The 72,089-nt window shown below is 44.7% G+C and overlaps 3 protein-coding genes across 3 annotated transcripts; 2 read left to right on the top strand and 1 right to left on the bottom strand.

The window, feature by feature from the left end:
- Positions 1-45,372: 45,372 nt before the first annotated feature.
- Positions 45,373-49,674, top strand: LOC125510435 (protein ACCELERATED CELL DEATH 6-like). Its single transcript, XM_048675610.2, has 3 exons — positions 45,373-46,113; positions 47,006-47,556; positions 48,416-49,674. The coding sequence occupies exons 1-3, from the start codon at positions 45,423-45,425 to the stop codon at positions 49,103-49,105; spliced, it is 1,932 nt and encodes a 643-aa protein (XP_048531567.2). The 5' UTR covers positions 45,373-45,422; the 3' UTR covers positions 49,106-49,674.
- A 4,751-nt stretch (positions 49,675-54,425) lies between these two features.
- Positions 54,426-58,713, bottom strand: RUG3 (Regulator of chromosome condensation (RCC1) family protein). Its single transcript, XM_048675612.2, has 6 exons — positions 58,135-58,713; positions 57,835-57,974; positions 57,441-57,635; positions 56,509-56,637; positions 55,920-56,075; positions 54,426-55,052 (listed from the first exon to the last, which is right to left on the bottom strand). The coding sequence occupies exons 1-6, from the start codon at positions 58,623-58,625 to the stop codon at positions 54,850-54,852; spliced, it is 1,314 nt and encodes a 437-aa protein (XP_048531569.1). The 5' UTR covers positions 58,626-58,713; the 3' UTR covers positions 54,426-54,849.
- A 31-nt stretch (positions 58,714-58,744) lies between these two features.
- LOC125510433 (structural polyprotein) lies at positions 58,745-63,976 on the top strand. Its single transcript, XM_048675608.1, has 3 exons — positions 58,745-59,061; positions 62,804-63,013; positions 63,600-63,976. The coding sequence occupies exons 1-3, from the start codon at positions 58,828-58,830 to the stop codon at positions 63,711-63,713; spliced, it is 558 nt and encodes a 185-aa protein (XP_048531565.1). The 5' UTR covers positions 58,745-58,827; the 3' UTR covers positions 63,714-63,976.
- The last annotated feature ends 8,113 nt before the right edge of the window (positions 63,977-72,089 follow it).

The raw sequence follows: 72,089 nt of genomic DNA, 5'->3' as shown, positions 1-72,089 counted from the left end.
CGACCCCGACACCCTGACACCACACCCCGACCCCATATATATGTTTGTGTTGATCGGGTGTATTTTTATTATGTTCATGATTATGATACACTTAAATTATATACATATTATTATGTTCATGCCAGGTATCCAAAATTTTTATGTTGTACTAATTTCTTTTACTTTTTGTCATTGCAGGTGTTGATAGGATGGTGGGCAAGGGTCCAGAGCGCCCTGATCCTCCTGCGAGCGCTACTGGGAGGGGTGGTTCCATTATTCCAGCCCAGCCCCTCCAGAGAGCGCTGCTAGACAGTATGCAGACAACTGCGGCGGGTGCTTCTTCTTCGGCTGGGAGAGTTCGGGGGAGGACGAAGAAGCCTGCTAGAGGTGGACGTGGCAGCGGGAGAGGTAGGAAGGCTGTTACGCCTTCCTCGCCGCCACCCTCAGCTGATTCACCCGACCGCGGGAGTGCTCCGTCTGATGTGGACCCGTCTTGGACTTCGGTCCATGAGCCTTCGGTCACTGATCCCCCCCACCAGACTTAGGTCGCTGATCCTTCGCCCCATGTGAGTCCGCTCCCAAAGTCTTTGTCCCAGAAGACTCCGGTCACGGGGTCTTCATGCCAGAAGACTCCGGTCACAGGGTCTTCGTCCCACGAGACTCCGGAGGCTAGTGGCCCGGAGGATGGTAGTGAGGACACCTTTTCAGATGATAGCTATAGCGACGACGAGCTAGTTGAGAAGGGCAAGAAGGTCTACAAGCGTGGCTGTACAAAGCTCCCGCCCGTGCCAACGACCCCCGACCAGAGGTGGTTGATTGTGCCTAAAGGGTTGAAGTAAGTGCAATTACTATTTTTTAACCTTTTGCCTTCATGTTCCTTCAAATTAATATCTAATGCATTGGCCTTGTCATACTGCAGGGGCTGGGTACACCCCCGTGGTGCCCGTAGGCCCAACCAGGTCCTTGGTGTGCTTTGCCGGCAGCACTTCCCTGGGTGGGTCATGTTTCCCGGTGAGGGTTAGGTTCCACAGCTAGCACTGATCTAGGAGCTGTACTCGGTTGCCCCAGCCCCGCCGGAGGAGAGGGTCGACGGTGTCTTGTGTGAGACGCTGGCCGACATTGTGTTCCATCGGTTTTGGGTAATTTCTCCTTTACGGAATTAAAAATCAACACTTCCTAGTGATTGTACTAATCAGTGTTGTCTTGTTTGATTGCAGACCTTCTACAGGGTTTCAGAGGGAGAGTAGGAGGCCATGTGTATGGTTGTCGAAACCAAGTGCAAGCGCCTACTTCAGAACTTAAGCAACGAGGCTCGGGTGCAGGTCGTTTGAGACTACTACGCCTCGAAGGGTATTAGGAGGGGCAAGAAGAAGTGTCGCGGCAAGTTTCTGAGTAAGGAGAAGTACATGCAGGTAATTACCTATTCTTAAGGCCTTGAACTTAGTTTTCTTGATTTGATTCGTAGGTGTAGCACTGAAATTTCTTTTGACTCACTTAGGTACCCCGAGATGGTGTGTGTGGATAAGATGGACTATTGGGAGGCGTTGGTGGATGCGTGGTGCTCTCCCCAATGGAAAGTCGAACACCAAAGGGCCAAGGATAAGCGCGACCAAATGGAAGGTGTGCCACACCATCAAGGGAGCTCCAACCTGTTTGAGTACGGTGATAACTGGGTATGTGGTTTGCTACATGATTCATGCAATTCATTCTTCATGCTAGCATTTATCCCTTCCAAAATGACTTAATTAATATGCTTAGTTAGTTAAAAATGGCATAACTAATCTTAGCTAGTTCATTCATGACATAATTAGCTTAAAATGACATCATAACCTTAGATAGCTCTATAAAATGACTTAATATGCTTTAGTTAGTTAAAAAATGGCATAACTACCTTCGATAGCTCAATAACGACCTAAACTAATCTTAGCTAGTTCATTCATGACATAATTAGCTCTAAAATGACATAATAACCTTCGGTAGATCTATAGAATGCCTAAATATGCTATAGTTAGCTCTAAAATGACATAATAACCTTGGATAGCTCAATAATGACATAATTAGCATACTTTGGTCAAAAATGGCATAATAATCTTGGTTACCTCGAAAATGACCTAAACTTAGCTTATTTTCCTCGAAAATGACATAATAACCTTTCTTAGCTCCAAAATGACCTATTTACATAGCAATATCATTCTTCATGCTAGCTTGAGCCCTTAACTAATATTTTGTTCCTCCCTCTCAGGCGCACCACCACAAGAAGCCTGTGCCAAGTCTGTTCGACCTCTATGGCATGGCCCATATGGCCCCGTACAAGAAGGCCAAGCCATTCATGGAGTCTGACCTAGATGATCCAGAGAGCTTCACCAACAAGACCTCCCACCACAAGCTTGTGAGGTACAGAGACGAGGGGAAGGCGAGGAAAGGGGAGGACTTTTAACCTGAGTCAGGATCCTTTTGATACAGAGCTGGTGATGATATCTGGTGACGGGAGGTCCCATGGCTCTCAAGCCATCGGTGATGGACTGATACGTTGTCCTAAGACTCTCCCGCAGATCAAGAAGCGCCTGAGTAGCTCTGATCCTGAGATAACGCCTCGTGCACGGCCCGCGGAGATCACCATGGCGGTTAGTTATACAGACTCTCTCACCTTTCCTCCATTACATTGTGTGTGCGTATGTCGATGATTACAATGCTAACGAGGAGTGGTGTGTTGCAGGCTATTGTTGAGAAAGAGAGATTGAAGACGAAGGCGCTTGTGGAGGAGGCAAAAAGGGAGGCACAAAGGGAGGCGGCGGAGAGGGATAGGGAGATGGAGGAGAGGACGACTAAGTTGTTGGAGAAGGAGAGGAACCGGAACGACAGCGCTAACCGGGCCCTATACGAGCTCATTGTGGTACATTTCTCGTGCATATTAGCCAAATCATGCACTTAATGTTCACATTACTATCTAATATGACTGACTCGTGATAACCAAATGTGCAGACCATGTGCGAGAAAAACGGTCAGGCCCCTCCGCCGATGCCCCAGATTGCTCCGGCGACCACGGTGAGTTTGATTTGAATGGCCGTTGCTTACTACTATTCACATTTCAGTTTGCGAACTTGCTAACGAGACATTATTGGAAATGATCTTTGGTGTAGCATGGCTCCCGACAAGCATCGACCACTCCTGCCAATGCCGGAACCCCGACCGGTCCTTCACCTCCGTCTGGCACTGGCGCAGCCCCGACCATTCCTACACCTCCGTGATAATGGTATTTTTCTTCTTATTTAGCGTGTTTAGTCCATTTATGACATAATTTAGCCTATTTAGTCCACAAATGACATAATAAGATGAAGAAAATCAAGGAAGAGGAAGGAAAGAAGGAATAGGAAGAAAAGAAGAAGATTCTTCTTCTTCTTCTAGTCTTCTTCTTCTTCTTCTTCTTCTTCTTCTTCTTCTAGTCTTCTTCTTCTTCTTCTTCTCCAAAATGAAGTTAGCTCTAAGTTATATCAAAAATGGCATAATATGTTTAGTTAGGTCAAAAATGGCATAATTAGCTAGGTAAGCTCAAAAATGGCATTTTTATTCTTATTTAGCCTATTTAGTCCATTTATGACATAATTTAGACTATTTAGTCCACAAATGACATAATAAGATGAAGGAAATCAAGGAAGAGGAAGAAAAGAAGGAATAGGAAGAATAGAAGAAGAAGAAGACTAGAAGAAGTATCTCATAATATGCTTAGTTAGGTCAAAAATGGCATAATTAGCTAGGTAAACTCAAAAATAGTATTTTTTTTTCTTCTTATTTAGCCTATTTAGTCCATTTATGACATAATTTAGCCTATTTAGTCCAGAAATGACATAATAAGATGAAGAAAATCCAGGAAGAGGAAGAAAAGAAGGAATAGGAAGAAAAGAAGAAGAAGAAAACGAAGAAGAAGAAACGAAGAAGAAGAAGTTCTTCTTCTAGTCTTCTTCTTCTTCTAGTTTTCTTCTTCTCCAAAATGAAGTTAGCTCTAAGTTATATCAAAAATGGCATAATATGCCTATTTCACTCAAAAATGGCACAATTAGCTAAGTTAGCTCCATTTTACCTAAGTATGCTTACTTCTTCTTCTTCTTCTTCTGATTCTAGTCTTCTTCTAACTTTCTTGTTTGACATTTTTCAGATTTAATTCACTATATGGAAGCTTGCATGGATGGAGTGCTTATTTCCCTTTTCTTTTTTTTTTCGTTTGTATCGATGAAAAATGTGGAACTTGTTATATGGATGCATGGAACAATGTGTTGGATGAACATTGTGATGTTACTGTAATATGTATGGATGTAACTCTGTTTCTTATTATGTATGTATGTTGTCTTGGATGGAGCTATGTGTTGGATACATCATATGTCTGCTGTGCATGTGAAAAAATATATGTATATCTGTGTGTGAATTCCTGTGAAATTAAATGGAGTCAAATAAAACAGGGGATATGTAGCCTGTTTGCCGTCCGCTAGCAGACGGCAAAGAGCTTCGCCGTCTGCTAGCGGACGGCAAAGAGGACACGTGGCAGCTACCTCTAAAACCTGGGAACACTAGCTGCCTATTTGGTCACTTTGCCATCTGCCAGCAGACGGCAAAGATTCAAATCACGTTGCCGTCCGCTGGCGGACAACATAGCTGGCCACGTGGCAGCTTTCCAGTACTGCCTAGCTGAGCTCTTTGCCATCTGTCAGCGGACGGCAAAGAGCTTTGACTCTTTGCCGTCCGCTGGTAGACGGCAAAGAGTGCTGTTAACCCCCTAATGGCTCTCACGCCACCGCACTGCTGTCCGTTGTCTTTGCCGTTTGCTGGCCTCGAATGGCGGACGGCACAATCCTTTGCCGTCCGTTTCCAGGAAGTGGATGGCAAAGAAGGCCTTTGCTGGCACGTGTTCAGACGGACAGTTTGTCGTCTGCTGGCGGACGACAAAGAAGTTTGCCGCCCGTGATCCATGCCTTTGTCGTCTGCCATGGTGGACGACAAAGAAGCTGATTCCAGTAGTCCATGATCCATGAGATTTTATTACTACACTAAACAAAAATGTTATGCCAAATGTACATTAATACAAACCATGTGGTATACAATATATCGAGTGTGAAAGAAGCTACAAGAATTCATTGTCAAATGATGCAAAAAGAAAGCGATTTGTATCAATAACTAAATATTCGGTAGCAACAAGTGATATTTACAAGTGACATTGCATAAATAATGTTGCATGAACCATCACCACCCACTGTTCGATGAACAATTTTAAAGACTAACTCCAGTAGATAATACCGAGCAGGAAAGTATCATAATCGGTACATCATCTACTCCAAAAATCCCCTGAATAAATTACTTGGTGTGCACCAAGACCGAAAAATTATTATGAACACAACTCATTTTTCTTAAATCTCCAAAATTTCCTAATCGTTGAAACTCATCAAAGCCATATGTTGCCAATACCTTTTCCCCAAGTTGAATGAAATAATAGTTACATAATTAAAATTTTTTTGGAGAAAAGACACCCAAAAGGCATCTTATATCTGATACTCCAGTATTCATCAAGGAAAAAATTAACTAGAATGTAAAGAAAACAAGACACAATTGATCAGAAAAAGTTAAAATTACATCAAAATCCATACTGATCATCTTCCTTTGATTGGACGCCGCCCACCGAAGCTTTAAAATTACACTGGACCGACATGATACGTCTCCAACGTATCTATAATTTTTGATTGCTCTATGCTATTATATTATCTATTTTGGATGTTAATGGGCTTTATTTTACACTTTTATATCATTTTTGGGACTAACCTACTAACCGGGGCCCAGCCCAAATTGCTGTTTTTTGGCCTATTTTAGAGTTTCGCCGAAAAGGAATATCAAACAGAGTCCAAATGGAATGAAACCTTCGGGAACGTGATTTTCTCAACAAATGTGATCCAGGAGACTTGGAGTGTGCGTCAAGAAACGATCGAGGAGGGCACGAGGCAGGGGGTGCACCTACCACCCCAGGGCGCGCCCTCCACCCTCGTGGGCCCCTCGTTGCTCCACCGACGTACTTCTTCCTCCTATATATATCCATGTACCCCCCAAACATCCAGGAGCAACACGAAAACCTAATTCCATCGACGCAACCTTCTGTACCCGAGCGATCCCATCTTGGGGCCTTTTCCGGAGCTCCGCCAGTGGGGGCATTGATCACGGAGGGCCTTTACATCAACTCCATGGCCTCTCCGGTGATGTGTGAGTAGTTTACTTCAGACCTTTGGGTCCATAGTTATTAGCTAGATGGCTTCTTCTCTCTCTTTGGATCTCAATACAAAGTTCTCCTCGATCTTCTTGGAGATCTATTCGATGTAATCTTCTTTTGTGGTGTGTTTGTCGAGATCCGATGAATTGTGGGTTTATGATCCAGATTATCTATGAACAATATTTGATTCTGCTCTGAATTCTTTTATGTATGATTGGTTTATCTTTGCAAGTCTCTTCGAATTATCAGTTTGGTTTGGCCTACTAGATTGATCTTTCTTGCAATTGGAGAAGTGCTTAGCTTTGATGTTCAATCTTGCGGTGCTCGATCCCAGTGTCAGGCAGGGAACCGACACGTATTGTATTGTTGCCATCGAGGATAAAAAGATGGGGTTTATATCATATTGAATGAGTTTATCCCTCTATATCATGTCATCTTACTTAAAGCATTACTCTGTTCTTATGAACTTAATACTCTAGATGCATGCTGGATAGCGGGCGATGTGTGGAGTAATAGTAGTAGATGCAGAATCGTTTCGGTCTACTTGTCGCGGACGTGATGCCTATATACATGATCATACCTAGATATTCTCATAACTATACTCAATTCTATCAATTGCTCGACAGTAATTCGTTTACCCACCTAATACTTATGCTCTTGAGAGAAGCCACTAGTGAAACCTATGGCCCCCGGGTCTATCTTCCATCATATTAATCTTCCAACACTTAGTTATCTCTATTGTCGTTTATTTTACTTTGCATATTTATTTCTCTTTATCATAAAAATACCAAAAATATTATCTTATCATATCTATCAGATCTCACTCTTGTAAGTGACCGTGAAGGGATTGACAACCCCTTTATCGCGTTGGTTGCGAGGTTCTTATTTGTTTGTGTAGGTGCATGGGACTTGAGCATGATCTCCTACTGGATTGATACCTTGGTTCTCAAAAACTCAGGGAAATACTTATGCTACTTTGCTGCATCACCCTTTCCTCTTCAAGGGAAAACCAACGCAGGGCTCAAGAGGTAGCACGACACTAATGGAAACGAACACATGCAAACACCCTTGCCATATAAGGCTTTAATTTGAAGACCTAATTAGCCACTCGACGCTAGAAATGATATCGCAAGGTTGCAATCCTTCACCATTAGTCTAGAGAGTTGGAGAAACTAGGCCATGCCATACAACAAAAGGAAGATGTCAAATTAGCCGCACGAACAGCCAGCCAACTTCATCCCTTGATTGACACACCAACTAGCAATATTCAAACAGAGCTAGCAGATCATCATTGACACACCAGCTAGCAAGACTCGAACATAATGAACATCTTCAACCTCCCCTAGAAGTGTGTTATGGTTTAAACTGTATAGTGAGAAACTATTTTTGGGGAGCAAAAAGGGGAAAGAGAAGGACCAATTGGTATATATTCTTGGAATAAAATGACAAGGCCAAAGAAACATGGGGTTGGCGATGGTGTTCCGGCTAGGGGGGCTCTCACCATGTCGTCTCCCGGATGGGTTTGCCGGCACTACAAGAAATATGTCAACTAGTGACCTTCTGTCAGTGACCCTGGAAGAATTGGTCATAGATCTATGACCATTTCAGACTAATTGGTCAAAAGCTGTTCGGGGGGCTCCAAACCCTAAACTATAACGACCATTTTGGTCAGAAAGGTCATAATTTCCTTACACAAAATGGTCATAAAGCAGATAGCACTGGTCTGCTGCCTTATTTCTAGTTGATCATGACCAATATAGATGGTCATAACCTTGTAAATTATGGTGGGTTGCTATGACTAGGCGCCACCTCATCAGTTTTGCATATGTGTCATGTCCATGTGGCAGTTTTTGCCCTAGGTTGTGAAGCAACCTATATTTCTGTCATTCCCAAAATTCCCAAAAAAATCTCATAAATTCTTTGGGTCATATCTTCATCAAATATGTAAAAATCCTTCCTTGCGGAGTTCAAAACTAATTCAACAATATTCATTTTCCTATTCTGTTCACAACAGCACTTTATGAAGGAAGTGCTATTTATATATTCTTGATTGCCCTCGGAATTTTTGGGCACTCTTTCCTATCCAAATCATTATCGTGTGACAAAATTCAGATCCATTTGCCTAGCAAATCTTCCTCGGCAAATTTCCAAAGTTTTTGTCCACCTAGAAGCATTGTGAAAGAAGTACCTTTTGTATATATCGAAATGACATGAAATTTATACAGTTCCTTCATATGCCCAAATTATCACCCTCCTCCAAATTTCAGCTTAGTCAAATCATCTATGTGAGCCCAGGTTCAATTTATATTTTATGGCCAAATTGGCACGTTGCAAAGCAAGTGTTATATAGAACCCTCCTATTACCCTCAAACTTTTCGGGCACTCTTCCATACCCAAATCATTGCCACATGATAATATTCAGCTCAATTTTCCTAGTAAATCTTTCTCAGGAAATTTCCAAAGTTTCTACCTCGAGAGAAGCTATGTGAAGCAAGTACTATCTAGGCTTACCCAAATGATCTGAAAATTTACCAGCGCATGACCATACCTATGTAACTTACCTACACCAATTTTTAGCTCATTTAATTCATCCAATCTCTCTCACTAGTTTTCCCAAGTTTCTATCCATAGAAGAGCATTGTGAAGGAAGTACTACTTTGGCATGTCCAAATGGTATCAATTTTCTACAATGCTTTCCTATGCCCAAATAACCATCCTCCACCAAATTTCAGTTCAATCCATTCATTATTTTGAGCCCAGCTTCAACATTCATATTTTTGTCCAGCATGGTACTTTGCAAAGCAAGTACCACCTAGGATCCTCCTTTTGAGATAAAATTTTTTGAATACATTCTCCTTAGTAGATGATCATCCTCAGCCAAAACTCACGCCCATTGGCCATGTGCATTTCCCGTACCGCTAATCAAACACTTGGCTGCTAATTCATCTTTGAGCATAGGTCAGTCTCCTCGTGAGATTCTTCTGTTGTAATTTTATTCCTAGCACCTACCTAGGGAGTGCCCATCCCACTAGACATGCCTAGGCCTCCCAAAAAGCATGTCAACGCCAAGGTCACGCGGTGACCACGCGGCGGGCATGTGAGTTTACGCGCTTTGGAGTTGGGGCCCTGGGCCACATCCAAACCTCGACGTATCGCCACCAAATCATGTATTTATGATTAAGTATATACTTATGTAACTAGAAATGATTTTTGGAAAAAATAAAGAGCAAACAATAAGGTAGATGCAGTTCAAAATTGACCCGCTTCCTACTGAATCGACAGAAATTTGTCTTTTTCACAAGTGGTGGATCAAAACTTTTGACACCAAACCATTTTGTCAATTATGCATCAAATATGGCCTAATATTTTCTAAAAATGATTTGTTCCAATTTTGCAACAAATATATGGTAGGTCCTTCGCAAAAAGAACTCAATTCGGGCACTCGGAAAATGGAAAATGAATTTTCCGTGCAAAGAAAATAAAAAGTCCCTTAGGCAACATTGTTTGCCATTCGAATATGCACCCTTGTGCATAATATGAGATCATTTGAACAAACTATGCCATGAATGTGGCCATAAGATTGATCATTTGGCTTGAAAGCCATGAATCTTCACGCATGATAGCTCATTTCCGAGAACACTTTTTTAAAATAATTGCCGTATTACAAGTTTATTATTTTTCCTGGAAACTTGGTCACATATAATGACACAATGCGGAGGTTTTCCAAATTTTTGATTTTTTTTGAATTTTTTATGCCCGTTTCAAAATGCGGTCAAAACGCCGGGTTTGACCATTCCTTGCTAGTGGTTGAATCTTGGAAAACTTTTGATGTTTCTCTGATTAAATAGATACTTATGTATCTAGAGATGATTTTTTGAAAAAATAAAGAGCAAACTATGAGGCAGCTGCAGTTCAAATTTGACCCGCTTCCTACTAAATCGGTGGGAATTTGTCTTTTTCACCAGAAGTGGATCAAGGCTTTTGACACCCAACCATTTGGTCAATTGTGAATCAAATATGGCATAGTATTTTATAAAATTGATTTGGTCCAATTTTGCAACAAATATATTGTAGGTCCTTCACAAAAAGAACTCAATTCGGGCACTCAGAAAATGGAAAATGAATTTTCCGTGCAAAGAAAATAAAAAGTCCCTTAGGCAACATTGTTTGCCATTCCAATATGCACCCTTGTGCACAATATGAGATCATTTGAACAAACTATGCCATGAATGTGGCCATAAGATTGATCATCTCGCTTGAAAGCCATGAATCTTCATGGATGATAGCTCATTTCTAAGAACACTTTTTAAAAATAATTTCCGTATTGCAAGTTTATTATTTTTCCTGAAAACTTGGTCACATATAATGACACAATGCGAAGGTTTTCCAATTTTTTGATTTTTTTGAATTTTTTATGCCCATTTCAAAATGCGGTCAAAACAGCGGGCTTGACCGTTCCTAGCTACTGGTTCAATATTGGAATTTTTTTGATGTTTCTCTAATTAAATAGATACTTATGTACCTAGAAATGATTTTTGGAAAAAACAAAGAGCAAACTATGAGGCAGCTGCAATTCAAATTTGACCCACTTCGTGCTGAATCGGCGGGAATTTGTCTTTTTCACCAGAGGTGGATCAAAACTTTTGAGACCCAACCATTTGGTCAATTATGCATTAAATATGGCCTAGTATTTTATAAAATTGATTAGGTCCAATTTTGCAACAGATATATGGTAGGTCCTTCACAAAAAAACTCATTTCGGGCACTCGGAAAATGGAAAATGTATTTTCCGTGAAAAGAAAATGAAAACTCCTTTAGGTAACATTGTTTGGAATTCCAAGATGCACCCTTGTGCATAATATGAGATCATTTTAACACACTATGCCATGAATGTGGCCATAAGATTGATCATCTGGCTTGAAAGCCATGAATTTTCATGCATGATAGCTCATTTTTAAGAACACTTTTTTAAAATAATTGTCGTATTACATGTTTATTATTTTTCCTGGAAACTTGGTCACATATAATGACACAATGCGAAGGTTTTCCAAATTTTTGATTTTTTATGGCCGTTTCAAAATGCAGTCAAAACGGCGGGCTTCACCGTTCCTAGCTAGTGGTTGAATGTTGGAAATTTTTTGATGTTTCTCTGATTAAATAGATACTCATGTACCTATAAATGATTTTTGGAAAAAACAAAGAGCAAACTATGAGGCAGCTGCAGTTCAAATTTGACCCACTTGCTATTGAATCGGCGGGAATTTGTCTTTTTCACTAGAGGTGGATCAAAACTTTTGACACCCAACCATTTGGTCAATTGTGCATTAGATATGTCCTAGTATTTTAGAAAATTGATTTGGTACAATTTTGCAATAAATATTTGGTAGGTCCTTCACAAAAAACTTGTTTCGGGCACTCGAAAAATGGAAAATAAAATTTTTGTGCAAAGAAAATGAAAACTCCCTTTAGCAACATTGTTTGTCATTCCAATATGCACACTTATGCAAAATATGAGATCATTTGGACAAACTTTGCCATGAATTTTGACATAACATTGGACATTTGCCCTATAAGAGAAAAAAGGAAAAAAATCCTACATAACTTAATTCTGATTGGTGGAATTACTTGTGGCTTGGATCAATGACATGGCATTCATCTGACCGTCCATCCGTCCATCCATCCAACCAACGGCAGCAAACCCCCCTCTCTCTCGAACCCCACCCAACCCGACCCCTCGTGACCTCCTCTCTCTCGCGTGAACCCTAGCGTTGCACTCCTCCCTTGCCGCCGCCACCTCAAGCGGGAATCCTGCCGTCCTCCTCTCACCCCCACCGCTGTCGATCCTTCCCCGGCCACCACTCTGTACCGCACCTCACTCCCATGGCACCAGATCAAGCAGACGAGGCCAATCCGCGGCCAGATCCGCCACCGCCACAGCAACCTCTCTCTCTTCCTCTGCTCGATCTAGATCGAAGACGGCGGCTCCCACCGCATCGCTCTCCCGTCGTCCACCCCACCACATCGTCTCCCACTGTCCTTCCACACCGACTGTTTCACTCTCTCTCGCACCCAATACAGATCCCAACCCCCGGCTCTCCGTCCTACATCCAGATCCTGATCCGCGGCGGCGCCCCCTGATCCCACCCCTCCCTTCTTCTCCAACCGCACGCACCCGCGTCCAGCGCCCGGAGTCCCAAGCCTCGATCTCCTCCTCGCGACCAGCTCCGTTCCCGAGCGCCTTTGCCTCCTGTCCCGCCGGAGGACGGAGACGACACCTTCTCGGTCTTCTCCGTCTCATCCACCACCACCGACGCGTTCGTGGCCGCCACTGCCACCGCGGGGGGGCAAGACGAAGACGGCGTTCCCTTCTCCAGGAGAAGAAGGGCGGAGCACCAAGGAAGGAGGAGGTCGTCACGAGGGAGTACACCGTCAGCCTCCACAAGCGCGTCCATGGCTGGTATGCATCCTCCTAGCCCTGCTACTTCTGCTCACCGGTCCGGTCCCGCTACAAGATCTGACTCGATTGTTCATGTCGTCCTTCTGTATTCATGCCACGAACATCAATTAGCAGTGATATTTCGATTTGCGGTGCCAAGATCATGCTCGCTGTTCTCGCTCGTCTTGGTTCGAATAGATTGAACAATTTCCTGATGCTGCTGTGACTGTTATCAACTTATTATAGAATGTGCCCTTTCATACTTCTCTAATCTTGTTTAGACGTGAGCTGAGAGGTATATACTCATAGAGCTGTACTATCACGCTCCATCTTTCAGTTTGGATTACTGCTAGCAATACTGTGATCCAGTTGTTATTATGAGTTATTACTAGCTTTTATTCTCCCGTCTCGTTGATGCATAAGCCGAGAGCTTACATACTAAGAGAGCTGTACCATAACATTTGATTTGCAACCTACTCATGCAACTAGTTGTAATCCAATTCATGTTGTTTGTTTCCCTAGAGAGTTCTGCACCAAGAATGCTCATCTTGTAAACATAACCATCACCTCAGCTGCAAGCATTAGCTACTGAGTTAAGAGCCGTGCTTACAATGATTCTGCTTTTTGTTTCCCTGTGGAAGGTGGCTTTTACGGCATCCCAATGTTGCATGTTGCCCACCACACCGGTGAACTCGGTGGCGGCGTAGTGCTGCGCAGCCTTGGCGGCACCGGTTTCTTGAGGCCGTGATTGTGGTTTTTGTGAGACTTTCTCTTGCTCTATCAAATGTACAAGTCAAAATTTATCTCACTTTTGCCTGTTAAGATGTGTCTTTTATTTTCTGGGACGGTTTCCCTTCATCTCATGGATTCTCCATGCCATAGCACATGGCAGAATCATGTTAACTGAAATAATAGGACTGATCTAATCATGGGTGAAGATAGTACTACGTGTTTTTTAAACGAAAAATAGGAAATGCTGCTATTTGTACAATATGAACAATCGCTTGGAACACTTTTTTATGCTTTTCTGAGGGATGATTCTTTTTTCCCAAGACAAATAGTTTTGGCTGGAGAAGAATTTTTCAGTTCTATCTTGGTTAAGCAACTACATTTTTCTTTTTCTTTTTTTGCACTGAATATAGATAATCTTTAGCAGATTGTCACTGTAACCATGATAGAGGATGAATGGATTTTATTTTTACTAACAGAGCATTCTTCGATGGAACAAATTATCAACACATGTTCATCTAAGACCTTGGTGAAATTATAGCATAGCTCATAAGCTCAAATTGTGCTGTTTTGCTTCCACATAACACCGATTTTACTAAAGGCAACCATTTTGTTGTATGCTTGATCCCCTTCCTTCCTCTGTGGTATCGTGCGATCGATTAGATTTGGTAGCGTCAGTCTGTGTTGTTTTCTTAGGGTCAGATATCATGCCATGTTGTGATGTTTTCTTATTAAGTCTGTGCATTGATCTATTCTTGCTAGATGTGCAACAACGAATTAAGAGATATGATACTGATTCATTTCTTGTTCAATGTAAATTTATTACATAAACATGTGGAAGGCACTGTAATTGTAGCAGAGTTGGTGATATGATACTGATTCCTTTCTTGTTCAATGTAAATTTAGTTTGAGGAGAGTTGGTGATAAACACTTACGAGTTCATGAATAACTAAGCAACTATTCATCCTCAACTAATCCTGTCTGTCTATGTACGCCAGGCAATCGACGTACAGGATCCTCTGCAAGGCCGACGAGGAAAGCTTCAGCCTCGTCGCCAGGGACGGCAAGGTCTGCCCTGTCCGCACCGATCGCGACAACGACACGTAGGTACACACGCATAGACCCAAGATCGATCAAATATCAGTCACATGCTTCCATGATCCCGATCCAAAATAGTATAGTGAACTTGCCATTAGGGTCTGAAAACTTGCGTTTCTACCCTGTCCTTTTCTAATTGGGGAAAAGCAATAATCCTGTTTGGATTTTGCTCAAGCGACTTTTTATGTACGTACTATTTCTTCTCTGATCAAGTGGTTGATTGATTTGAATATACACATATGATGCAGCACTGGACATGAAGTACGACACAAGGGTCAAGGATGAGGAAGGCTACGCTTCCATCGCACTCATCAACAAGGCCAGCGGAGAGGCATGGGCCTCCTAGCAAAGCTTGCTGGGGGCATTTTCAGGGTTAGTTGCAAAGCTCCTTCTAGCAATGCTTGCAGTATTTGTTTTTGGTATGGCGATTTTGATCCTGTCACACCTTTTTTCACATATACTAGATACGATTGATGCCTTGAAGAAGTCTGCTCCCCTTGGATGGTGCAGTGCAGCAAATCAATGTCGATTCATTCATTCTTTTGTGAGTGCACATTACTAGCACATTCTTTGCTGTGATCAAGTGTGACTCATATCCAGTTGTTTGCTCACATTACTATTTGATTATGCCATGTTGCTGCCCTTGTTTGCTTAAGCATGATTTGCTCCAACCTAGCATTGTGTTGTACAACTACTAGTACGTACTTCCATTGCATGCATGCATGCATGTTTGCTGTTCCCTGAACTGTTTGACTGTCTATATGCATGCATGTTTGCTGTCCCTGAACTGTTTGACTGCCTGTAATGCATATGGCTTGTGTCTTGCTGCTGTTGTACTGTCCATCTATTGTGTTAACTTGCACAACTGTTGTTGTTGTACTTGATCATTTGCAAAATAGTTTTTGCTGTTATGAGAATGTTATATGTATGGTTTCCTGTTAAATCTAATGTTCTGCATCAAATTTTCATCATTATGAGAATTTTATATTCACGAATTCACTTGATTATGTTTCTAACTTTTCATAATTTATTATTTGTAGATGCTGGCTTTCAGTCTTCAAAAGTTCAAGGAAGAAGAATAACAACACCCAGCAATGCGTTTTAGCTCACTGGAGATAGTTATGTGTGAAGCTAGTTATGTGTATATTTAGTTCTATTTTATAGCTGAATACCAAAATTGTACTATGCTTGGCTGTTGTATGAAATATTATGCCTTATTGGCTCTTCGAATCAAATTATATAATTGCACAAATATAGAACAAACGAGTGGTACCCAAATAGCAAACCTGGTAATTGGTTCCCATTTGACTATTGGGACCTACTTTAAAATGGAAAAGAAACAGAAGAAAACTGACAAGTGGGATGGAAAAAGGCCGAGGCCCAAAAAAAATGTGGACTGTAAAAGGCTGTGGCCTAAAACATAAGTCTATTGGGCTTGGCCCATGTAGCTGACCAAACTTGAAAGCAAAAAAAAAACAATAATGGGCTGAATTAATGGGCTCAGCCCATATAGACACCTAATCGGACCGGGCTGAATCTTATCAACGACCTTTTCAACGTAATTTTGCCACATCAGATTGCCACGTCGGATCCGACGTGGCCTGGGCAGACAGTCAGTGACCAAAACAAAAGTTCATGGGTTCAACGACCTTCTGTTTTGGTCATAAACGTCTGCGACCTTATCCCGAAGAAGGTCGTTAATTTCAGTTTATGATCGCCAGCTTTTAACCTTCTGTTTTTTGTCACAAAAAGGTCGCAAATGAAAAACTATGACCTTTCAGAGGCCAATAGTGAGGGTCACAAGTTGACATATTTCTTGTAGTGCGGGCCGAGGACCCCCCATGTATGTTCATGAGTGAGCCACATCGGGGCTGCCCATGACGTACAAAACAGAAGGCTCCAGAAGACTTGTCGTGTACTCCAAGGTGTTGTATTCATCGAAGACTCAGTTTCCTTGGACATACCCGACTAGGATACTATAACCCTTGACCCCCCATATCTATGTAAACCGAGGGGATGGGATTGTAGAAGAAACATTACAATATCAGGGTAGACATATGTACTTTGTGTTCAATCAAATACAATGAACACAGGTAGGACATGGAGTATTATCTCCTAGGGGATCCCGAACACAGGTAAACCTCTGCCCTGTTACCATAGTGCTTAAACGCTTAGCTCGGGTCCCTACTTTGAGATCTACCAGATTTATATCCACCATTGGTGGCCCATATAAGATCCACTCACCGATCGTCGCAGTATGATGGGAGTTTCAGATCGGATCGGGCACGATTTGCACGTACGCTAGAATAGATCTTCATCTTCAGCATGATCTCGTTCATTGCCAACTCTACTGGTCAGCTCCACCAGGTCGAGGACTACGCTCCATGTTAGATCTGTCAGAGATCGGATGGGCGTCATCGTCATCATCAACTTCAATCACAACCAGGATCCTAGGAAAATTCCATGGAGCTCGGGGGCTCAACATCAACTTTGCCCTCGCGCGACCTTGAATAATTATCTGGACATCAGATTCATTTTCGTCGTCATCACCTCCTTGTGCATCTTTTTGAGTCCGCGCGCATTTGGAAGGAGGCCAACAGCAAACTCCGACGTCCTTTGGAAGATCGAACCATTCAGATCATGCAGAATTGTCACGTCGAGAACCCCTCAAAATTTTGGCTCGATCCGACGGCTCAAATTCCACAAGGAGCTTGACAAGTGCATCAATTTTTTAATATGTTTCTACACAAAAAATTCCAACCTGAGTTCATCTTTATTCATGAACGGATTATCGGACGATCTTTTATTGGGAGGGGATTTTTTCTAGCTAGGTTGAAGGTGTTGTGTTATGTTCTCAAACACATACTCACAAAATTTGAACCTATTCCGAGGTGCTCTTCGTGATCAAGCCATTATCGGTCCGGGATTACCTTGTCGCTTCGGGAATTCTGACCTGCACCGATGTCTTCACATCGTCACTCCGGCACCATCACCTCATTGGACTAATCTCATCGCTCTGCTGCAATGATTTGCCCCATCACATTGAGAAGATGTTTGAATTCAACTTTTAATGTTTTATTCTCGAGTATACCCAGACAAAAGAAATGTTCTAGGACAAAACATTCTTTATTCGGAGGGTGGAATAATGATGGAACTAAAGGAATGAAACATTGCTTGGTTCGTTCGACAACGACCGGAGTAAGGTGCCTAGTGCATTACAGACAAAAGAAATCAGAACACTACAAAACATTGTTCATCTTAAGAAAAATAACAACTCCAACAGGCTAGAATGCCCCAATTATCTCTACAAACATGGGAGGGAGGAGAGAGATATAGAGATGAAAGCACACTTGCACCAAACATTTCCCTTTTTTGGCCCATGATCCTATCTCTATTAACCCGACCAACAAGAGCTTGGCCTTTGGAAGCACTAGTAGCGTAGGGCGTACAAACTGGACTGGTTGTGTTATTTTTCTTTGGGCCCTTCATCCGTCGTATAGGGTGGGACATTGTGGTGCAAATTGTTTTCACTTGTCTATATCGCCCGGTGGAGGGTCGATCCGAGTAGTGGGGAGCTTGCACTGGGTTCCTCCGCTGCGACTGAAGAGGGATCTCAGCCGTTACCTACACCGGTGGTGTGTGCATAACCATGGGTGCATATCCGCTTGCAGATCCTGGACTCATTGCTAAATTGCCGATACCTCTCAGACCTAAATATTGCGTGTCGTTACATGTTTCACTACAAGAAATATGTCAACTTATGACCTTCTGTCAGTGACCCTTGAAGAATTGGTCATAAATTTATGACCATTTTAGACCAATTGGTCAAAATTTGTCTGGGGGGCTCTAAACCCTAAACCATAATGACCATTTTGGTCAGAAAGGTCATAATTTCATTAGAGGAAATGGTCATAAAGCAAACAGCGCTAGTCCGCTGCCTTATTTCTAGTTGTTAACGACCAATATAGATGGTCATAGCCTTGTAAATTGTGGTGGGTTGCTATGACTAGGCGCCACATCAGTTTTGCCTATGTGTCATGTCCATGTGGCAGTTTTTGCCCTAGGTTGTGAAGCAACCTATATTTCTGTCATTCCCAAAATTCCCAAAAAAATCTCATAAATTCTTTGGGTCATATCTTTGTCAAATATGTAAAAAACCTTCCTTGCCTAGTTCAAAAATAATTCAACAATATTCATTTTCCTATTCTGTTCACAACAACAGTTTGTGAAGGAAGTACCACTTTGACATGTCCAAATAGTATCCATTTTCTACAGTGCTTTCCTATGCCCAAATAACCATCCTCCACCAAATGCCAGCTCAATCCATTCATTATTTTGAGCCGAGCTTCAACATTCGTATTTATGTCCAGTGTGGTAGTTTGCAAAGCAAGTACCACCTAGGCTCCTCGTTTTGAGCTGAAAATTTGTGAAGACGGTCTTCTTAGTAAATGATCATACTCAGACAAAACACACGCCCATTAGCCATGTACATTTCCTGTACCACTAATTAAACACTTGGCTGCTAATTCATGTTTGAGCATCGATCGGTCTCCTCGTGAGAATCTTATGTTGTAGTTTTCTTCCTAGCACCTACCTGGGGAGTTCCCAACCCACTAGACATGCCTAGGCCACCCAAAACACATGGCAACGCCACGGTCACGCGGTGACCACGCGGCGGGCATGCGAGTTTATGCGCTCTAGAGTTGGAGCCCTCGGCCACCGTCCAAACCTCGACATATCGCCACCAAACCATGTATTTATTATTAAATAGGTGCTTATGTAACTATAAATGATTTTTAGAAAAAATAAATAGCAAACTATGAGGCAGCTGCAGTTCAATTTTGACCCGCTTCCAACTGAATCGGCGGAAATTTGTCTTTTTCATGAGAGGTGGATCAAAACTTTTTACACCCAACCATTTTGTCAATTGTGCATTAAATATATCCTAGTATTTTATAAAAATGATTTGGTCCAATTTTGCAACAATTATTTTGGAGGTCCTTCACAAAAAAAACTCCTTTTAGGCACTCGAAAAATGAAAAATGGTTTTTTCGTCCAAAGAAAAGGGAAACTTCCCTAGGCAACATAGTTTGCCATTCCAATATGCACCCTTGTGCACAATATGAGATCATTTGAACAAACTATGCCATGAATGTGGCCATAAGATTGATCATTTGGCTTGAAAGCCATTGATCTCCACACGTGATAGCTCGTTTCTGAGAACATTTTTTTAAAATAATTGCCGTATTACAAGTTTGTTATTTTTCCTGGGAACTTGGCCACATATAATGACACAATGCGAAGGTTTCCCAATTTTTTAAATTTTTTTGAATTTTTTATGCCTGTTTCAAAATGCGGTCAAAACGGCGGGAATGACCGTTCCTAGCTAGTGGTTGAATCTTGGAATTTTTTTGGTGTTTCTATGATTAAATAGATACTTATGTACCTAGAAATGTTTTTTGGAAAAAATAAATAGCAAACTATGAGGCAGCTGCAGTTCAAATTTGACCCGTTCCAACTGAATCGGCGGAAATTTGTCTTTTTCACGAGAGGTGGATCAAAACTTTTTACACCCCAACCATTTTCTCAATTGTGCATTAAATATGGCCTAGTATTTTAGAAAAATGATTTGGTCCAATTTTGCAACAATTATTTGGGAGGTCCTTCACAAAAAAACCTCCTTTTGGGCACTCGAAAAATGGAAAATGGTTCTTTTGAGCAAAGAAAATGAAAACCTCCCAAATCAACATTGTTTGGAATCCCAAGATGCACCCCTGTGCACAATATGAGATCATTTGAACAAACTATGCCATGAATGTGGCCATAAGATTGATCATTTGGCTTGAAAGCCATGAATCTTCACGCATGGCAGCTCATTTCTGAGAACACTTTTTAAAAATAATTTCCATATTACAAGTTTATTATTTTTCCTGGAAACTTGATCACATAAAATGACAAAATGCGAAGGTTTTCCAAATTTTTTGATTTTTTTGAATTTTTTATGCTCGTTTCAAAATGCGGTCAAAACAGCGGGCTTGACCGTTCCTAGCCAGTGGTTGAATCTTGGAAAACATTTGATGTTTCCCTCATTCAATAGATACTTATGTACCTAGAAATGATTTTTGGAAAAAATAAATAGCAAACTATGAGGCAGCTGCAGTTCAAATTTGACCCACTTCGAGCTGAATCAGCGGAAATTTGTCTTTTTTACCAGAGGTGGATCAAAACTTTTTACACCCAACCATTTGGTCAATTGTGCATTAAATATGTCCTAGTATTTTATAAAAATGATTTGGTCTAATTTTGTAAGAAACATATGGTAGGTCCTTCACAAAAAAACACATTTTGGTCACTCAGAAAATGAAAAATGGTTCTTTTGAGCAAAGAAAATGAAAACCTCCCAAATCAACATTGTTTGGAATTCCAAGGTGCACCCTTGTGCACAATATGAGATAATTTGAACAAACTATGCCATGAATGTGGCCATAAGATTGATCATTTGGCTTGAAAGCCATGAATCTTCACGCATGACGGCTCATTTCTAAGAACACTTTTTTAAAATAATTTCCCTATTACAAGTTTATTATTTTTCCTGGAAACTTGGTCACATATAATGACACAATGCGAAGGTTTTCCAATTTTTTGATTTTTTTTTAATTTTTTATGCCCGTTTCAAAATGCGGTCAAAACAGCGGGCTTGACCGTTCCTAGCTAGTGGTTGAATCTTGGAAAACATTTGATGTTTCTCTTATTAAATAGATACTTATGTACCTAGAAATGATTTTTGGAAAAAATAAATAGCAAATTATGAGGCAGCTACAGTTCAAATTTGACCCGCTTCCAACTGGACCAGCAGAAATTTGTCTTTTTTACCGGAGGTGGATAAAATCTTTTGACACCCAACTATTTGGTCATTTGTGCATTAAATATGGCCTAATAGTTTATAAAATTGATTTCATCCAATTTTGCAATAAATATATTGTAGGTCCTTCACAAAAAAACTCATTTTGGTCACTCGAAAAAGGGAAAATGTTTTTTTGTAAAAAACTCATTTCCAACGACACCTTTTTAAAGATATTTTTCTTATTCCATGTTATTTTTTCTGAAAACTTGTTCAAATTTTGATGACACAATGAGAAGGTTTTCCATTTGTTTTAGAATTTCTCAGATCATAAAGTAGCTTAAATAATTTTAACACATTATTTTAAGTCATCTACGACCAATTTAGATGGTCATAAAATCATACTACATTCTGATTGGTCCGTGGACATATCACGCGGATTGTGCATCCAACACCGTCGGATGCTCGGGGATCCAACGGCTGTCCTCGACCCATCCACACCAACCCCGAAACCCTAGCTATGTCCTCCGGGTCAATTTCCATCCACCCCCCGCCTCCTTTCTTTCCCTCGCTCCTCTCGATTCCGTCCCCTTCCTTACCAGCGCAAACCCTAGCTCCTCTCGATCCCGTCCCCTTCCTCCCCGCCAGCTCCACCGATCATTCCCTCGATCTCGTCGGTGGGAAGCGCCGCGGCGATTCCCCACCCCTCCCCTTCTCTCCCATGGCCGCGGTCGGATCCGCGCTCGTCCCTTCCAGATCGCAGCCGCCACCTCCTCCCTTCCAGATCGCGGCCGCCACCTCCCTCCGATGGAGCTCCCCCCATCCATGGCCTCCCCCACGCCCTCCTCTCTCCCTTCCCCTCCCTCGCGCCGCCACCACCACCACTCCTTCCGAGTGCGTGCATGCGTTCTAGCTGCGGGCTTCTCCTTCCACTTGCTTCGTGTCACGGAGCTGTGGAGGAAGACCCACGGGCGCGGCGCCACTACTACCGCCAACGACCATCGGCGGCGGCTGCTGCGTCGTTGGTCAGTCCCGCCTTGCTCGTGCACTCCCCCCGCTTCCTCCTCCCTCCCCTCGCTAACGTCTCAGCCATGCGCAGGTAGTCAGGCAGGCAGGCAGGTGCGGATGCACCAATTCCGCTCCCCCACCCGCTCCGGCGATGTTGAGGAGGTCGACGGCGTGCGCTTCGCTCACCATCCGCTTCTCCTCCGCTGCCCCACCCGCGTGGGTAAGTGCATCATCCTCTCCTCCCCCTCTCGCCTCCTCCATCGGCTGTGACACGCGTGCGCCCACCAACCGGAGCACGGCTGGCAGATGGATGATGATTTTCATGTATTTTGACTCGGTTAGATCAGTCGATGCTTCCTAGTACATAATGAATGAGCGTTTGCTACTGGATATTGCTCCTTCCCTACGGTTTTGTTCACCTTTGATTTCAGAGATGTTGTCAAACCAGAACCTCATCCAACTATCTGGAGTAATATCTTAGCGCGGTAGTTCCACAGCTGCTGCTACTACTAGGCTAATATTCTCATTCATAAACTTCCTGAAAAATGTCTTTTACGTACCTGCTACATGTGCATTGTCTCCATTGGAATTCTGCTCTTAAACTAGGAAATCATACACGATCTGCAACTTTGGGGTACCAAAATGTTTATTTTTGTAGACAGTACACAACTGATCTGTAAATTAGCTGAATAAATAGGCCCTGTAAACTGAGCATGGGCCTATGCCTGTTAATAATCTACAAGTGGCAGTCACCACTGTTTCTCTGAATAAAAGCAACATTGCTTGACAAGTCCAGTGTCTTGATTCTGCAGATCAAAATCCGGTCAGTGAAGTTAACAAGGAAGTATCTGAGAAGGGTTTCCTCCGAGCTTGAGGCCACACAAGCATTGCCTGGCAGTATGCTTCAGGCACGCGTTTCTTGTGGACGAGCTTGAACGCTTCGAGATGGCCGTCAGCAAACGCGCCGTAGAGATGGCCATGGGCACATACAGGTTAATTCTGCAGCTCCAGCGCCCCGGTGGCTGGGATTCTATGTTTTCTGTTTTGATGCTGTGAGCCCCCGCCATGATTGGTTCTGTTGCAGGATTTGGTTTGATTGGGATTTATTTAGGTCGTGTGGATTTAGGTCGTATGATTCTAGCACTGTGTACTAGTAGAAATTTAATATAATGACGATGGGACATGATCTCTTTTCTTTATGCTGTGTTAATAGGATAACGTAAACGTAGGCCGCCGACAAACATATCATAGTCTCAGTCAGTTCATTTTCTCTGTGGGGAATGAATTCTTAGCTCCTGCAAGTTTAGCAAATAGACACCGTACTCTTTTTTCTGTGTAAACATAGTTAGCACCTCTGTTTTTGAAGTAGTTCCTTACTTACCTCTGTTTTTGAAGTAGTTCCTTACCTCTGTGTAAACTGGTTTTGGTTCAGCTAAAAAACTACACTACCTGACTGTTTTGGGCAGCGAGCTTCTAACTAAAAAATGAGTTCGTTATGCTCATAATTTCAAGTTGGCCTCTACATATGAGTTGTAAAGCATGTTCTAAGGTTTCCATAGAGTACTTGTTTTCTTCGTTTGGATGTACGGTTTGAGAGCAGCCATCTATTTAGTTTGCTGTTCAGAAATATATTACAGTTTGTAAAAGCAACCAATTCATGATAAGACTTGGTGAGGCTGATGCACATAGCTACTTTCAGTACCTTGTTAACAGTGTTGAGGACAAGTTAAATCCTGTATTGGGGTCCTGTTCTTGTAAACATTATGTAAAGCTAAAATTCTTCTGTGTCTTGCTTCCTATGTCTTGCTCATTTGATATAAACATTATGTAGAGCTCTGTTTCTTCTTCTTTTGCTTCCTGTATGTATGTATGTGTCTGACGACGAAGTTGATTCTTCAGAATTGATCGAGTCTGACAAAGTTGTTCTGAACATTTCTTGAAACAGGGCGAGGCTGGTGATGTCCATGCGGTGATGTCCCTAGGGTGGCGCCACTGTGCCCGACGCTTGCCCTGGTCACCACGGTGGTGCTTCGGCGGCTTCCAGACCCTCTCCTGGATGTGGTGATGGTCACACCACAGTCGTGGTGTGGCTGAGCCTCTGCTACGGCTACAATGTCCCTCTGGTGAGCTCCTCCCCATTCCTTCTTCTCTGATGTAGCTCCTGCATGGCCTTGGCCATGATTTGGGTTGAACGTGGGGCTGTACTAGTTGTTGCTAGATGCTGTAACCAAGCATCAACTCCTACAGGAGCTCTCTGGTGATAAATTCATGTGGTTCTAGGGTCTGTCAGTAGCTGCCCACGTGTACTTGCTTTACATATGTGCCCCTGTGATGCTCTGGTGATATGGAGTGGCTGATATCAAAATCATGGTGGTGTTGATGCTTATCTTGCGTGTCTCTGGTGGTGGTGGTGGTGTTGACAGCAGTTACACACCTAGCTTGTAACTAATATCATTACTGCTAATTTACCTCAAGTTAATCTGAACATGGTTGAAATGAGCGCTGCTAATTTTGATGTCTAATATCAATTTTTACCCCAAGTCCTTAAGTAATTATTTTCATTACATCAAAGTTAGCTGAGAATATTGACTAGAATATTTTATGTATGACATGATGCATGTACACATACGGTTGAGAAAATACCGAGCTGCAGTGGAACAACCTGGAGTTAGAGAACTTCAAGGACAAGATCAACAAGGTGACCAGCGTTATGGTGGCTGTGTACGGCGGCGACCACAAGTTCTTCGGTGAGCTGGCAGTGTCCATATTGTGTGATATATGATGCTGCTTCGTTGTGCATCTCTCTTTTCTTGTGTGTTGCATCATTGTTGCTTGATAGAGTAAATGATTTCAGTTTTGGTTGTGTCCAACCTATACTATGTACCATGCTTAGTGTTTACTAAACTGAGGCATTGGGCATTGGAATTTAGGCATTTATGTATAGTTTTAGTTTTGGATGTGTCCAATGCAAACATTGCTGTCAACTGTCAAGTTGATTTTAAAATGTCTCGTTAACTTCATTATTCTGTTATTTATTATTAAATATGCTGTTAGATTTACTTCTATTTCGTTCCTAAACATTTTGTTCTGTAACATGCAGATGCTGGGCTTTCATGTTTCTTCGTGAGCATCAGGACAAAGAAGTCGGAGGAAGCATAGTTCTAACATTGCTGTCAAGTGTCATGTTTTGCATTAATGAAGCCCTTTATGCTGCTCCTATTTGTATGTGTGTATGATGTAGCAGAACCTGGCTCATGTGATTGTACACTTGTGGAGCTTGTTATCTGATTGTAAACTTGATGCTGATCACATTTGTATGTGTGTTATATGATGTAGCACTTTGATGGTTGATAATATTTGAAGTATTTCGTGTGTTTTCTGTGTGCCAATTTAAATAACAGGTATTTATTTGCGTGAAATAAAAAAATGAAGAATATTGCCCTGATGGCTAGGACCCAGTACTAGAACCTGACAATGGGGACCCACCTGACTAGTGAACCCAATTTATAAAAAAAGAAAATAATGAAACTGTTGAGACAAAAAGGCCATGGGCCAAAAATAAAAAGGCTGCAATGTTGGGCTTGGTCCATGAAGCTGACAAAAAATTCACAGAAAAAAAATATAAATGGGCTGAATTAATGGGCTCGGCCCATATAAACACCGAACTGGACCGGGCTGAATCTTGTGCCACGTCAGATTGCCACGCTGGATGCCTACGTGGCCTGGGGAGGTTGCTAGTGACCAAAACAAAATAGTAGACGTATTTTGGTCGTAAACGTCTTCGACCATTCCAGAAGAAAGGTCGCTATAGTCAGTTTATGACCGCCAGCTTTTGACCTTCTGTTTTTTGTCACAAAAAGGTCGCAAATGAAAAACCATGACCTTTCAGTGACCAATAGTGGTGGTCACAAGTTGACATATTTCTTGTAGTGTTTACTCTGTTTTGGGAACAATAGCTTGTCAAACTTTCTTGATGTATTGCTTCATAGCTACGCTTCTTATTGGGACATGTTGTATGCGTCAGACCAAATTATTCACCTCTACCATGAGGTATCACAAACTCGCAATGAATGAATAACTTTAAACACTACTTGCTAAACATATTGCCAAAATATTTGTTGCCATTGATATCCTGAAAAATGATAGGTCGAATACTACACCCGACAAACATGCTATGTTGACTGTACATTAATACAAACCACCTGGTATACCAATTATGAAAGCAGGTACGTAATAAAGGCATGATAAAATGACATAAAAAGGCACCGCTTGCTATCACTAGCTAATTATCCAATAGCAACAAGCGATATTTGTAAGAGACTTTGTGTAAAGAAACTTAAGTGGACTACGCCACCCGCTTCTGGACGAAATTTTTTTAAGAGTAGTAACATGACACAGATTATTATTGAGATAAAAATAAAAACAGAGATGCAATGTGAAGCACTAAAGTATCATAATCAGTGCAACACCAGCTCCATGTATCTCCTGAAAATTTTCCTTAGTGTTCACAGCAACACCAAAAATTATTATGAACACAACTCATGTAATTTGACTCTCCAAACTTTGCTAACTAAACGTGAATGAGTACAACTAGACGAAACTCAACTTCTTCCACCATGAACTATGTCTGAACTACACAATCTCGTTGGTAGTTAGCATTGGCAATTGATTGTTTCAGAAGACAAATAACACATGAGCTGACAGAGAAAACACTTAGCAGGCGAGAGCATAGAAGACGAATCCTCCAAAGCTCTATGATCGCGACAAAGCTCAATTGAGCAGCAGGGTCAGGCTTGGCTCGAGCTCATGGAACATCACACCATTCATGTGCTTCTAGAGATAGAGATGCTAGTAGAGAAGCGATAAAGTGAAGCCTGGTGCATTGCAGCGTTGTTTTTGGGTTCGGTAGCATTTGTGCTACTCGCTCGGATGCTGTTTTTTCTTTTGACCTACTTTTTCTTTTGAGGTGGTCTTTTGACCTAGTTGTACAAGGGTTTTCTAACCATTTTGATTCGGTTTGGCCCTTTGGGCTTTAATATAAAATTGGGCAAAAGCCTATTTTCAGGAATTATGAGTGGAATTGTTTTAACGACATTAGCCTCACTACTAAATTCTCACTACATATTATTTTCACTCGAAAATGGTTGTTATGTTTTTGTGACAACCTTAATATTTCTTAGGACATTGCTTCAAGACTATGCTCGTTATAAGGACATGTGGTGTGTGGGCAACCATATTATTTACCCTCTACCATGACATTACGAGTACACGATGAATGGATAATTGAATAGGACTAGAGAGGCCAGACCAACCATACTATCATGATATACATTCTCCATAGTAAACTAGGCAGACCAACATAGTACACCCAACAAAAACATGCCATACTAAATATGCAGTAATACAAACCAAATGATATACTCCCTCTGTCAGAAAATCCTTGTCATCCCAAGCTTGTTCCTTAAATGGATGTATCTAGCACTAACTTGGTGCTAAATACATCCATTTGAGGGACAAGCTTTTTCGGACGGAGGGAGTACTGATCGAGGAAGCAACACAAAGAGAATTTAATGTGAATTACAAAAAAAATGTTCACTGTCATAACTATATTTCTAGCAGTAACACGCAACATTTGATAACAAAAATCTGCAAAAGAAAGAAAAATACTTACACTGACACATTTAACTTTTAGATAAACAGCTTTTAATCCCAACTAGGTAAAAACATACTTTTTAGGTACAAACGGAGATTCAATGTTGAACTGTAATGTAGCATCGTGAAAGGAATCCTCATTGCAACACACCTCAACATGCGCCATTGCGACGTGTATTGGAAGAACACAAAGAGTTTGTGAAGTACAAACTACTAAGGGTTGGCAAATCAAACCATACTGTTGACATGTACTGTCATCCTGACAAAAGGATAGGCCAAATTATGCAACAAAAACATGCTATATTGAGTGTGCATCAATACAAACACATGAAATATTATTGAGAAAGCAGCTCAGGTAGTACGTGAGATGATGCAAACAAATATTTTGACCTCATGACAGACTTTCCACCGAGCAGCTCAGAAAGCAGCTCAGTGGAGCTCCTGACATATTTCCTTGTGGGTTACCAAAACATGGAAATTTCATATGAACAGCTGGCATTTATTGACTCTCCGGAACTTCTCTTATTCAAACATGAACGAGTACAACCACATGAAACAAACATGTTCCACTACAACCTAGGCTTGAACTATGTGGTTTCTTTAACAGACTAGGATATGATGGGAGTTAATTCACAGCTGGGGGATATATATCTCTCGGAATCGATTGACCAACTGGGATGGAAGAATATTGAACACATGAGCAAGCAGGTAAAAGAAGTGCGAAGATTTGATACACCCAACAAATGCAGAGTTTTGCAAGGGAAGTGGCAAAGAGCAGCCATGGAATCAACGAGCTTTTTACTTACATGGAATCAAAGAGATTTTGGTTACACATGGAAAACAAGTCACTGACATTTTGACACCATCCTACCAAAGAGAAAGACATGAATAATCCCAGGTAACTGAAAGGGGGAGTTACCAAGGAAGCAAATGCGCAAGCATTGCTCAATTAATTTATTGAACTGGGTGCCAATTAAGTGCAAGCCAGCAATAAAATCAGCATGCTACAAAATTTTGTTCATCTTACCAACTACAGAAAAGGATCTATGAATACGAAATCTACAAGGTACATGGTTGGTTTTATCTCTCTTTCACATCACTTGAGAAATCAAGAAACAAATCTATCGCTAATTAACAGAACTTCCAGTGTTCAAATTCAAGGAAGTATGGCATGCCTGTAATATTATTGTTTCTTGCTGAAGTTGGACTTCACCGAGCAGGAGTTTTCGCCAACTGAGTAGGCAGGCTCTAACCAGTAGAGAACATGATCCTCTCCATGGTGTACTCGCAGGTTAGGAGGTCCAAATTTGACTGAATTTACAAAGCTGATAAACAACGGGTACTATTTCTGGATCGGTTGCCTGGAGACCAAACACATGGCGTGGGAAGCGCCTATTGCAACCGAGATGACACGAGGAGGGCTTGGATCCTCATCACTGTCAGCAAGAAAATTATCTTTAACGGGTAATGGTTGCACTTCTGGAAGATCAGGAACGCCTAGTTGGCAGTCTCTTGCATTTCCCCACATGTACAAGTCACCTTTCTCTGGCCACACAGGGAAAGTAAATTCAGGTAAGCTACTCATAGTGAGAAATTTTAGTTGCTTGCATTTAGCTGACATGTAATGTGATGTAGAACTAGAAGAAGGCAACATAACTAAGCTAGTGAAAACAAAGAATGTTGAGACAAAAATCTTATGGAACGAATAAGAGGCTCTTACAGTGGCAATAGATCTGAGTTTCGCGTATCAAAATAAATAGACTGACAGAAGTTATAGTTACGAAAATGTTATTTCTTCTTCACTACTCGAAACTAATACGTGTGTGCAATAAAACTAGATCTTAAAATTATTTTCTTTCATCAGCAGTACATGCAATTAAATTTGACTGTTTCCTCCATAATTACAACAGTATCAAAATATGTACTGATTATCTGCCTAACTGGTTAACTTTAAGAATTTTCGCTCTGATATCTGAAGTACATGCCAGTGTTAGCAACTATACACGAAGTCCGGTACTTCTTGTACTTACTACATTGGTAATACTTTTTGCTCCCCAAATGGTTCTCAAAGTAGACAGTTTTATTCTCAATTACTTGATGCCAGGTGGTGGTGCAGCATGTTTGCCATTTCCTATGAATCTTCAGTTTAGACAATGTGTACTACTACCTTCGTCCTGGTTTATTGACCCCCTTCATATTTTGTGCCAAATTTTTAACTAACAAAATATTAATTAATGCATGTCACCAAAAATTATATCATAATGGATGTTTTGCTGCAATCTTGTTCAGAAAAAAAGCATCGCAGTTTTACAAGTTTGACAAAGAGGAGCTTTAAGTGGTCTCTCATCTCCACCACAAGAGGGTCCTTTTGATTGAACAATTTGTGAAAGCTCTTGATCGAGCAAGGGGCATATTCTTTCTGCAATTTTGATCTCGCCCTGTGGCAAACTAGGCGTGTTGTGATGGTGGGGTGAGACGTATGTACGTGTCTATGGATACCAGGCCCTCCACAAGCATGCTAATGGATGGCGCAGGATTCCTTGGTGGACTGTAGAACAAACAGCATGACATGAGCCTCGCCGGCATCTCGACGGTGGAATAGTGGGGGAGTTAGGTTCGCTGTGGGCATCACATGATGTAGAAGCCAAGGGTATTCCTCTTTTTAAAAAATAATAGTAGTACGCCATGTACTCAAAGTGACAGTCACGTAGAGTAGAATGCATACGATGGAGTGGACTATGGGAAAATTTGGGGATTTTTTTTTTTGGGTCAGGGCATTTACTGAGTGGCCAGAGGGTTTTGCACTGAAAGAGGCTGAGTGGTGAGGGCATAGCTATTTTCTTTGGCGTGGCAATATTTTCACCGGTGGGTGGACGAGCATCGACGTGATTCTTATGTCTCTGCGGGCTTAAGACCAACACAGATTTTTTATTTTTTTATTTATTTTTTGGAAAATGGGTGTAACCCCGGCTTCTGCATCAGAACGATGCATAAGGCCACATTTATTATAAGCAAATAAGTACAACAAAGGCCATGGAGTCTTAAACAAACGAACCACAAAACGGCTCACGAAGAGCGGAAAATAAAAGCCACAGCCGGTAGGCAAAATGAAGACAGGAAAACTAATTGCCTATCTTATTACATGACCGCCATTCAAACCGGCTGAAAATAGCCCGAACTACCATCTCCCATCGGGTAGATCCAGTAACCAAATGCTCCCTGGCCTCCGTCTGAGTGAGTAGCGACCACATACGGATCAACGTAGTGGCTCGAAAGATAACCTGCAAAAAATGAGTATTTGTTGTTCTGTTAAAAACCAAATCATTCCTGCAATTTCAGACTGCCCAAAATAAAGCACATACTCCTACACGAATGTGTCTCGCTGTTTGGGGCTCTATCCCGTCAAGCCACGTCTCAAATAACGTGTTAATATTATTCGGAGAAGTAATATTAAAAGCAATATGAACAGTCCGCCATAGAACCTTTGCCATCGGACAATCAAGAAAGAGGTGTTTAATGGTCTCATCGCGATCACAAAAACTACATCTCGTAGAACCGGTCCAGTTGCGCTTTGTCAAATTGTCCTTAGTTAAAATGACTTGTTTGTGTACAAATCATATAAACACTTTAACCCTCAAAGGTATTTTGACATTCCAAACATGTTTGGAACTAGGAATAGAGCTAGAGTTGATCACATCTAAATACATAGATTTAACCGTGAACTCTCCATTCCTGGTTAGCTTCCAGCTCAACGAATCCGGCCGTTGAGAAAGCTGCACTTCCATCGGTCTTCTCACCAAATGGAGCCAGGCTTCCCAACATGCTCCGGCAAGTGTTCTCCTAAATTGGATATTGAGGGGAGTGGACCGAAGCACGGTAGCAACGAAAGTGTCTCTTCGTTGCACGATGCTATAAAGGGAGGGATACTGAAGCGCGAGAGGGGTTTCCCCTAGCCATGTATCCTCCCAGAATCTCGTGGAAGTACCGTTTTCGACTAGAAACTTAGTTCTGTTGAAAAAGACTGATTTAACTCTCATCGGCCCTTTTCAAAAAGGTGAGTCCGTAGGCCTTACTGTCACCTGTGACAAAGTTTTGGACTGAAGGTACTTGTTACGCAGAATCTGCGCCCACGTGGCCTCTGACTCTACAGATAACTTATACAGCCATTTGTTGAGAAGACATCTATTTTTCACCTCAAGATTTTCGATACCTAGACCTCCTTGGTATTTTGGTCGACAAATAATATCCCATTTAGTGAGTCGATACTTCCTTTTTAAGTCATCACTCTGCCAAAAAAGGGGATCAATAGAAATCCAATCTTTTCCGAACTCCAATTGGTATCTCAGAAAATGATAAAAGAAACATAGGCATGCTCGTGAGAAACAAGTTAATAAGAATTAGCCGGCCCCCTTCCGACATCAGCTTGCCCTTCCAGCAACTCAATTTCTTCTCGAATCGATCCTCAATACACTTCCATTCTCTATTTGTTAGCTTACGATGATGGATTGGTATACCCAAATACGTAAAAGGTAAATTCCCAAGTTCACACCTGAACAATTGCTTATAAGCCTCTTGTTCCTCTTTGGCTCTTCCAAAGCAGAATAATTCACTCTTATGAAAGTTAATCTTTAACCTGGTCAATTGTTCGAATAAGCATAACACCAGCTTCATGTTTCTCGCTTTTGCCAAGTCATGCTCCATGAATATGATAGTATCATCAGCGTACTATAGGATAGACACCCCTTCGTCAACTAGATGAGGTACCAGGATACCTACTTGACCAGCATCCTTTCACCTACCTATTAGAATGGTCAACATGTCAACTACAATGTTGAACAGAGTAGGTGACATCGGATCTCCTTGTCTCAGGCCTTTATGTATCTGGAAATAGTGACATATGTCATCATTCACTTTGATTCCAACACTCTCTTTTTGCGTGAAGGATTCAACCTGGTTCCTCCAAGCCGGGTCGAAACCTTTCATGCACAAAGTCGGGTCGAAACCTTTCATGCACAAAGCCTGTTGCAGAAACGGCCATTTAACTTTATCGTACGCCTTTTCGAAATCCACTTTGAAAACCACCCCGTCTAGTTTTTTCGTATGGATTTCATGGAGCGTTTCATGAAGGATCACAACCCCTTCTAGGATGTTTTTGTCCGGCATGAAAGCAGTTTGGGTCGGGTGCATCATAGAGTGTGCAATCTGTGTGAGTCTATTAGTCCCAACCTTGATAAAAAAAATTTAAACTAACATTAAGAAGACAGATAGGCCTGAACTGTTCAATTCTCATAGCCTCTGTTTTCTTCGGGAGCAAGGTTATTGTTCCAAAATTCAAATGAAACAACTGAACACCTCAACCGAAGCAAAGTTTGTTATTTTTGTCTGTCCATTGTCGATGCACAGAGAAAACACAGACACAGGTATCCTGTCATCCAGCAGCCCATTCACACATCAGAATCTAATTTTACTATCGCTCGATATGACCCAACAAGACACATAGAGATACTTAGTTTTTTGGTAGTGGATCATGTGCTACACACTGCGCTTGCCTTTATCCGCAGTGGAGGACAGAGATCTTGAACAGGTGGCCACGGCGGGAGCGGTGGGACCATTGGGTGTCACACATAGGCACATCCCTTTCGTTCTCTACGCCAACGGTGCTTGCACGAACAACGACTATATACGAGCGAGTGGAAGCTGACTAGGGAAAAAAACTGGTAAGGCTAGTTGTAGTAAGACTCATTGCTAAATTCCCGACGCCTCTCAGGCCTACACTTGCCATAGCTTTTTCAAAGGTTACTTTGTTTTGGGGACCAAGTAATTTTGTCATATTTTCTTGATGTATTGCCTCACGGCTATGCTTCTTATAAGAAGTTAAGAACATTCATGGTGTGTGCATCCCACCCATTTATTCACCCTCTACTGCAAGACATCAATCGCAATGAATAAGTAATTTGATACACTAGTGACCAACCATGTTGTCATGCTATATATTGTGATGTCCTGATACGTGCTACGACAAATGTACGTTAATATATACAAGCCACATGTTATACCAGTTGCGGAAAAAGCTAAAATAATTCACTGTAAAATAAAAAACGGAAAGTGGTTGGTATAAATTTGAGAATATGATGTGCTGGAGTACCAGATATATTTAATCGTTGGATAGAATTAACTGGATGGCCCGTATCAACATTGCGGTATTAAAAGAACTCCCCAAAGACACACGGAAATATTTTGGTTTCTTGTAGTGGCTGATGTGCTACGTACACACTCCCCTCCCTTGCCTCTGTCCCGAGTGGAGGACAGGGAGCTTGCACGCGTGGCCACATGGAGAGTGGAAGGACCATTGTGTGTCACACATTGGCACATCTCCGTCATTCCCTACGCGGATGGTGGTTGCATAAACGGTGACGCACGGTGGCGTGGGAGGAGAGTAATGTCAAAAACTGGTAAGGCTGGTTGTATTGCGACTCATTATTAAATTTCCAACGCCTCTCAGGCCTACAGTTGGCACAGCCTTTTTCTAAGGTTACTTTGTTTTTGGGCCAAACAGTTCTGTCAATTTTTCTTGATGTGTTGCCTCACAACTATGCTTCTTACAAGAAGTTAAGAACTTGGTGTGTGCATCCCTCATAATTGTTCGCCATCTACGGCAAGACGTTGCAATGAATGAATAATTTGATACACTAGTGACCAGCCATATTGCCATGCTATATATTGTGATGTCTAGCAAAAAAGTTTGGTCCAGATACCTCAACCAATAAACATGCTATGACAAATGTACATTTGATACAAACCACATGTTACACTAGTTGTGGAAAAAGCTAAAATAACTCTCTGTAAAAATTATTAAAAAAAGAGAGTGATTGGTATCAATAACTAAATATTCAACCGTAACAAGTGATGTTTGTCAGTGACTCTGCAAACAAAAACCTTAGACGAACCACTCCACCAACTTTTTGATGAACAACTTTTAAGACTAACTCGGTGCAAATTAATTTTGAGATAAAAATAACTGCAGAGATGCGATATCGAGAAGTAAAGTATCATAATCAGTACAACGCTAGCTCCATGGATCCGTGAAGATTATCCTCAGTGTGACACCAAAACAAAACAAAAATATTAGGGACCTGACTATCTGAACTTTGCTGACGTGAACATGAATGGGAACTACATATGCACCACCTCTTCCTACATGAAGTAGGCCTCAACCACATGCTTTCATTGGTAACTAGGATTGGACAAACTCAACTTACAACTCTGGGTTATCTCATGAAATTGATTGACTGATTGGATCAGAAGACATCAGATACATGTGCACACGCACAGAATGAACTAATTTCCAAGCGAAACCTTCATCATGAGGAGAAGGAAGGAAGAATATTTTGAGGTCACCCATTTATTATGGAGGTGAAGAAGCGGAGTACCAAAGATGATAGCCTTGAAGATCTAGAGCAAATTAAGAGAAGATATTTTTTCCTCTCCTCCTGAGCTTTTTATTAGGAGCGACAACTGAGGATGGTGAATCATGTTTCTCGTATCTCTTTACCCTTTCAATTTTACCGGAAAGAAAAGCAGGAGCTTTGTGTTGGGACTATCGATGGAGTCATTGTGGAACCTCAGGCACGGCTGTCGGTGGTAATCGAGTGAAGCAACAGAAGTTTTCACGCAAACAAGAACCAAATATGGCCACCACGTTTTAATTTTACTATAATTCTTGAGTTGAATGAACACACTGAGAAAATGTTTGAATTCAGCATTTAATGTTTAATTTTTCAGTATAGTATTTCAGTTTTCCTTCAAAATTACAAGGACATTTCTAAGACAAAATGTTTTTTATTCAGAGGATGGAATAATGATGGAACCAAAGAAATGAAGCATTGCTCGGTTCTTTCAACAACCAGAGTAACAGCCTAGTGCAAGCCACACAAACGAAATCTGAACGCTGCAAAACTTTGTTCATCTTAAGAAAAATAACAACTACAGTATGGGCCAATGGCGGAGCTTAGCCCATATATGCAGTAAATGACAGTCAAAAGCACATTTTTCTACCCCTGAAATTCGACCCAACCTCTGCCACTGGTAGAGCTCCGTTAATTCGGGACCAGAAAGATACACGGTCTGAATGTGATCATGTCACAGTTTCACCCCCCATGCCACTGGTCCGAATGCGATGCATGGTTCAAGCAATCAAGAACAACTGTACACTAGTAATGAAGCACATATAACTTTATCACTTGCATTTTTTGAGTGTTCTGTTCAGTCCCCGATTCTCTCCACAGACATGGGAGGGAGGAGCGAGATATAGAGATGAAAGCGCGCATGCACAACACATTCCCTTTTTGGCCCACGCTCTTATCTCTATTAACCCGAGCCAATACGAATGGGACTGGGTTGTGTTATTTTTCTTTGGGCCCTCCTCCATCCGTGATATAGGGTGGGACGTTGTGCTGCAAACTGCCTTCTCTCGTTTATCTCACCAGACTGGAGGTCGATCCGAGCAGTGGGCAGCTTGAACTGGTTTCCTCTGTGATTGAAGAGGGACCATGCAGTGTTGTGTGTCCGTATATATCAGTGAACCGGCGATGGGTGCATAAATGGGGATGCATGTGGCTACTGTTTGTGCAGCTTCAGTTCATTGCTAAATTTCCGACACCTCTCAGACCTAAAGTTTGCATGCTATTTTTAATGAAAACATGGTTACTCTATTTTTGGAACCAATAGCTTGTCATTTTTTCTTGATGTATATATTGCTTCACAGCTTGCTTCTTATTGGGACATGTTGTATGCGCCCCACAAAATTATTCACTCTACCACAAGATGTCGCAATGAATGAACAACTTAAAACACTACTGGCCAACCATATTGCCATCAATATCCTGAAAAAAGTTAGATCGAATACTACACCTGACAAACATGCTATGTTGATTGTATATTAATACAAACCACATGGTATACCATTGAGAAAGTAAGTAAAAAATGATAAAATTATGTAAAAGGCACCGCTTGGTATCACTAACTAATTATCCGCTAGCAACAAGTGGTATTTGTAAAGACTTTGCGTAAAGAAACTTAGGTGGACCACGCCACCCGCTTCTAGATGAACAAATTTTAGGATTAATAACACGACACAGGTTCTTATTGAGATAAAAATAGCAACACGATGCAATGTAAAACATTAAAGTATCATAATCAGTTTAACACCAGCTCAATGGATCTCCTGAAAGTTTTCCTTATTGTTCACAGCAAAACCAAAATTTATAATGAACACAATTCATGTAATTTGACTCTCCAAACTTTGCTCTGAACATGCATGAGTACAGCCAAACCAAGCTCGACTGCTTCCACCATGAACTAGGTCTGAACTACACGATCTCGTTAGTTAGGATTGTTAATTAATTGTTTTAGAAGACACCTAACACATGAGCACACATAAATAACTTAGGAGGCGAGCATAGGAGATGAATCCACCAAAGCTCTATCAACAAAGCCCAATTGAGAAGCAGGGTCAGGCTTGGCTCGAGCTCATGGAACATCACACCATTGATGTGCTTCCAGAAATGCTGGTAGAGAAACGAGAAAGTGGATCATGATGCATCATAACGTTGTTCTTGGGTTGGTAGCATTTGTGCTAGTTGCTCGGATACCTTTTTTTCTTCTTCTTTTCACCTACTTGTGTATATGGGTTTTCTATCCACTTCGTATCGGTTCGGCCTTGTTCTTATAAAACACAATTCCTTGTTGTTGTTACGCTATCCGGGGTCCAATAGCACCAGTGTTTCCTGTTGGAACGTGCCCACGTCCCTCTCGTCAGGTGGCTAGCCATGCAGCCCGCGTCGTGCGCGTCTCCAACAGCCCACGTACTCCATGTTTATCCTCTCCTGCATGGTAGCGATAGCCGGCTAAGGCCGTTGTACTCTCCCACGTTTCCCCTGCTTCTTCTCCTGTAAACTGTATAAATGTACTTTGATGGACGAATAGAAGCAGTGTGTGAGTGTTACATATCTCAACTTGGTATCAGATACCAGCACCTCGATCCTTCTTTCTCTCGACGCTTCCGCCATGCATCGTCTTCTCCGCTGTACCCGCTCGGCCGACTTCGACGCGCCGGCGTCCGCTCCGTTCGCCGCCGTTCCCGTCGCCGCGGCCGCTCCCGCTGCGGCTGCACCCTCTCAGGCAGCTCCCGCTGCCGCGGTCACCACCACCACGGCTGCACCCGCGCCCCGCCGTGCGCACCTCGGCGACCTGGGCAAGACGCCAGTTCCTGACGGCGTCGCGGCTCCTTCCTCGTCCACCTCGGCGCCCCGTGCGGCGCCCTCTGTCCAGCCAGCCGCAGGCGTCCTGCGCACCGCCGGCAGCACCCCCGTACTGCGCCTCCCGCTGGGCGGCCCCGGCAGCGCCATCGTCAACCACCTCGGCCCGGGGCGCTCCGACGCCGGTCCTTCCTCCACTGTCGGCCTCCCGCCCTCCATCGCGCACTACTTCACCACCAAGCTTCACCTCGAGTCCGGTAACTACTCGCGCTGGCATCAACTCTTTTACATCATCGCTTGCAAACATGAGGTTCAGCATCATCTCGACGCCGCCACCGAGCCGCTCGGCCAGAGCGCCGTGTGGCGCAACGAAGACTTGTCCATAGTGTTGTGGATGCACGGCGTCGTCGCCGAGGAGCTCATGGACGTCGTGGCGTCCCCAGACAGCACCGCCTATGACATCTGGACCCAGCTCCACGTCCTCTTCATGGACAATCAGCCGGGCTGCGCCGTCATCCTCGGGGCGGAGTTCGAGAACCTCGTCCAGGGCGACCTCTCCGTCGCCGAATACAGCCGGAGGCTCAAGTCCCTGGCCGACGCTCTCGAGGACGTCGGCGAGCACATCTCCGATCAGGCCCTCACGCTCCAGCTCATCCGCGGCCTCAACCGCAAGTTTCAGATCATGGCGACGCTCCTTCCGATGCAGTCGCCGTTCCCCTCCTTCGTGCAGGCCCGCTCCCGCCTCCTCATGGAGGAGATCTCTGCCAACGAGCGGGATCGACTGGACAGCCGTCCGGAACTCCCAGCCGCTGCGCTCACCATCGGGCACGGGCCGAGTGGTGGCTCCTCTCCCTCCCCTGATCGCGGATCAGGCAGCGACTCCGTCAACAAGGGCAAGGGCGCCGCTGCATCTCCCACGGGCGACAGGGGCAGTGGCTCGCGTGGGCGTGGGCGCGGGCGTGGTCGCGGCCGCGGCGGCCAGTTGTCTGGTGGCGCTCCCGCTGGGCGCGGCGCCGCTCCGGCCGGGCCGCAGCCCCGACTGGCTTCTTCGCTCCATACGGCGCCCTCCTCCCCGGCCTGCCTGCACCACGGGCCCCTTGGGCTGCGCCGAACGCCGCCGGCGTCCTAGGCCCACGTCCTCCTGCACCGCATCAGGCCTACCCCGTGCCCTCGACGTCTTCAAGCAGGCCTACCTGGGAGCAGTATAATTAGCTGTACGCTGCTCTCCAGGGCCTCTCCATGCAGCAGCAGCACGTCGGCAGCACGCCGGACTGGTTCCTCGACACGGGCGCTACGTCGCACGTCGCTGGTAAGACGGACCTCCTCACCTCGTATGGTTCTCCCCCATTGCGTCATTCCTCTGGCATCTTAGTAGGCAACGGTTCTCGTCTCCCCATTACAGCCGTAGGTTCTACCTCTCTTTCAACTTTTGCACTGAATGACGTCCTTATATCTCCTACCATCATCAAGAACTTAATTTCTGTACGTCGTTTCACTCAAGATAATTTTTGCTCAATCACGTTTGACCCATTCAGTTTTTCCGTGAAGGACCTAGCCACGGGGAAGCTAATCATGAGGTCCAATAGCCATGGGGACCTTTATCCTTTCTTCAACAACTCCGGCGTTCAAGCAGTGCTCTCCGTCGCCACCGATGACATATGGCATCTTCGCTTAGGGCATGCTAGCAATAAATCAGTTTCCATTCTAGCACGTGATTTTCTTCCTAATTGTAATAAAACTATGCCTAGCACTTCCGTTTGCTCATCATGTAAACTTGGCAAGCAGCCTCGACTGCCTTTTTCCCATTTCATTCCTAAAACAAGTGCACCTTTCCAATTAATACATTGTAACTTGTGGACCTCGCCGGTGCATAGTTTTTCTGGTTTTCAGTATTACCTAGTGCTTCTTGATGACTACTCCCATTACTCCTGGACGTTTCCATTGCGTAACAAATCTGACACCGCCGACACCATCACTCGCTTCTTTGCGTATGTTCTTACACAATTTCATGTCACGATTCAATGTATGCAATACGACAACGGTGGCGAGTTCCTCACTACTTCCTTGCGTGAGCTCTTCTCCAAAAATGGTGTCTCCTTCTGTTTATCTTGCCCACACACCTCATCACAAAACGGGAAAGCTGAGCGCCTCATACGCACCACCAACGACGTACTCCGTGTGCTCCTAATCCACGCACACCTCCCACCCCCTTTTTAGGTCGAAGCGCTCCATACCGCCACCTACATCCTCAACCGTCGTCCCTCCACAGCCATAAACTTCGTGACGCCTCACTTCGCTCTTCTTGGCCAGCACCCCACATAAGACCACATGCGTGCCTTTGGGTGTTTGTGCTTTCCCAACACCATCGCTACTAGTTCACATAAGCTCGCTCCCCGCTCATCTCGTTGTGTTTTCCTCGGGTATCCTTTAGAGAACAAGGGCTATAGATGCCTCGATTTATCCACTCGCAAGGTGATTATTTCTCGGCATGTCACGTTCGACGAGAGCGTTTTTCCCTACTTCTCTGCCGATCACCCACGCTCCTCCGCACCTCCCCTGGCCACAGAAGATCCCAGCCTCATCCACCCCGTATCCCGCGCACCTACCTCGTACCCGCCATCGGGATCCACGCGCGCCCCCGAGCCAATCCAGCCGCCCCGCCCCGATCCAATCGGCCCGCGGGACCCGCCACCAACCCCCGCGCGATCCCCTTGGCCGCCAACCCCCGCGCGCATCTCCCCTGCCAGCCCGCGGGACCCGCCTCCCACGCCAGCCAGCCCCCTGGCCACCTCGCCCCACGCGCCTCGCTCCACTCCACCTGCATGCAGCCCCACCACTCCACCAATCCCCGCCTCGGACAGCTCCCATGCAGCCACTACATGCACGCCAACTGTCCCAGCCCCTCCACTCCCTGCAACTCCTCTACCACCGCGCGCCGTTCCGGTCACACCACCGGCCAATCTCCTCGCATGCGCACCCGTAGCAAGTCCGGCTTCGCCCAACCAAAAGCACTTCACGCCTCGACGCCTTCCATCAGTCCCATCCCCTCTTCCTATCACGCTGCCCTTCGAGACCCTAACTGGTCTGCTGCGATGCTAGAGGAGTATAACGCATTGATGCAGAATAATACTTGGTGTTTAGTGTCTCGTCCTGCAGGTGCCAATGTCGTTACAGGGAAGTGGATTTTCCGGCACAAGTTTCATCAGGACGGCACTCTCGCCCGGTACAAGGCGCGGTGGGTGCTTCGCGGCTTCACGCAACAGGCCGGCGTCGACTACGACGAGACCTTCATTCCGGTGGTCAAACCAGCCACCGTCCGGACTGTCCTGAGCCTCGCCGCCGGCAAGTCGTGGCCCATACATCAGCTGGACGTCAAGAACGCCTTCCTCCATGGCCATCTTGCGGAGACGGTCTATAGCCACCAGCCTTCCGACTTCGTCGACGCCACCTCGCCCTCGCATGTGTGCCGGCTGAACCGTTCTCTCTACGGTCTCAAGCAGGCGCCTCGGGCGTGGTTCACCAGGTTCACGACGTACCTGCGGAGCCTTGGCTTCGTCGCATCGCGGGTGGACTCGTCGCTCTTCGTCCTTCGGCGTGGTGCTCACCTTGCCTACCTGCTCCTCTACGTCGACGACATCATCCTCACCGCCAGCTCGGGCGCGGTGCTCGACTCCGTCATCCAGGCTCTTCACCGCGAGTTCTCCATGACCGACCTCGACGCACTCCACCACTTCCTCGGCATCAACGTCACCACCACTGCGCGTGGCTTGTTCCTCTCCCAGGAACAGCACGCCCTGGAGATCCTCGACCGTGCCGGCATGCTCAACTGCAAGCCCATCTCCACTCCGGTCGACACGCTAGCCAAGCTCTCCACCGACACTGGCCCGCTCTTCCACGACCCGTCGCTCTACCGCAGCCTGGCTGGGGCGCTGCAGTACATCACGTTGACGCGGCCCGATCTCTCTTATGCCGTTCAACAGTGTTGTATGTTCATGCATGCCCCCCGCGACTGCCACTTCCAGCTCGTGAAGCGCATCCTTCGGTATCTGCGTGGCACAACTCACCTCGGCCTTCAGATCCATCGCGACGCCGGCACCGAGCTTGTGGCTTACTCCGACGCCGACTGGGCCGGCTGCCCCGACACGTGCAAGTCCACCTCGGGCTATTGTGTCTTCCTCGGCTCCAACCTCCACACGTGGTCATCTAAACGGCAGAGCACCGTTTCTCCTTCGAGCGCCGAGGCCGATTACCGGGCGGTCGCCAACGCCGTCGCCGAGTCGGTGTGGCTACGCCAACTACTTGGCGAGCTCCACCAACCGCCATCCCGTGCCACGGTCGTCTACTGCGACAACATCAATGCTGTGTACATGTCGAGCAACCCGGTGCAACACCAACGCACGAAGCACATCGAGATCGACCTTCACTTCGTGCGCGAGCGTGTGGCACTGGGTGAGATCCGTGTTCTCCATGTACCGACGAGCTCGCAGTTCGCCGACATCTTCACCAAGGGGCTGCCAACGGGCGTCTTCCTCGACTTTCGGTCCAGTCTCAACGTCGACGAACCCCACGTTTCGACTGCGGGGGGGTGTTGGAACGTGCCCACGTCCCTCTCGTCAGGTGGCTAGCCATGCAGCCCGCGTTCGTGCGCGTCTCCAACAGCCCACGTACTCCATGTTTATCCTCTCCTGCATGGTAGCGATAGCCGGCTAAGGCCGTTGTACTCTCCCACGTTCCCCCTGCTTCCTCTCCTCTAAACTGTATAAATGTACTCCGATGGATGAATAGAAGCAGTGTGTGAGTGTTACATATCTCAACTTTTCCAACCCACATGCGTCTATCAGGCCCAACTGAAGAGCAACACCGATTTATGAGAGACCTTGGGCCCTCTGCCCCCAAAAGACTAGCCCGATAGTAGGGACAGCCCCTGCCCTTATAACTCTTGTCCCCCCACCCCCGCCCCCACCCCACCCAACCGATGTGTGGGACTAAACCCAATAGTTGCTTCACATAACGGTTCTTATGGAGGCATACAACGGGTACTAAACCCTTTGATCAACACATGATTGTTGATAAATGTGGCTTACTTACAAGCAACAAAGTCTAATAGCTTCCCCTGTATATACTTTCCCCGTGAGATGGCCAAGTAAATCATCATCTCGGTGCAGATCTTGTTTACAACAGTGCTTCGCTCCGTCCCATTATGCAGTTATAAAGAGTGAAAAAGGTTTAAGCTTAGCCCGTCTTAAAAAACGAGTACAGTTTTCAGTTTCGCACAGCTCAATGATCTGAACACAATCTGATAAGTGACAAGAGAGTGGCGTTCATCGATGCTCGATCCAAGTGCTAAAACAGAGCCAAATCCTAATGGAATAAATTCTGCATCCCCAAAAATTATTTGAAAAATCAACAATTCTGCTACAATGCGTTGTCTCCAGGCAGCTGCCTTTGACGGAACGTGACGAGAATGTCACGACGATGTCTTAGGATGTTTATTACTTTGTGAAGATGCTGCTATGGACCAAGTTGACTTAGTCTTAAGCGTTATTTGTATCTTGTAATGGCTCGGGAGTGGTTATCTAGCTCGTATTCTGACTAATAAATAATAAAAAATGGTTCTATGCGTTGTAGTCGTCACTACAGGAAAAAATTTGTGGGCCCGCGCAGTCTACGGCTTTGACCAGGTGCCAAAGGGGTTTGACCGGGGGCTTTCCCTCTTATTCTGTGTCACGGCAGGTCATGCGGATATGCCGGACCAAGTCGGAGCGCATGCGGTGACAGGGCTCTCCCCGTCTGCTCAAAGGGGGGGGGGGGGGGGGGGGGGGAGGGCACGATATATTCCGTCCCCATGCAGGACGATGGGATCTCCGGGTCCTCGATAGGATGCCGCGACTATCCATGGGCCCGGGTAGCTGAGGGTATGTGCCGGCGCTCGGTTGGACGGTGTCACGTGGAGAAGCGCTCGTGGTTTGGGCATCGGGAATGTATCCGAGTCGTTGAATCTTTTGTTAACAAAGCTCCATATCGGTTTCGTGTGATCACTTTTAGTCCTCAACCGAGTATGCGTCTCAGGTTTTTCTAACAATGATGAAATGAGATCTATATTGTGACGAAAACTAGGCTAGACAGAAAGAAGGAGGGGGAGGAAAAGAAATTGAAAAGAAGTAGTTGTAAGCCAAGTGCATTAATTATATCGGGCACTCGGCTTATGTATAGCACCGTCACGGAGCCGCTAGTGGGCGGCGCGCGAGCCACGTGGCTGGTACGTTTTGCCATGGATTTGCAGTAAGCCGAGTGCATCCCCGACGCAACTTTGGCTTACCTTGATGTAAGCCGTGTATTTTCTTTAAGCCGAGTGCATCCCCGATGCAACTTCGGCTTACCATGATGTAAGCCGTGTATTTTCTTTAAGCCGAGAGATGGTGCAATGGGTTCACGGCGTACGTGTACACAAGCCGAGTACTTTGTGTTTGTCGTGTGCCCTCCAGGGCATACTTAGCTTATGTGGAGGTAAGCCGTGAGCCCATGGTTTAGCACTCGGCTTACGTTATCGTACCAGGCAACGTGTATTTTTCCTTTAGTGTGCAGAGTGGCCGAGGGTTACAACCTCATTTTCCAAAGAATATAAAAAAGGAATCTTGAAGTGCCCAAGCTAAGTATCCAATTAGCGGCTAGCTCAGGAGATTATAAAATCTGTGGCAGCAGAACCAAGGAAGGCTTTCATTCTTGATATATGCTCAAAGGACAGGAAAAAGAAAAGGAAAAGGAAAAGAAAAGGGAGCAGGAATGCCTTGCCGGTGACCCATTCCAATCGAGATGCCTACATTTCACCGGCCGCCCCCCAAAGCTAAACAGGAGGCAAAGAAATTCGTTAGTTCTGTACGACAATGAATTGGAAACGATGAGAAGAGAACACATCATCTCAAGTGCGTTCAAGCTAAGTATCCATCTCAGTGCATGCAAATGAGTACTTATGGTCGATGCCAATGCAAAGTTTACACGCCTGGTCTACTATATATTTATATATTTTTGAAGGCACGTAGAATTAATTTAAATCTACTTTGCCACTGCATGCCCTAACTATATATATGTACACACGTAAGTAAGTAGATGACAAGTAGTGCGTGTGCTATCAATCGAGAATTAATACACTGCACTAGTAGTAGTACGCACATACATATCATGGGGTCGCAGAACAAAATGCGAGCTTCCGAGTCAGCCCGTGAGTTGCTGATGATGGCCGCTCGGGAGGGCGATTCGGCGCGATTGAATCATCTTCTGGGCAACCACGATGCAACTGTGGTTGTGCCCATGCCTGAAGTCGTCGTCAACATTGATGACATCGACTCCCTCACCGTCAGCAGGGTGGAGGACTCGGTTCTCCATGTGGTTGCGGCCTCGGCCCGTGGAGACAACGCTGAGTTTCTGGAGAGCGCAAGTGTGATCCACAGCAAGGCCAAGCACCTCCTAGACGCCAGCAATAGCAAGGGTGACACGCCCTTGCATTGCGCAGCCAGAGCTGGGAGGATCAAAATGGTCTCTCACATCATCTATCTGGCGACGGCGGAGGAGGGCGGCGACGCAAGGGTGAAGGCTGTGCTGAGAAAGCAGAACAAGAAAGGCGAGACGGCCCTCCATGAGGCCCTTCGCTTGGCCGACAGGAAGATGGCCAGGGCAATGGTTGACACGCTAATGGAGGTCGATGCAGAATTGGCTCGCCTCCCGATTGCTAATGGCACCTCGCCATTGTACCTAGCTGTCTCGCTGGGACGCGATGATATAGCAGAGCTGCTGTATTCAAAAGACAAGGAGCTGTCCTACTCTGGACCAGATGGACAAAACGTATTGCATGTTGCGGTTCTCAGGAGCCAAGGTGCGTGTTATTCTTCTTAGTTGCTAATACATGCATGGTTTTTGTTTCCATTATCAGTAATACGTACTAACATTAGAAACATTCTTATGGCCACGTTATGCAAGCGTTTTCAGATCCAGCATCTCCTCAAAATAATACTCATCCAAAGAAATAACCTTGGATTCCTTTAAAAAATTAAATATTGAATTGAAATTTATGTAGGGTGTCTATAACAAATAAGAAAATGCACGTCAATTTCTGAGTCTTGTGATGTCATAGATGAATTAATTTGATTCTGTTTTGGATTAGATACCAATTCTAAGACTATCACAGCCATACAAACTTTCAATTACTGAACCTATGGATATCAGGCAAAATTCTTATGGTTAGTACATATCATGAAATATCTAACATATTCCGGCGGCCATCGAAATCACAGTTTTTCATGAGCCAAACTCCGGCTACTTCATTAGCAAATTTAAATTGGCAAATAAACTATATATATTTATTGATAAAAAATTCATAGCTTTGAATTAGAAAGATCTCTTTCATTTGAAACCGGGAACAACTTTGAACTTAATGTTGGCAAGTCTCAATTTGAGGTAGCAAAAATTCAACTAGGAATTTGGATCTACTTTCGACTCAATTTCCTGAAGTTTCAATTGGAAATGCCAACATTCAACTCACTTCCAAACAAGAATTTGGGCACCTTTCAACTCAGTTTCAACTTCTCACTTCCTGCACCGGGCAAAGATGCGATTGGAGTCGATCAACATTATGCCTATTTATCTCAATACATACTGTTTTATTTACTCAAGATATACTCAGCAAGGGTCTTGATCGTGGGTTCCAGTGTTTGTTTTTGGTCACACTGTCCTTATCCCTCTATCTGTTGGCCCTATTATGATTGTAGGGATGACAAACAAGCTACTAGAATGGAACATGGACCTCTGCAAACAAGGTGACCAACGCAATGGAAGTACGCCTCTACACTTTGCAGCATCATGTGGGTTTGATCAAGCGGTCGCATCACTGATAAATGCTGACAAATATTCAGCATATCGGCCTGACAACACAGGATCATTTCCCATACACGTAGCAAGCAAAGCCAGTGTAGTTCGTGTCTTGTTGGAGAAGTGCCCAGACTGCCTTGAACTACAAGACGCCCAGGGCAGAACCTTCCTCCATGTTGTCATCCGTGACAAAAAAGGCACTCTATTTCGTTTTGTTTCTGGTCTTTTTCGTGCAAGCCATCAGGTGTTGAGGTTTGCATCGATCATGGATATGCATGACAATGAAGGTAACACATGCTTACACCTTGCTGTCCTGGCTGGGAGCGTACCGACTTTACATTGCTTACTGGGAAACAAGGAAATCCAGATGAACTTACCAAATAATAATGGGCAAACTGCACTAGATCTCGCACTGCACAAAAGGCCCAAAGGCAGTGTTCATTTTGGGTTGGTATGTATATCTATCTTACTAATTGTGTTTCTAACAGAATAAAGGGCAAGATCGGCATTTTCTTCCATTTAGTATGCCAGAGTTATAACAGCTTATATAATATCATATGCACTTTTGTGAGATAAAAGTAAATTAAATGTTTGGTAACCAATACAAAAATTTAAATGCTTTCAAATATATGCAAATTCAAGATTAAGACTTCAAAATAATCTTAGAGCTAAAAGGTATCAGTACAGAGAAATTCCACGCTTAGGGACCTAGAATGAACTTTACCCATTATTATGTCTAGAGATAATGTTAGATAAGCACATTTTTGTGGTCATAATCATAGAGGACCCTAGGTTTCTGGCTAGTATAGTTCACAAAAGAGGATACGAGTCCTTGTCATTTTAGCACCACTATAAAGGAGGTACATCCACCGTCAGTTAAAAGAACTTGTAAATGTGTAAAATATTAACATGAGGTTGCCATGATGTAACAATAATCATCTATGCAATTATGATTGCAGAACTAGTAAAAAGGGGCACTCCTGATGATAAATGGAACAATAAAGAACTTAGCAAATCCATCCTTATCTTGTCACGACACCGTCAAGTCTGCTGCGAGCATATATATCATGGAGATTCTCTCCTTCCCTTTGCACAGTGACCTCCACCCCAATGCTGTCAAGCTATTATTCCATTAGGGTTGGATTTTGTGAAATTATACAACAATACAATTGATGGTTAAAAACCACTAGCCATGAAACCAGGGTTTTTTGTAACTATGATGATAAAATGTAGGGGAAATTTACAGTTTTTTTACTTCGTCCATAATAGTTTATTCTTCCTTCATTTAATGTTGAGACTCATTTTTTCAGGATTCGTGGTATCAGATACACTCTCTTCTAGTAGCTACTGGTGCCAAATACGGTGCTCACCTTAAAGAACATGGCCCTATACTAAATGAGAAGGAGGAAGAAGACAAGATTAACGGTTACACACCAACCATTGGCATTGTATCAGCCCTCCTCGTAACGGTTTCATTCACAGCAGCTTTCACCGTACCAGGTGGGTACAGAGGCGAAGATGCTCAACAAAAAGGTGGCACGCCAGTGCTCGCACAGAACTACTCTTTTGTGGTGTTCATCGTGGCCAACAATCTAGCATTGCTTTGCTCCGCCCTTTCCCTTGCAAGCCTCATGTATGCTGGATTTACCAGCATCGATCTCAGGATACGCTCGAAAGCCTTTGTCCTCTCCATCGTATTCCTAAACAGCTCAGGCCGAAGTATGGTAGCTGCATTTTCAGTTGGCATATACGCGGTGTTGGCTCCGGTCGCCCGCACAGTTGCTCTTATTACAATGGCATGCAGCACTATCATGCTGCTTGACATCGGTTGGTTTGTGTACATGGCAACTGCAGCACAATTGGTGCATTTTAATAGGCTGCGTATGAGACAATGCTTCAGGTTTGCGCTTACAATGGTAGCCACTCTCCTGGTGTCGCTCTGGCCGTACGCAATAACTGTCAGTATCTTAATATATACCAGAATCTATGGAATCCACTGAGCCTTGGTTAAGCGGCCGAGCTTGAAGCCAAACTCGATCAATAAAGTTGACACCTCAACTACCCTTGTTCATAATGGTATTGTATTATTCAGTCCACATGAGGAATTCCCAGCTTGGCTTCAATCCCTACCTTCATCACCACCCTATGTTTGATGTCGGCTATTCAAGAAAAGAAGGACATTATCTTTCCTTTTGGCAGGTTCAAGCGCGTGAAGTATATATATCAGAGTTATCCCTCAATATTTATTTATCAGTCAATGCACACCACCCCGTGTTAGTGTGTGAGGCAACCAAACGTTGCCTGAGAACAAGTAGGAGAAATTTAATTATGGCGATGGTGAGCCAACCAACTGTTATTAATTGTACCTGCAGCCTGTTGCAGCTACATGTTGCCTTGGCAAGGCTGGTTTTTAGTAGTACTTGTACGCCTGTTTGCTGCTGCTGTTTGTGGCTGCAGCTTCTAGGGGCCCTGGCGAGGCAGACTAAGATGTTATTGCTGCTCTTGACCCGTGTCGCCGTTCCTCCTAGTTGTTGTTGCTCTGCTGCGAACATCGTTGTATACCTGGTTTCCAAATGACAGACCGCAACCACAACCTCACGATCCTGAACTAGAATGTTCGAGGCCTGAATTGTCCTGACCGCCGCACTACCGTTCATGAGACCATAGCCTCTACCCCTTGTCACATCGTTTGCCTTCAGGAGTCCAAGATGGATTCGGTTGATGCTTTCACTGCAGCACATATTAGTGGCCACAGGCTTAAGAGCTTCGCCCAGCGTCCGGCTGACGGTACGCGTGGTGGCATCCTCCTGCTTTGGGACGATGATGTGGTGCAGCTGTCCAGCATCCAATTCCGGTCCTTCACCCTTTCAGCAACGGTTACTCTGTACCCCCAAAGCCCAGCTCCCACCTCCTTCAAGCTGACCACTGTCTATGGGCCGACCCGAAGTAACCTCAAGGACGCCTTCTTTGCTGAGCTTATCGCCGAAAAACCACCTCTGGGCACCATGTGGTTGGTCACGGGGGACTTCAATCAAATTTACCGGGCGAGATATAAGAACCGTACAAATGTTGATCGGAGCCGCATTGTCAGATTTTGAAACACTCTCAACTCCTATGAGCTTAAAGAGATTCATCTCCAGAATAGGAGATTCACTTGGAGTAATAGGCAGAGGGAGCCCACATTGAGCAAGCTCGATAGCTTCTTTTGCAATGAAGATTGGGACTTGGAGTTCGGCTCCCACATACTGCATGCCTTGTCGTCCTCCCTCTCTGACCACTGTCCTCTTCTGCTTGCAAATGTGAATGGGCCAAAGCGCTCTAAATGCTTCCGCTTTGGAAATTTCTGGATCAAGATGCCAGGCTTCTTGACAACTGTCCAAGATGCGTGGAATGAAGGACACAACCATGTCGAGCCGTACCATATCCTGCATCACAAACTCAAAAAACTAGTGTCAGACTGAAGGCATGGAGCAAGTCCCTCTTCTCCAACATGAAGATTCAAGTGCATATGGCCTTGGAGGTCATCCTTCGCCTCGACATCGCGCAAGAGTCAAGGTCTCTGAGCCCGCAGGAGATTAATCTTAGGAAGAGGCTAAAGAGGAGGGTGGTTGGCTTGGCGGTGCTTGAAAAAGCTCGGAAGCGGCAGACCTCTAGAATAACAAACATTAAAGAGGGGGACGCAAACACTAAATATTTTCACCTCCGAATCAACCGTCGGCAAAGGAAAAATTTCATTCACCGCCTCAAGCACAATGCGGGGTGGGTAACCGACCACAACCAAAAGAAGGATATTATCCACAGTCACTTCTCCTCTGTCATCAAGAAGGGACCCAGAAGGAATAAGGACTTTAATTGGGAGTGTATCCCCACTCCAGATTGTGATCTTAGTGACCTTGGGGCTCCGTTCACCATGGATGAGGCTAGAAAGGCCGTCTTTGATTCGCCATGCGATAAGGCGCCGGGGCTGGATGGGTTCACGGGTGCATTCTTCAAGGCGTGTTGGGATGTTATCAAGGTCGATGTCATGGCTGCTATCAACCACTTCTCCAATCTTCATGCCAACAATTTACATTGGCTAAATTCAGCCAACATCACATTAATCCCCAAGAAAGATGGCGCTGAGGATATTTCCGACTTTAGACCGATAAGTCCAATTCATGTCGTGGCTAAGCTCTTTGCTAAGATGATGGCAACGCGCCTTTCCATCCACATGAACGACCTCGTGTCGCCGGCTCAAAGTGCTTTTATCAAGAAGCAAAGCATTCACGACAACTTCATCTATGTCCGCAACCTTGCCCGAAGGCTACATCGAAGCAAGACATCTATGTTGCTTTTCAAACTTGATATCAAGAAGGCCTTTGATTCCATGAGATGGGACTACTTAATGGATCTTCTTCAGCACCTTGGCTTCCCCGCACGCTTCAGGGGCTGGGTCTCGGCGCTCCTCACCTCGGCTACCTCGAGAGTGTTGCTCAACGGCACGGTCGGAGACCCTATTAGGCATGGGAAGGGATTGCGGCAAGGAGACCCGATGTATCCACTTCTTTTTGTGCTTTCCATCGATCCCCTGCACCACATTCTCAACAAGGCCACGGCCCAAGGCAAACTACATCCCATCAGAAGAAATACTGCAACTCTTCATGCCTCCCTCTATGCGGATGATGCAGCCGTTTTTGTGAAGCCCACGAAGGAGGACGTCTCCTGCTTTACCTCCATCTTAGGCGACTTTGGTGAGGTCACGGGTCTAGTCACCAATTGCAGCAAGAGTCTGGTGGCCCCAATTGGATGTGCTGGCCTTGACCTTCCTGAAATCCTGCAGTTCTTCCCCCGCCAAACTCACGAGTTTCCCAATGACTTACTTGGGATTGCCACTGTCGGTGAAGAGACTTAAGACAGCTCATTTCTTGCCTCTGGAGGACAAAGTTGCGCGCAGGCTCGCCCCTTGGATTGGCCTCCTCATGGCCGCACTTGGGAGGGTTGTTCTGGTCAAGGCGGTTCTCACCGCCATAGCTATCTACAGCATTACTCCGCTGATCCTGCCAGCGGAGGTGATGAAGCGTATTGATGCCTTACAACGTGCATTCCTTTGGGCCGGTTGCGACAAAGTCACTGGTGGCAAGTGTAAAATCAATTGGGACAGAGTTTGCAGTCCTAAAGCTATGGGTGGCCTAGGCATCCTAAGCCTGGACAAATTTGCCACTGCCCTCCGCTTGAGGTGGCTTTGGAACGAGTGGGCGGAGCAGCCAAAGCCGTGGGTTGGGTTAGGCAACCCTTGCACCGAGGCTGACAGGGTCCTTTTCGCGGCAGCAACGAGGGTCGTGGTTGGAAACGGAGATAAGGCTTCCTTCTGGACGTCCCCCTGGCTTGATGGTCTCAGGCTGATGGACATCACCCCTAAAATCTTTGAGATCTCCAAAAAGAAAGATTCCTCTGTCAGGAAGGCCCTCACTGATGATCTATGGATTTCGCAAGTTAACATGGCAAATGGCATTACCGTCGGGCACATATAGGAGTTTACCATCCTTTGGGAGAAGTTGGACGGGATAATCTTACATCAAGCCACGAATGACACGATCATTTGAAAACTTACAGAGCGCGGTAGCTACTCCACTTCATCGGCCTATTCGCTACAGTTCGAGGGACGCACCTCCACACCACTTCTAAAGACCGTTTGGAAAGTCTGGGCTACACCAAAATGCAAGTTCTTCGCTTGGTTGATCATTCACAACAGAGTATGGACGGCAGATAGATTACAACGGAGAGGGTGGCCAAACTGCGGTTTGTGTCCCCTTTGTAGCCAAGTCCAGGAGTCTGCGGCGCATCTCCTCTTCCAATGCCGATTCTCGGTTGTAGTTTGGAATGCGGTTAAGGCGAGGACCAGACTGAGCAATATTGTCACAGCAGACTGGGCGGCTATGCAAAGTGTCAGGCATTGGTGGACTGAGATGGTTCTTACGCGCTCGTCTAACGAAAAAGGGATGGCCTCCCTCCTCATTCTTATCTCTTGGGAACTTTGGAAGGAGAGGAATGCTAGGGTCTTCCGGAACGTCTCCGCGCCTTTGATGATTCTCGTGGAAAAAATCATGGATGAGGCGGCCCTGTGGGCTTTGGCGGGTGCCAAAGGGCTTGATGTAATTTTACACCGTGAGTAGTTGATTTATCTTGGCCATTGTATGGCTGTTGTCCTCGGACCCTGTTACAACTCTCTCTTAATTAATGAAATGGCAAATCTTTTGCCTTGTTTCAAATGATATACGTTCTCCATAGAAAACTAGGCAGGCCAACATAGTACACCCACCAAAACCAAATGTTATACTGATGGAGGAAGCAGCACAAAGAGAATCCAATGTGAATTGATACAGAAAAAAAAGAGTTCACCCTCATAACTAATTAAAGTTCTAGCAGTGACACGCAACATTTGATAAAAAAAAACCTGCAAAAGAAAAATACTTATGCTGACACACTTAACTTTTAGTAAACAGCTTTTAATCCCAACTCGGTAAACTTTACCTTTTAGGTACAAACGGAGATGCAATGTTGAAGTGTAAAGTAGCGTCATGAATGGAATCCCCATTGCAACACACCTCAACATGTCACGTATTGGAAGAAGAATACAATGATGTGAAGTACAAACAACTAAGGGTTGGCAAATCAAACAATACTGTTGATATATACTGTTATCCTGGCAGAAAAGATAGGCCAAATTATGCAACAAAAGCATGCTATATTGGGTGTGCATCAATACAAACAACATGATGTATAATTGAGAAAGCAGCTCAGATAGTACGTGAGATGATGCAAACAAATCTTTCAACCTCAGACTTTCCACTGAGCAGCTCAGTGGAGCTCCTGACATATTTCCTTGTGTGTTACCAAAACAGGGAAATTTCATATGAACACCTGGCATTCCTTGACTCTCCGGACTTCTCTTATTCGAACATGAACAAGTACAACTAGATGAAACAAACATGTTCCACTCAACCTAGGCTTGAACTATGTGGTTTCTTTAACAAACTAGGATATGATAGGAAATAATTCAGAGCTGGGGGATATATATCTCTCGGAATTGATTGACCAACTGGGATGGAAGAATATTGAACACATGAGCAAGCAGGTAAATGAAGTGTGAAGATTTGATCACCCAACAAATGCAGAGTTTTGCAAGGGAAGTGGCAAAGATCAGCCATGGAATCAACGAGCTTTTTACTTACATGGAATCAAAGAAATTTTGGTTACACATGGAAAACGAGTCACTGACATTTTGACACCATCCTACCAAAGAGTAAGACATGAATAATCGCAGGTAACTGAAAGGGGGAGTGACCGAGGAAGCAAATGCGCAAGCATTGCTCAATTAATTTATTGAACTGGGTGCCAAGTGCAAGCCAGCAATAAAATCAGCATGCTACAAAATTTTGTTCATCTTAACAACTACAGAAAAGGATCTATGAATCCGAAATCTAGAAGGTACATGGTCGGTTTTATCTCTCGTTTCACATCACTTGAGAAATCAAGAAACAAATCTATCGCTAATTAACAGAACTTCCAGTGTTCAAATTCAAGGAAGTATGGCATGCCTGTAATATTATTGTTTCTTGCTGATGTTGGGCTTCACCGAGCAGGAGTTTTCGCCAACTGAGTAGGGAAGCTCTAACCAGTAGAGAACATGATCCTCTCCATGGCGTACTCGCAGGTTAGGAGGTCCAAATTTGACTGAATTTACAAAGCTGATAAACAACAGGTGCTATTTCTGAATCTGTTGCCTGGAGACCAAACACATGGCATGGGAAGCGCCTATTGCAACCGAGATGACACGAGGAGGGCTTGGATCCTCATCACCGTCAGCAAGAAAATTAACTTTAACAGGTAATGGTTGCACTTCTGGAAGATCGGGAACACCTAGCTGGCAGTCTCTTGCATTTCCCCACATGTACAGGTCACCTTTCTCTGGCCACACAAAGAAAGTAAATTCAGGTAAGCTACTCATAGTGTGAAATTTTAGTTGCTTGCATTTAGCTGACATGCAATGTGATGTGCCGAAATACTTGTACAGAAGTAGTAGAACTAGAAGAAGGCAACATAACTAAGCTAGTTAAAACAAGAATGTTCAGAGAGACATCTTATAAAACGAATAAGAGGCTCTTACAGTGGCAATATATCTGGGTTTCGTGTATCAAAATAAATGGACTAACTGAAGTTTAGCTACAACAATGGCATTTCTTCTTCATTACTCGAAATTAATTAAAGTGTGTGCTACAAAACTAGTAAGTAAATCTTAGAAATCCTTTCTTTTCATCAGCAATACATGCAATTAAATTTGTATGCAACGCCTGTTTCTTGCATAATTACAACAGCAACAAAATACTGATTATCTGCCTGACTGGTTAACTTTAAGAATTTTCTCTCTCATATCTCAATTACTCCCTCCGTTCCAAAATAGATGACCCAACTTTATACTAAAATTAGTACAAAGTTGGGTCATCTATTTTGGAACGGAGGGAGTACATGCCAGTCTTATAAACTATACACGAGTCCCCAGTATTTTCTTGGACTTACTAAATTAGTAACACTTTCACTCCCCAAATGGTTTTCAACGTAGACAGTTTTATTCTCAGTTACTCAATGTCATGTGGTGGTGGTGCATTTTTAGCATTTCCTATGAATCTTCAGCACAGACAATGTGTGCTACGATTTACTAGTAAAGAAATGGCAAATGGAAGGTAGGTGAGACTAAGAACATGTCAAGAGCTCCCTGCACAGGAACAACCACCATGAATGACTATCTTTAAGATGAAAAAGAGAAACAGCATTCACCTGATATAGCAGCAGAAGTTGATCCCCCACAGGCTATGTAGACAATTCGCTCCTCAGACAGAGCTTTAATGGCAAGTGGAACTCTATGGTTTTGAATGGTTGGATGCCCTAGTTGGCCATGTCCACCATGTCCCCATGAGAGAACTTCACCTTCATCTGAATATAGTTAACAAGGTAAGATATGTCACATACTTGTATGCTGCACCAACCAGTACATTGTTCTGTGCTTGCTATAACAGCAGCCTGAAAGTAATACAACTAAGTATATATCTCTAGGAATACAGTGGCGTTACACTGATTGCTTGCTGTAAGATCCAACAGAATTTGATTCATGATCAAATGTGGTCTTATGATTGAAGATCATTGTTGCAGTCAAAACAAGCAGTAGACGTAATTAACCTACTTGCTGAGACAAAGGCAAATGTATATTCCTTTATTACTCCTGTCTGAATGTTTTATTTTTCAGAACTTAGATTGCAAATTCTATTATTTTTCAAGTAATATGTCATCAAATTTTGATAGGAGATCACAAAAGTTGCCTTCCATTAGTTCAGAGAAAACACCTGAATTTCCAACAAGTAAAACATACCAGTCAAGGCTAAAGAATGGTATCCACCGCATGCTACTTGGATTACATGGACATTTTTCAGGCTAGGGACAATTTGTGGCCTCCAGTCACTGGAATTGCTTCCTCTGCCCAGTTCGAAGTTTGAGTTTGCTGAAGATCATAGACAAGTTGTAGAAACTCAGTAAATCCATATTAGATGAGATGCATTTCAAATTAAATTAGTACATAAGTCCCTTACGACGGAACCTGGAAAGCCAGAATGAAGAGATGTTATCTTTGCCATATACTTCCTAAATATAAGGCGTTGGGGCAGTTTAATTTAAACTGCCCCAACGTCTTATATTTAGGAATGGAGGTAGTACTAAGCAAGATCATTGAGATTAAGGAAGCTTAAGAGCATTTCAGAAAACTATCATAACCCATCTAAGTGTAACTTATGCCCAATGGATGAAATAAAAGGTCTGGGCAAGTAGTTGGAGGAAAAATGTTGTGTTGCCACAACATTTCACATTAGCGGGAACCTTGTAAACTCATAATTGCAGCTTAATATGAACTGCATGGTGTTGCATTTCACATTAGCAGCAAGTTAAGTGTACAACTTTTTCCCTAGTTTCTGAAGAAGAGCATCAGTGCAGAATAAATTAAATATATGATGTTTACTACTTCCTCCGTTCCATAATGTAGTGCCTATAGATTTTTTGAAAAGTCAAATCTCACAAACTTTGACCAAGTTTGTGAAGAAAAATATTTACATCTAGAGTATGAAACATATATCACTAGATTCATCATAAGATGTAGTTTCACATTATATATTTTTGCTATTGTAGATATAAATATTTTTCTCTACAAACTTGGTCAAAGTTTGCAAAGTTTGACTTTTCAGAAAATCTATAGGCACTACATTACGGAACGGAGGGAGTAGTTAATAAATTAATACACAGTGACATCCTCACCTCCCCAACTCCATAGCTGCCCATCCGAGGTCAGCGCAAGGGTGAAGAAGCCACCACAAGCAACCGCAGCAGCTGGAACAGGCAGCACGCTCACCTTGGAAGGAACACTGAGAGAGCCAGCTTCACCTGGACCACCCCCACTTCCAAGCCCCAACCTTCCATCACCTTCATCACGACCCCAAGTGTATAGTTCACCTGTTACAAGCCGTCAAAATGCAAGGATCAGAGTTGCGGGTGTTTTGACAATCACAAGGCCAATATTTCAACATGACAATAACAAAAGTTTTATTTATTTGTGTTCACTTTCTCATACTATTCATTTGCACAAGGCAGCAAGCGATGACAAAAAATAGTGTATTTCTGTATTGAGCTTGGATAAGAAGTTACAAACAACCTGATTCTGTGATCGCCGCAGTATGCGCTCCGCTCGTGGCAATGTGCACAATCTTCCCTTCCCAAGGGCCCTTCACTTTCCTCGGCAACAGCTCTCTATGGTAAACGTAGTGCCCCAGAGCTCCAAATCCACCATAACCCCTGCAGGCTACTAGAGTAAACTGAGTGATGCAGCAGCCAGCCACAACCATCAACCATCAACCAAAATGCAGCACATTATTCTTCTCACGGTTCATCCGGCATCTGATCGTCAGTGAAATTTTCAGAATGAGAGAGCAATGTGGGAGTGCCGTGTCCTCACCAGGTGAGGACGTCGCCGGAGGCGGTGAGGGCGGCGGAGTGGATGCCGCCGAGCGCGAGGACGCGGAGGCCGGCGAGGTTGGGGTTCGCGCGGGGCACGAAGGCGGAGGCCTCGTCGCCGAGCCCGAGGCGGCCGCCGTCGCCCTTGCCCCACACCCAGGCGGCGCCGTCCACGAGGAGCGCGGAGTGGAAGAGCCCGCAGGAGATCCCCACCTCCACGCCGCCGGCCGCCTCCGTCCCCGCGGCGGGGGGAAGCCGCCCGGGCGTGGGCGGGAGGACCGGGGACGGGACGGGGAGGAGGAGCCGCGCGACCGGCGCCGGGTAGAGGCGGCGCTCCTCCTTGCCGCCGCCCAGCTGGCCCGACGCGCCGCGGCCCCACGAGAGCAGCGACACGGGGTGGTCGCCGCCCGAGTAGAGCGTCGGCGCGGCGCCGCTCGAGGTCGCCGAGGCGGAGTAGCAGCGCCGGTGGAGAGGCAGCAGGCGGCGCAACATCGCCGGCGGCGGCGGCGGCGGGCGGCTGGGTTCGGCTGTCAACCGAGGGAAGGAAGGAAGCAACTAGTAGTAGTAGGAGCACAGAAGCTGGCCCGTTAGCAGTTTCCTGCCCGTTAAGCGCCCAGCCCAACCCAACAACTCTCCGTCCTACCGGCACGGAAGGAGGAGGAGGGGGAGAAAGGAGGCATCTTGGGGGCGGGCGATGGCGAGCAAGGCGACGGCGGCGACGTCGTGGCGGTGGCGGCTGCTGCTGCTGCTGCTGGTGGCGGTGGCGGCGCTGTGCTGGATCCCGCCGGCGATCGCGATGGCGGCGGCGGCGTCGACGGCCAAGAAGGGGGCGCGGAGGTCGCTGCTGGGGTTCGTGGAGGCGCAGGGCAACTCCTCCTACCGGTGCAGCCCCTCCGGCCCCTGCATCCCCTGCCAGTACTCCGAGAAGGTCAGCCCTGCCGCCCCTCCCCTCCCCTCTCCCTCCTTCCAGCCGGTTCTCCACGGGGATTACCCACCCTGACCATATGAAGAGAAAACAAAATGGATCTTGGGAGGATGCAACATGATTGATTATGCTGGGGCTGGATTTGGGGATTGTGTGCTCATTGATTCCGTTGGTTTAGATGTACGTAGATCCTAGCCAGGCGATCCGAGTTATTGGGTTGGGGTGTGTGCTGAGACAAGGTTGGGATCTTGGAACAGAAGAACAGTCGAGCCCTTTTTGCTCTGAAGTTATCAGAAAGGTCACAATTTAGTCCGTTGTGAGCAACGTAGGCATTTTGAGTCAGGATTTACCGTCCGAACCAGAACCTCTAGTGCCCACATCAATTTGTTAGTTTATGTTCCAGTTTGACAGTTTCGCAAACTTGTGGTGTTGTTAGTTTTTTTTAAAAAGGAAGCAAACTCTGCTGCCTACGAATTATCTGAATCCGTTATACTCTGTGTTCCAGCTATGTTTGGTTGGCATGAAGAGCCTCCAGATAATTATCATAAAGGCTGCATGAGCTAAAATATAGAAGTGTGTTTTGGAGAAGGAGGGCATTTTGTCGGGTCGGGGGGAATGCAGATCTTTTGTGCCATGTTGGGAAAATTCTAGTTTTATGTTTTAAGTTGCCAAAGCGGTTTCTCTGCCTCCCATCTTTATGTTGTGGATCAGCAAATGACCTTGAAGTCTGCTATCTTTGTGCTATACGGAGTAGAAGCCAAAGCTTCCTACTGGAATTGGAAATTGACCCTTCTATAGCTACAAGCAATGGCTCTGTTCCTATCTTCATCTTATACTAGTGTGTGTACTGTCTAGATTCTTAACATTCATAGAATTGTATTTCCATTTGAATTAGCAATTCGTTTCCATAATTGCCCAAATTTATCTGCCTCTGGTCTTTGTTTGACTAAATAACTTGAGACAGAGTACCTGGCTAGTTCATTGGTCTGAATCCTCATTACCAAACTCCTAGCCTAGTAGTTTCTGTCCACTCAATTGATTGACTCGGATTATGTACCTGAGAAGTGGTCAGACAGTTATATCGAACTTAGCTTCTCTTGGATTTGTAGCTGCTCTCATTATTGAGTTTGATTAATTGTTAGCTTGATGATTGCATAACAGTACCGTTTTCCTGGGCCATGGTTTATTCGGCATAAGGTGAGGTTTCCACTTTCCATGGTGATTGTGTGCTGCTTACTTGGAGATTTTTCTAGAAAATAGCTTCCGCAGTTACAGAGTATTCCATCACCAGCAGACTTGTTGACTATGAGCTGCTGCCCCTTTTGTATTTGCCTGACAAACTTAATGTAATCGAACACTTGATAAATGTCCAGCTTGGGTGCAAAACATTCAGTTACCGCTGTGCAAGTACTACACTATCAAATACTGAAATGACATGTGCTATCTTTGTGCTATAAAAGCCAAAAGTTCCTACTGGGATTGGAAAATGACCATTCTATAGCTAGAAACACTGAATCTGTTCCTTCCATAATCTTATAGTAGTGTGCGGATCGTCTCTAAACATTAATAGTGTATTACGTTTCTATCTATATTAGTGACTCCTTTCTGTAATTTCCCAAAATTGTCAGCCTTTTGTTGTTGTTTGACTGATGACAAGGAATTGGTCTTCCATCTCGAGACAGAGTACATGAAAGAACTATGTTCGCTCATAAATTACGCATTGTCCTTACTCTTTACTTGTCAGAATCCGCACCTCTTAACTCCTAGCATAGTAGTTCTGTCCTCACAATTGATCGACTCCTTATTTGAACATTTCTTGGTCAGACGGTTATATTGAACTTAGCTTCTCTTGGACTTGCAGATGCTGGATAATATTCAGTTGAATTAATTGTTAACTTGATGATCACATAACACTGCTGTACCATTTTTCTGGACCATGGTTATACAGCATCTGATGATCACATAGCTTGACTAGATTTTTTCTAGAAGATAGCTTTTCTGCAATCACAGAGAATTCCGTTACCAATAGCCATGTTGACTATGACCTGCTGCCCCTTTCATATTTGCTTGGCAAACTTAAGTCTGGGTGCAAAACTTCAAATTACCATTTGTGCAAACACTGCACTACCAAATACTTTTTTTTTCGCGAATACGCAAGCTGCGTATCTTTGTATTGATAGGAGAAGAGTACAAGCATGGGATTACATCGCTAACAAGGCCATGTGCGCGGTAGGCATGGTGTACAAGCAGGCATGGTGTACAAGCGAAGGAGCACAACAGATGGGGGTATGCTCAGCCCCGCGATCAGAAACTAGAGACTACGCGCCGGGGATAATGTTTTGCAGTCCGGTGGCGCCCGCCTTGGCCCATAGTCGTGCCTCGTCCTTGATGGTGTCGGAGGTGAAGGTGATCGATGGTGTCGCTCCGTCAAAGATGCAGGCATTACGTTGCTTCCAAATCCACCAAGCTGTGAGGATGATGAGGGAGGATATACCCTTGCGCATGGAAGCGGGCGCGATGTCGAGGGAGGATTGCCACCACACTTGGAATGGCGTGTCGGGGGCAGGGAGGCTTATGGGCACACGTGCCCAGCCGAGGGTCTCGTGCCAAATTTGGCGAGAGAAGGAGCAACCGGCAAGAAGGTGGTGCATGGTCTCATCGTCCTGGTCACACAATACGCAAGCGTCGTCGTGGGGCAATCCGCGGCGAGCCAGGCGCTCCGCGGTCCAGCATCGGTTTTGCATGGCCAGCCAAAGGAAGAACTTGACGCGGAGCGGGGCCCAAGGTCGCCAGGTGAGCCGCCAGAAAGGGTCTTCACAAGCGCCGAAGAATAGGGCCTTGTAGCAAGAGCTTGCCGTGTATGTAGCAGATGAGGTCCAACGCCAGCGTAGCGTGTCCGGCTCATTGGAGAGAGTAGTGTGACGCACCAAGCGCCAAAGCTGAACTTACTGCACCATGGCCGCCGGCCCAAGCGCACCGCGGATATCCTGTACCCAAGAGCGCTGGTGTAGACCCTCACGCACGCAGCGTTGCTTCCGAAGGCGCCTTGGGACGAGAGCGAGAACGAGAGGGGCAATCTCGGCCACAGAGCTGCCGGAGATCCAGTGGTCGGTCCAAAATCTGCAAGAGTCTCCCGCTCCAAGCTGCCAGGTCGTGGAGGCCCTGAAAATTGCACTCGCGTCCGCGTCGTGGGGGACGTGAAGGTGGCTCCATGGGCGAGTAGCATCGGTGCGTTGCAACCATAGCCAACGAACACGGAGAGAGATGCCCGTACGCTGTATGTCCCGGATACCGAGACCACCGAGGGAGATAGGCCGGCATACACGCTGCCAGTTGACGAGGCACTGGCCACCGTTGGCCTTATCCGATCCTGCCCATAAGAATCCACGGATGATCCGGTTCACCTTCTTGATGGCGATGCTGTTGAAGGCGATGGCCATGAGGAAGTGCGTGGGGATGGCACTGAGGACGTGGCGCACAAGGGATAGACGGTCTCCCTTGGATAGCATGGATGCCCGCCATGTGGAGAGCTTGCGCCCAAGCTTGTCGATGATCGGTTGCAAGCTCGTCGAAGAGGCCTTGCGGATAGAGAGGGGCAGCCCGAGGTAGGTGATGGGAAAGTGAGTGACGGGGCACTGCATCTCCGCGGCTATAGTGGCCATGTGGTCATCGGTGAAATGGCATGATTATTATATATTGGTTTTAAAGCTTACTAACATGCCATTTTATTTCTTTATTTTTATAGAATGATGAGAAGTACTGTTGCAGTGAAACTGGCTACCGTTTGCCTTTGAAATGTGTACAAGTACAAAATGGTACAAAAGAAGAGAACAAAACAAAGGATAGAAAGATGTTGGCCGAGACATCCACGCCAACTGGCCCAAAACATTATGTTACTTACAGGAGTTGCGTACCGTTGGAGGATGAAGAGAAACTATCTATTCTTGGTTTCGAGGTAATAATATCATTAAAACCTTTTTTTGTTCTTACTAGTATAAAGTTGCATGATGTATCAGCCTGCCATCAATTTCTAATATCATGTTGCATTTGGTTCTTACTTACAAAAATTGCATGATGTTTTCTTGTTTCCTATACCATAATCTTTGGATAAAAAGTCTTAAACTGTAAAAAATGTTGCAAAGAATCTTTTGTAACCTTCTCTTCAAAAGTGGGGAATTATCTCAGATGTAGGCAAGAGTCGATACATAGATTTTGTTTTCAGTTTGTGGCAATGGGTGTCTGGGCCATGAAATTTGTACTGATATGCAGTGCGAATCCCAATTACTTTTGAAGATTGAAACTTCCAGTTCTCCAGTTAAAACTTGAAGGCTGCTTATCTACCCTTAGGAAATTGAACCATATGTTCTGCTTGTCGAACAAGTTACATGATTGTCACTAATCGACTAGTCACAGTCACATCACATTTGTTGACAACACGATTTCTTCGGAGTTCTTGTTGATTGACGTCTTGACGTTGTCCGAGGCGAGTTTTGCGTCATTTTTGTCTGTGACTCTGAATCCCAAAGCAATGTCCTTTTCAGGTCCTCATGGCTGGAATGTTGCTTGTAAGTGGGCCGTTCGTGTATTACCGGAAACGGCAAGCAAGTCTAATGCAAGGGGTTTCAAGAATTCCGACAAACGCTCCTAGGTTTTAGCACGGACCAGTTAATGTGATTCGACAGATCGCTCATGATGATCCGTCATGCCATTTTGGGTTTGCTGATTTCCCCTGTGCCATTGTAATGTATCTATCGACACATGTACCTACAGAGGAAGCTTCTGTCAGGACTAGAACACCACAGTGGCTAGCCTTCTTACATTGTGCCTTGGGTTGAATTCTTGAACCAAATCTCTTGTATCATACTACTATGTAACAGATTGTGCCTTTTTCTTTATCACAGCACCGGAATTTCCCTGATCGGTTGAATTCTTGAAATTTTCATGCTATTAACAAATCTCTTGATTATCAGTTGAAGTCTTGAATTTTCTTCATCACACCTATTATTTTTCTTTTACCAAATCTCTTGCTGTCTACTGGCATCAACAATCTATTGGCACTAACATCCTGAGAAAAAACTCTTACCAATGGGCACAAACATATATTGGGATTTTTATTTAGAAGAACAACCATTGGCCTACTAAATGAACCGATAATCTGGCACTCGCAAGAGACAACGGCACTGCATAAGTAATCTGGCACTCATAAATGATGAGAAGTCTACGGAGCGACCTAGTGAAACAGACTTTGAAGTTGATATTCAAAGAATTCTTGCTATCCCTTTATCTTCTTCAGGCATGCAAGACTTTGTTGCTTGGAACCTGACTCGTACAACCACTTTCTCTATGCGCTCAGCATATTATGCTGAATGGGAAGGACAGTATGGCCAAAGGTTAAACATAGGTCACCAAGCAATTGATATTAAACCTCATCCAATTTGGGGACTCAATGTGCCGGCAAAGGTTAAATTTTTTCTTTCGAGAGCTATGCATAATACTATTCCTTGCCGGGTTACCCTGGCAAACCGCCATATCAAAGTGAGTGGGCAATGCCTGGTGTGTGGGATTGGAGCGGAAGACATTAAGCACCTCCTATTCAAGTGTACCCGAGGAAAGCATGTTTGGAAAGCTCTGGATATTCACTATCTAATTGAGAAAGCATGTCTTGTACATCGTCATGGACAGGCAGTTTTGGAGGAGTTGTTGTACTCCAGCACTGATTACTAATCAAGTTTGGGACAAACTCTGTCACGAGAGCTTGTTGCGGTGGCCAGTTGGTATTTATGGTGGGAAAGGAGGCAAAATTACTCGTGATATTCATGTGCAGTCCTCTGAAAAATCCACAATGGCAATCTGAGGGTTGCGCTCAAATTTTAGGTCTGTTGTGGTTCCTAATGCAAGAGAGAGAAAGGAGATTTGGACTCCACCAATGGGTGATTGCGTTAAGATAAACGTGGATACCTCATTCGATCTAGATTATTTGAGGGGAACTACTAGCGCTGTCATTCAAGATAAAAAAGGGAAGTTTATCGCTGCGAGTAATGTACAGTTGGATTTGGTTTAAGATGTTCTTTCTGTTGAAGCTTTGGCTCTCAAGAATGGATTGCTCTTAGCAAAATCAATAGGTTGTAATAGAGTTGTCCTGAGCTCAGACAACCTAAAATTAATAGAAGTTATGAAGAATGAGAGGCAACCTACGGGTATTGCTGCAGCAATCTTCCATGATTGTTTTTCTATGGGGCATGATTTTGTTAGGGTTAAATACAAGCATGCCATTAGGGAAACAAACTATGCAGCTCATGAACTTGCCCAGTTGGCAAAGTTCCAAGCCTGTAGGGTGTGGCTTGTTGATCCTCCCCCCTCTATTGTACCTCTTATGGTGAACGATGTAACATTATTTTCCAATGAATAAAGAGGTTATTTTGAGGTAAAAAAAAAGTCTACCGATTGCGGCTGCGAGGTGCCAGTGGTGACTCTCGCGTGGCTCATCACGTTGCATGCGAATATGGATGACCTTAGGCTACTCATAGTGGGGAGTATCATGCACATGATACTAATGTATCATACTAGTATACTACCTTCATAGTGCATAATATCATAGAGTAGTATCATTGATTGTTTTAATTATTAACATGCATGACACAAAGTAGCATATCATTTATTATGATCCGGTATCTATCTATGTTACTCCAACCCTTTTTTTAAAATTCTCTGCCACATCAACATGTTTGCTATTTCCGAGTGCATGATACCGGCTAAGTTACCACCAATATGGCCTTAGCTAGCTGTAAACATTATATATAGACTATTCCTTTGGTTCGGCATTCCACATGACCCAATTGTCATTCCTGTAAACATTATTACCGATCAATAAATCCTAACTATAGTTGCCAAAAAAACTTGTAAAAATATCATGCACAAGTCACATGCTAGCACGTGCCATCAATACAATTTTTCTTGCTTGTCCATGTGTGTGTCAATATATGACGTGGGCTTTCAAGTCAAGCCCACTTTTTTTTGGAAAGAAGGATTACCCCCGCTTCTGCATCTCATGATGCACACAACCATTTTATTAAATATAATGCAAGATCGCAAACCAAGTCTCAAACAATCCTCAAACAAAAGCTTAAAGAAAGTTGCCATAACCGACGAAAATAGGGTAAGATGACTATACACCTATTCTATTGTTGGACCGCCATCCAAACTGATTGTAAGTCAAGCCCACTTGAACCAAAGATAATATTAGCACAAGTCCATCCAAACCGCATGGACTGCACAAGTCACGTACTAGTTTGTTCCATCAATACATTTTTTCTTGCTTGTGCATGCAAATAACATTGCTTTAATTATATTTATTATTTGCTCGCCACACACACATATATGTGCCTGATAAAATGTGACAAAATCCCATCAAACAAAGGAATGGAGGGATTTGGAACTTACCGGCGAAGGCAGCAGCTCCCCATGCCTACGCCTGGTAGGCCTACAAGGCAGCCCCCTGCTGGGCCTGTAGCTGGTGGTTGCGGTTCTCCTGCTCGGCCATCCGCACCTCCAAACGGCATACCTTATCCTTCAGCTTGAGGCAGAGGAACCCGGGAGGAATGTTGAACGCCTGCATGATGAGGACGTATATGGTTTGGTAGGCCATCATGAGCCAAAAGCGCTCCTCACTCATCATCTTCATCTGCAAGAGCGAAGAGGGTGTGACATCCCTCTCGGTGTTCTACTCCTCTAGCCACCGACATCTTTCCTTGAGCATGAAGCAGAGGAAGGCGAGTGGCACGCTCATGAGCTGAGCGAGGAGCACGTGTAACAAGGGCAGAGGCAGAGCTATGTACATTGTGTGTGTGTGTGTGTGGGGGGGGGGGGGGGGGGGGGGGGGCTGCTCCTTGGATCAATTTATGAAGGAAATTTGTTGAGGAGTGCTTAGATTAATTTTTTAGCATTTGGAACCCCAAACGCCGTGGAGGTGCAGAGGAGCCTTGGGTGTGAGGTGTGCATGGGCTGGGACGAGAATTTTTGGTTTATATTCTAAAACTAATAGAATATATAAAGTTTGTGACAAAATAACTTACAGAAAAAGAAAAACTTTTGAACTGAATTTACTGTGCCGAGATCTTTTAACAAAAATGTTAAGCATGAACTATATATGTCATCTTTAAGCGTCCAACACATAGATCGTTCACGATCACAGATAAATTAACGCAAAACATTTAGCTTGCGATTAACATGCATGACCTAGTTCCCAAGGAAAACACACATGTATTACTTGTTTCTATAATGCCAATGATCACAAGAAGAAGTATTCCTTCAAATACTACCATATATTGTTCCAACACATGTGGTTTAGATTCTGGAGCCACTGGAATTTAGTTCACCATGTACATGATGACCAATGCCGAATATCTTGAACAACCAACGATCCTAGCAAAGCACAAACACTTTTCGCCACACTCCCAACTAGCATGCTACCAAACAAAACCACTAAACAACCATTATCTATATGGTAGCACCTGACTATAGAATCGCCCTAATAAGATGGAGCATAAAACAATCTTGGAACACCACAAGTCTCGAAAGGAAAACGAGAGTAATGTTCACCGATAAGCCTTGCTACAAACGGCACATGATAACTCGTGAGTGGATCTGGCAATGCAGGCAGGGGGGCAATGGCAGGAATGACTCCTCCACATGGTTGTCTTCAAGATATGCCCTTGCCATAATCCATGTCTCTTCGAGTAGGAGTAGAGAATGTCAATGACGATGGCAGAGTAGGGGGGGGGGGGGGGGGGGGGGTGAGGGCTAAATATATATACATCGGCCAAAACTACTTCCAATACTTACAAACTACAGGCGGTTTGAAAAATGCAATCGCCTCCAATTTTTACTACACGCGGTTTCAAATTTGTAACCGTCCGGACAACAGCAAAAATCGGCTTTGCTGAATATTACAAACGGCTTTGTAACTTGGGGACATAATCGCCTTCGTGGCCTGCTGCTAATGCCCTTTTTCTACTAGTGAGAGAGAACTCATGATTCAAATCAGACGACTACAGGGATTCATGCTCTAATGGATAATTATGTCACGTTTCATGTCTTAATGCTATTGTGAAAATGGGTGGGGCGAGGGAGGCCTCCTGTTGGTTTTCTAAAACTTAATGTTGATTCTTCCTTTTATCACGACCTGCTTAGGGGATGGATGGTGCATTCCTGAGGGATGATAAGGCTAAACTCATTGATGGTGAAAATTTGAGAATTGATTGATGTGCGGATGGTAGAAATTTTGCAAAAGGCGCGTTGCAAACATCTCGTTATTAACTATGATAATCCGGAGGTTATTGAGACCATGAAGAATGGAGGACATTTTGCGGTAGCGGCAATGGTTATTTTTTATGATTGCTATTATATTTCTTGTGAATATCCTCTCGCTAGCTTTAACATTGTAATAGGAAAGCAAATAAGGTTGCTCATGAGCTTGCTAGGTTATCTAGAGTTTCTCCAACTAAGGATTGGTTCAAGGAGCCTCTGAGTGAAATTGTACCGCTCCTCATAAACAATGTAACTGTTATTTGAATGAATAAAGTCTTGTGTTCTTTTAAAGAAAAGGAAAGTTAATCATATGTTCTGCTTGTCAAACAAGTTACATGATTGTTACTAATCACGTCACATTTGCTGATAACATGATTTCTTCTCAGTTTTCATTGATTGGCGTCTTGACTGTTATCGAGGGCGAGTTCTACTTGCTTCAATTTTTCAGCGACTCTGCATCCCAAAGATAGGTCCTTTGCATTTCCTCATGGCTGGAATGTTGCTGGTAAGTGAGCCGTTCATGTATGACCAGAAAAGGCAAGCAAGTTTAATGCATGGGGTTTTAGGAATCCTGACGAACCCTCCTAGGATTTAGTGCGGACTAGTTATTAGGCGTCGTTCGGTTACTAGGGGATCAATCCCCTAGAGGAACAGATCCACACGTGGATTGGGTTGACCCCCTCCTATCACCAAATCCCTGTCACTAGATTCCCCCTGTTGAGCTAAACCAAATGAGCCTTTGGGCCTCGTCGGGGAACGATTCCACGTCCGGCTTAATACACATGGATCGGGATGAAAACCTGTCTAATACGTACATGTGGATCAAACTCAAACCAAACAAGGCCTTACCGGAATTCGACTGGTCGCTCGTGATGATTCGTCATGCCATTTTCGGTTTTGGTCTTTCCCCCTGTTGCATTGCAATGTAGTATCTCTACAATCTATTGACGGAGGAAGTTTCTGACAGGAGTACGTGGCTGAACTTGTTACATTGGGCCTTGGGTTGAAATTCTTGAACCAAATCTCTTGTATCATACTACTATGCAACAAATTGTGCCTTTTCTCTATCAAACCAGCAGGATTTCCTTGTCCGAGAAAGAACGGGTTGGGACTCCTCCTCATTGCGAAAGTCAGGTTCTCATTGGCCGGTACTGGGTAGAGAATGTATGTACCTTAGCCTTTAGATTCCATTTTGTTCGGATCATCACAGCAGTAAAAGCTCTTCAAGTCCCATGTAAAATGGTTTTCAGCTGAAACTTATGTTAGAGTTGTGTCGAATATTATTGTACAAGTTAGGTTACAGTTGGACTTGGAGTCGTACGGTGTGTGGACAGAATATGGAGTCGTGTCCAAGTAGGACACTTGTATCCTAGGCCTCTCATATATAGCGGGGATAGACACACGATGTAACATATGCCAACATAATAGCATGGGCACGCGGGGGAGCAGGCGGCGTGTGCCGGCGCCCGGGCGGCCGGGGTGCGGTATTGTGACGGTGTTACGGGGAGGAGCGCCTGTAGTCAGGCCCCGGGGATGTAGCCATGATGGTGAACCTCGTTAACAAATCTCGGTGTCGTGCTCGTGTGATTGCTTGGTCCTCGGTAGATCAACGGAGCGCCTCGGATTTATTCTAACAAGTGGTATCAGAGTAAGGTTTGATTTGAGGTTGCGGTTTGTTGATCTAGAGGTTGCAAATTTCGTGTTGATCGTGTGGAAGCAATTGAAGATGGGATCGTATGTACGGCCATGAAAGCCGTCCAGAAGCGATCGAGTCGGACTGCGTGACACATGATTACGAATTATTGGCAAGGTAAAAGTGATGGGGAGCACGCGGCGCTCGACGAGATGCATCCAGCTAGCAGCAGATAGACCTAGCGGACGGCAGTGGCGAGAAGATCTATTCAATCGATCGGGGAAGGTGTAGTATGTGTCGTGCACGGAAGCATCCACTGCCACATTCAGATCGATTAGTTTGATCGATGGCGAGGCGGCAGCGTGCAGATGGCTAGGGCAGGCGGCCCACTCTGTGGCGCAAGGCCCAGCGGTGCCAGGCAGGCCCAAGGCCGTGGTTTCCACGTTCCAGGAGCTGGTCTCCAGCGCGACGTGCACGTGAGCGGTGGGCGCGCGGGCAAGGCAGGTGACGCAGTTGGAGCCTGGAGCGCTAGCGAGGCGCAGGCCTAGGTGAGCTACTGTGCGTCAGATATGCATGCGTGGCATGGCTGATGCTAGAAGTGCAAAGGCGTAAGAGATTTGTTTGAGAAAAGGGCGTCACATGTGGTGTGCTTGCCATCGGGTGCTTGAGAGAAAAAAGAAAAAAGGAAATTTGGGTCAGCTTGTGCCATGTTTGGGCACGGGAGGCTGCCACTGATATGTCGTTTTTGGGGTTTTCTCTGTGTTACATGATGGCAGCGGTCAATGCACTGCAGGAAATAAGGACGTGGAGTCGCATATCCATGAGAGATCAATATCAATTGCGGAATGCCAAGTTGATCAAGATGGAGCACATGCGACGAGGATGGCGGCGTGCGTATATGGCTCGGAGGAGTCTGGAGCTCGCCGTGGCAGGGATCATGCATGCACATGGCATCAAGGCAATGCACAGATGTGTGAGGCGGACACAACGCGGGGTGGAGCATGATTGCAGTCGGATATTTTCGGTTGGGTCGGACTGGACTGTCTGACAGATCGACGGAGATGTCGGTCAAAGCAGAAGACGGTGGTGATTTCAGCGACGACGACATAGGAGCGTGATGCTGATGGTGGCCGACTTCTGGGGCGTGGAAACACGTGGTGCAAGCCTGAGGGCTTGTGCGGCTTCGACAGACTATGGCGCAGGGTTAATTCAAGACGGTGCACACAAGAGAGCTTGAAGTCGACAGGGCGCGAGGGTAGCATGGCCAGCTACATGGAGTCATGTTGAAGGTGGAGCTGGAGTCTGATGGACGACTTCACTCTGTGCTGATGGAGGGGCTACGGCGTAAGTTAACAGAGAGTCGAAGCCTATTTCAGCGGGATAGCGAGAGACATGTGGTTTCAGACTGGGTACCAGTGGTCTGATGGAGACGTGATACTCGGCATCGGTCGGTGATGATCGGTGGTTCTCTGCAGTAGGGGTCTGAGTGGTGTGGGTTCGCGACCTTGGGAGACTCGACCAGGACAACAGAGGCTCGACGCGGTGATAGCGGCGAGGCGTGCGGTAAGCACGGGACACAGCGACAGGCCAAGGCACTAATGGTGAGACATGTGGTCAGACAAAGTGTGCAGGGAGTGCTGAAGCAGTGTTGACGAGTACCAGATTCGAGTTGGTGACTGGGTCTATCGGTGCCGGTTGATGGACAAGAGTTGACCATGAAGAATCTGAGAAAGTGGCGGGAAGTCTGGAATTGTCAAAACAAAGAGAGTACATGGCCGTATATTCTGTGGTGTTCAGTGCACATGGCAAAGTGCGGATGACAAGACAGAAGGAGGCGGAGTGCTATAGCTGTGGGACATGCCAGAGACTATCCGGGAAAAGGGTGAGACAACTGTGAATTCGACTCAGGGTAACACAGGGCGACGGTGAAATTCCTTCAAGTTTCAGATAGACGGTCAAGAAAGAGCGGTGGCATTGAGTTCAGGTAACTCTTATATGTGGCATCCAATATGCGAGTCGTTCATTTTCACGCAGACAGTGATCGGTGTGTGATAGTGTTGAATGGATCTCGGAAGTTGGGAGCACAAAATAG

This window comes from Triticum urartu, chromosome 5A (genome assembly GCF_056163025.1).
Source record: "Triticum urartu cultivar PI428250 chromosome 5A, HENAU_Tu73, whole genome shotgun sequence".
Lineage (NCBI taxonomy): Eukaryota > Viridiplantae > Streptophyta > Magnoliopsida > Poales > Poaceae > Triticum > Triticum urartu.
Note: the sequence above shows the minus strand (reverse complement) of the source record. Positions and strands in the feature narration are given on the sequence as shown.

Excerpts from the sequence above, each read along its gene's own strand:
- RUG3 (XM_048675612.2), bottom strand. The coding sequence starts at position 58,625 with ATGTTGCGCCGCCTGCTGCCTCTCCACCGGCGCTGCTACTCCGCCTCG. Across the intron at positions 57,975-58,134 it reads TCCGGCGACGTCCTCACCTG|GGGTTATGGTGGATTTGGAG; the intron begins GTGAGGACACGG and ends AGTAGCCTGCAG. Across the intron at positions 56,076-56,508 it reads CCATTCTTTAGCCTTGACTG|ATGAAGGTGAAGTTCTCTCA; the intron begins GTATGTTTTACT and ends AACTATATTCAG.
- LOC125510435 (XM_048675610.2), top strand. The coding sequence starts at position 45,423 with ATGGGGTCGCAGAACAAAATGCGAGCTTCCGAGTCAGCCCGTGAGTTG. Across the intron at positions 46,114-47,005 it reads TGCGGTTCTCAGGAGCCAAG|GGATGACAAACAAGCTACTA; the intron begins GTGCGTGTTATT and ends TTATGATTGTAG. Across the intron at positions 47,557-48,415 it reads GCAGTGTTCATTTTGGGTTG|GATTCGTGGTATCAGATACA; the intron begins GTATGTATATCT and ends TCATTTTTTCAG.
- LOC125510433 (XM_048675608.1), top strand. The coding sequence starts at position 58,828 with ATGGCGAGCAAGGCGACGGCGGCGACGTCGTGGCGGTGGCGGCTGCTG. Across the intron at positions 59,062-62,803 it reads CCTGCCAGTACTCCGAGAAG|AATGATGAGAAGTACTGTTG; the intron begins GTCAGCCCTGCC and ends TTATTTTTATAG. Across the intron at positions 63,014-63,599 it reads TATCTATTCTTGGTTTCGAG|GTCCTCATGGCTGGAATGTT; the intron begins GTAATAATATCA and ends TGTCCTTTTCAG.